Here is a 72089-nt window from a genome sequence, read left to right as displayed (position 1 = left end):
GAGCGTGGAGTTTGAGGATTCGTAGAGACAGAATCTCACCCTTTCAGTCTGAAGATTTGGTAAAGGTAAAAGGTCTATCTAGTGATTGGCTGCTTTGCTTTTCTTATCTTCATGTTGAATCCCAATATCTGTCTCTGGGTTTTTACTATTCATGCTACAACATGAATAATAAAGGACTCCCAGTCTTTTAAAAACAAAAGGTTAACTGGATAGAGAGTGGGAAGTATATATGGGGATGTGTGAATACCAGGACAGGAAGTCAAGGAGACAGGTACAAGTAAAGGGACCAATATCTCAGGCTTCCCGTGGAAATGATGCCTACAAAGAGCATGGTAAAGTAAACAAGGATTATCAACTGTCAGCTTTTTAAACTTTTACCAGAAGTAGCCACAGATGAAGCTGATTCTCAGACTTCCTGCCATGAGCTAACATACCTTGGCAAAACCTTACCAATGTCTAGGAAAAACAAGAATGCTGGCGGCAGCCCCAGGAAGGCTGCTTTAAGGTGGGTCTATTGAGGTAGATTCTGGATGGTACCAACTGATGACAACAAATGGTGACACTGCAGAGGGCTAGTCTGACCAGTCCAGACGGTGAACATAAGACAACCCAAAATATAACTAGATCCTTCAACATCCAAGTGAGACTGTGCACAATAACAATGAGACTAAGGGCCTGATTAAATATCTGCAAAACCCAAAAAGATATAAATACTAAAACCTAAATATAAAAATGTTTGATTACTTGAACATTTATTTTGAATAATATACCTTATAAAACCATAAATTATATTAGACATACTACTTTCTCCAACCTCAGATTTTACTGTGATTTTAATTATATTCTAATTCTTTGAACATTTCTTAAATTTAGGTAATTACTGAGCACCATAGCCACGTTTAGGACACAATAATTTTCCAGAAACACTATCTGTATTGATCAAGGCTTTCTGGTGAAGTAAAATGAAAGGGAGATTTTATAAATATATGATGATTAATAGGTAGGTAGGTAAATAGATAGATGATAGATGGGTGGATAGTAGATAATAGATGAATGGATAGATAGGTAGATAGATAAATACATGATAAATGATAGATTATAGATAGAAGGATGAATATAAAGATGATTGATGACAGACACTGATCGACAGATAATTGATAGCTAGTAGACATATAGAAATAGATGATGATGGTGATGATGATGAAAATGATAGATGATAAATAGATAATAAATAAAAAGATAGATGAGAGATGAATAGATAAAAGCATGAGAGCCGACAGATGATAGGTAACATAGACGGTAAGTAGACAAGTAGGTAGATAGGTGATAGATGAGAAATAAACATATAAATGATTAATGGGGTATAAATAATAGACAGATAATAGAGAAATGTATATGTCATACCAAGGATCCCTGCGTCCTAATGGTTTAAGTCCACCCATGCAGCCTCTTTGAGCTGAACATTCAACACACTTCACACCTGTACCCTCTTCTCCCCAATTTACTGCCATGTTACCACTCACAGAAGCAGTAAGAGCTCCACAATTCTGTGAGCACTAACCAACGGATTCTTTTTTCTTTTCTTTCTTTTTTTTTGGGGGGGGGGATTTTTGAGACAGGGTTTCTCCATAGCTTTTTGGTTCCTGTCCTGGAACTAGCTCTTGTAGACCAGGCTGGCCTCGAACTCACAGAGATCCGCCTACCTCTGCCTCCCGAGTGCTGGGATTAAAGGCATGCACCACCACCGCCCGGCCCAACTGATTCTTATACCCGGTTTACTGCCAAGTTATCACTCACAGAAGCAGTAACCATATGATTCTTACGCTCATATGGAAAAGTAAACAACCCAAGATACCTAACTCTGTTCAGTGAGAACAAAGCTGGAAGAATGGAACTGGTTAACCAGTCAACTTCAAGACTTACTAAAAGCTACAGCCAACAGGGCAATGTGCTACTGGAAAATGAATAAGCAAACAGACCAACAGAACACCCCGAAACTCAAGTGAACATGGTACAAACAATAACATGTTTGTGTATGCCATGGCACTGGAAAAATTCTTAAGCAGAATTTTTAGCTTTATTGGGAAGACATTTCAGAGCGAGAGGGAGAGAGGAACTGATGTGTTTTTTTTTCTTCACAGGATATTTGATGAGCAACTGACAACAGCTGAAGCAAGCAGCCAGCTAAGAGCCCCAATAACTGTAAACGAACAGTTACAGCTATAGATAAACTGCCCACAGAAGTTCCGCTGAGAGCCATTATACAACAGGCAGGATCAAAGGAAACTCAACAGAAAGCATGTCACTATAGACGCAGCCCTGCAACCAAACTCACAAGATCCAAAACTGGAGTAATGGCATTGCCCTTCTATATATGAAAGGCATCCTCTTGCTAAAAATTACTTAAAATTGCACACGTTATACTGTACTCTTTCTAGTTTTTATTCCCACAAGGCACTGGAGAGAGCTATTGCTACAGGCCACTTTGCACAAATGGTTATCCAGAAGCTGTTGGCACAGCTCCACCAAAGATATGCAAAGCAAGTACTAACGCTAGGCAGCAAAGGGCCACTGAAGCACAGGAGTGACTCTGTTAAAAGGATGAGCACAGCCTAGACGTGAGGTTATGCTGGCCATGGGGCACATAAAAGCCATCTCCACTAGACCTTCCAAACACGGACATATCTCAGACTTTCACTATTCCCTCCCTTCAGTGATCACCATCACAGACACCTGAGCTAAGAGCTTTGCTGTTTCTGTGTTATTCACTGTTGTCCTGAATCCAAAAGCAATGTGTGGAACAGAGTGGAGAAAAGATGTTCACTGAAGGTAGCTGCAATATCATGAAAAACTAAGTGCCCTGATGCAGGTCTGGTGCTCTGTGATGCTCTTGCCAACCTTGTTGGAGTACCTATGGCCTTATTGGAAGAAGTGTCTCATATATGCTCAAGCCACACCCAATGTCTCAGGCCACTTCCTGTTGCCTGTGAGACAAAGAGGCAAAACTTTCAGCTCCATCTCCAGCAGCATATCTGCCTGAAAGCTACCATGTCCCACCGTGATGATAATGAACTAAACCTCTGAAAATGTAAACCACCCCAATTAAATGTTTTTCTTTTATAAGAGTTGTCATGGTCATGGTGTCTCTTCACAGCAATAGAAACCCTAACTAAGACACCTAAGACACACACACTTTTTGTTCAGAACAATTCCAAGTTCTTATTGTGATTCCCATTAAGCAACTGGAAAACACTCAGTCTTAACTTCCCTGAAAATACACAAAGAATGATACAAAAATTAGATGCCTGCCCATCAGCTCATCTTCTTGTGTACGCACAGGACAATCTACTATTCCACAACCAGCTTATTCCACACAAGGGCCTATAGCAAAGAGAAATGGTGGATGGCAAACAAAAACCACTAAATAACATTGCAATAAAAGCCTCATGAATATGCATAAGCCATTTAGAAATGCTGGCTTAGTACAGGAACGGCTGTGCATTATCTGCTGTCATCCCATTAGTGGCGAGCTGTTGACTCTTTGATCTCCACAAGGAAACTAATGTGAGTCTCCAGCAAATCCCCATGAACACCTCTCAGAAATCCAGTCCTGAAAAAGATCAGTTTAGGGATAGACTGTTTTCCAAACAGTTATGCCATAGTCATTCTTATTTTATAGCTGATATTATTTTTCTAGTAGGTTATGAAAGGGAGAAGTTTCTATGTTTTTATTGAACAATTTCAATATGCTTTTAAGCACTGGTGAAGGTTAATGTCTAAACAAAGTATCTTCTGGTTTATCAGCTATTTCAGCTGCTGCAAACAAGAAAGATTTCTGCGCTTCCCTCAGGAACAAAAATGATAAAGTACGACAAGAACTGTGGTTCAAAGAGACGTTCGAAGGACACACTGAGAACAACATCCAGGAGTTGGGTCCATTCTTCTGCAACTTTGAAGTCTCATTTGGGGAAATTAGTAAGAAAGGTCAGGGACAGCAAGAGAAATGAGAATCTGGGAGTTGGTGTTTGATGATCTACCTAATCAATTCAGTTTGCTAACCTTTGCAAAAAGATAATCTAAAATCTTTATTCGGAGTGACAAGATACTCACAGCAGGTAGGTCGTTTTGTGTTACATTTGCTAGTGGTGCAGAAAAGGGAGTCATTTCATTGTATATTAATAAAACCTCAAGGTTTCCTCTCATAAAATATGCCTGAAAGTAAACCTAGTTAGGCAGTAGGAAACTTCAATATTGTCAGCTCTCATAGCACCTCCCATTTATCAATGATCAGAAGGAATAAAATGCTCAATTCCTTGGCTTTTACTTGTTTTTGGAACTCTCTTCCTTGAGGGCATTCCACTTGCTTTTGTGCTTCTACCACACCCATTTCTCAGTTTCTGGAGGAACTACAAGGTTGCACCAGATATGATTACCAGCGTGCTCGATTATCAAAAGTTAAGGCCCCTCAAGTTTTGTTCTACCTTCCTCTCCCAGAAGCTTATTAGTAAAATAATACAAAAAGAGTGGGGGGCTGGAGAGATGGCTCAGAGGCTAAGAGCACTACTGTTCTTCCAAGGGTCCTGAGTTCAACTTCCAGTAACCACATGGTGGTTTACAACCATCTATAATGAGATCTGGTCCCCTCTTCTGGCCTGCAGGCATACATGCAGGCAGGACACTATATACATAACAAAGAAATATGTTTTAAAAAAATAGTGGACCTTGAAACCAGCAATTTCATAAACACCAGAATTATGTCACTAACAAAAAGCCTTGGAGGGAAATTACTGCATCTAGCTGTAATCTACTGTATCTAATTTCCAAGGCCCCAGCTTTCCCTTCACAGGTGGATAAGGAAAAGCCTTCCTTTCAGTGAGGCATTGCCTCCAAACACAGTCTCCAGAAGCCTCTGTCAGGATTTCGTTCTCCACATGTCATGAAGGCTTTCAACTGATCTGGGAAATTTTCCTATGCACTTTCATCATCCTGAATGTGTTACATATACATTCTGGATCGGCTCAAAGCTAAATTATTATTCCTAATTAATAATCACCTAATGAGGACAATTACCAAAAATTAGCTCAGTGACTCATCCCTCACCTACTAATGATTTTGTTCAAATGTCACACTTTTCCAATAAGGCACCCTGATGACACAATTTAACAACAGAACCACTCAGCACACACAATATCTCTTCCCGTATTTTCCCCCGTGACATTTGTCACATTCTAAGAGCATACTGTCATTTTTCCCTCTTCTCCGTCTGTGTCACTGAACTGCAACACGACTCTGCCTGTTCACTGTTAAAATTCAAACCCAGAACAGGGTTTGTCGCATATCAAATGTCTGGTAGATATTTGCTTCGAAAAATAATAAGTGAAAAAAGATTGACTTTCTATCCAGAAAGCTTGGTAGAAAAGGATAGGTTCTCGAGACCACATAGGTTCTCAGTCAGCTTAATCACAGAAGCCCAGATGACTGGCAAGCTTCTCAGGTCATTCCATACAAACCCCAACAGGAAGCAATCCAGATACCAGCAACGCTGGGCCGATAATACCAGAGAACTGCTTCTTGAGATGAGGAGAGATGGCAGGCTAGCCACAACCTCCTCGACACTGTATCTACTGAACACCAAGGAATCCCTACCCAGAATTTGACAAAGGATCCCAGTTTATAACATGCAGTCCTTCTTTCTCAAAGAAAAAAAATATGTCAGGAATTTTCCTAGTCAGCAGTTGATGTAAATTCTTTGGCTAACTTTACCATGAGGTTAGTGTGTTAAAACTGCTGATCTTATGGAGCTCTCAAAAAAATAAAAGAGGAGTATGAAGATGAGCGGACTAAAACGACCTCCTTTGCGTGAGCAACCTCCCAGGGCCTGTTTAAGGTCATTGGTAAAAATCAATAAATCAGTATAAGACTTTGATCTTCACCAACATTTAAATTATAATGGATTAGTTAGATCTAATGATTAGTTTGTATTACTGCTTTTAGAAACTAGAAGAAGGTGATTTAATTCAAACCATTTATTCAGAATTGAAAGATTTCAGGTGAGCATAGAACTCAAACAACAAAGACTAAAAGCATAAAAAACAAATAACATAAAAACCTAATATAGAAGCATTGCAATCTCAAGAAGGAAAATTGGAATTTATAAAACATACTTAAAATCTCCATTCATGTATTCATTCAAGAAATATTTATGTAGTTCTTTCATGTTCTATATCCTGGCCATCTAGTAGGTAAGTCACCTGCTTCTTAGAAAATAATCCCAACAGATAATTGTAACTAGTGGTCAAGTTAAAAACCCCATAGGTAAGTGCCAGCCAATCCAAAAGCATAAGTAAATAAATTAGAAGGTAGTTTTATGATTCAAAGCAAAATGAATAATGGCAACCTTGTCCCTAAATTAAGTGAAAATGATTTAAAGCAAAGTAACTCAAAGTATTAGTGCAAACGTGCTCTATAGAATAAGACTAAAAACAGTGCATATCTCCCACAAGCACAATAACATGATTCCTTGTGAGTCATTACGAACATTTCTTGGCCTGTAGCTCTGTCATCAGTTCAAAACTTTCTTCACCATGTGTGAAGAGGCATTTCGAGAGGAGGGGTCAGCACGGAAAGCAGCACGGAAGTCCTCAGACCTTTCTGGCCCTTCTCCTCCCTACCTACACCCTGATCTATTCTGCACACGCCCTATGGGAGCAGGGAGCAGAATCCACGATTTTCAGCTCTGGACTACACTTAGTTCACTGCTAATTACCGTTATAAATTGGCTGTGAACCGTGGCACTTAAAACTTTGGCTTCCTAGTATGCAAAGTAGGATGACATCTGGCCAGCTATTATCTATGTTTACATGAAGAAAAATGACCTAAGGTACATACGTGGCAATCACCCACTGAATTACTACAGGACCAATGTAAGTCCATTGCCCGTGTTTTCCTTCCCGACAGTCAATGGTGCAAGCAAGCGGAATGTTGTTAATAAAGTGTCACCAAATATAAATAGAATCTCAATCATTTTACCTAATTATAGTGAATTTGAACAAAACAAATTTTCAGTTGGCATTGTGTCAAGACCTCTAGAAATTAACGATTATTTAGAGCAGGGTTACTCAACTTGTAGGTCGTGACCCTTTTGAGGGTCAAACAACCCTTTCATGGGGATTTCATATCAGATATCCTGCATATCAGGTATTTAAATTACAATTCATAACTAGCCAATTTGCAGTTATGAAGAAGCAACAAAATAATTTTATGGTTGGGGGGTCACCACAACATGAGGAACTGTATTAAAGGTTCACAGCCTTAGGAAGATTAAGAACCACCAATTTAATTATCTTTAGAAAAATGCTTCATGGGTGGAAATAAAGCTCAGGAGCAGAACACTTGCCTAGCGTGAATGAGGTCCTAGGTTCATTCCCAGCACCTAAAAAACTCTGTTCATACGCTACATTTTGTTTGCTATTTGAGCTGACACAGAGTAGACAATCTAACCCATCCCCGTTCTATTCCATGTAACCTCTCCTTTGATTCAACACTGAATTTACATATGTGCAAAGCATGTCCATTTGCTTCTCAAGATCAGTGCATGCAACCTATGCATCGTGGTTTATAATTTGGTAGCCACTTGGGGCTGGAGGGATGGCTCAATGTTCTGGTCTTCCTGAGTTTGACTCCCAGCACCCACATCAGAAGGTTCACAACCAGCTCCAGGGGAAACTGACGCCTCTGTGGGTACCTGCACTCACAGACGGACACATACAGACAGTTAAAAAAAAATAAGAATATATTTTAGATGATTTGGTATATCTTTTAAAAGTGCGTTTTGAGTCCAACTCGTGGTGTGAGGCCAACTCACTCTACAACGCTTGTAGCATCTGAGGCAGGGAACCTGCTTACCCTTCAACAGCCCGCCTCATCTGAGGATGGGAATCCGCCAAGACTTCCGCTCAAACTCCTGGTGGCATCTGAGACAGGTCGCCACCTCCGCGTCTGGCAACATGAATGGTGAGCCCGCCCAGCAACTGCAGCCATCTGAGGTAGGAGTGTGCCTAGACGCGCAGCAACTTCCGGTTGCTGGAAGGAACAAGACTTCCGGGTCAGTGGTCAGCGCCAGAGGCTTTGCCCCAAATCGCTATCCCTACCTAGCTCCTCCATCTCCATCTGAGGTAGGAACAATATCTAGATTTCCACCCCATCGGGAGGGAGCCTTTGGAGACTTGTAGCCCAGCTTTGCCTGTGCTTCGGAAGGTGTCATATGTAGGTAAGTGGGTCACACTTACGTTTCCCATCATGGCCTCGGTTGTGCTGGAACTCACTCTATAGACCAGGCTGGCCTCAGACATCCCCCTGCCTCTGCATCCTGAGTGATGGAATTAGAGGTGTGTGCCACCACACCCAGTTAAAATAAACCTTAAATAAAATGAATTTAAAATGCCTCATCTGCTTTAATGAAATGCAGACAAAAGCCAGAATAAGTTCTTCCTTCTTTAAGCTGTTCTTGTCCAGTTGTAACGTCACAGCCGCATCGAGACAAGTCACTACTGCCTCTGTGTAATTGAAGTAAATTTGTGAAAAAGATGACACAGTGTCGATTGTGAACTGTGGACACCACCTTAGTAAATGTGCTCACCTGAAGCAACATTCACAGAGACCAGTTATAACCTGCAGAGTAGAACTTCTTGACTCTGATTATCTACTTACCCAGGCAAAGGAAAACCCAAATTCAGCTCTTCCCAAAGCCCTTTATTCTGAGATTACCGTGAACGGATAAAAAGAGGGTGAAGTGTAAACAAATGATGTTCTCTACAAATCAGAGATGATTTTCTCAGTTTAAAACAAAGGTAACTGTCAAACAAAAACCCGTGATTTTGAATGTAATGCATTCCAGAAACCTCTACAAGACAACTTCATAGTGCAAGCCATTTAGACTCATCTCTGACAAAGAACACATAAATACAGCCTGTAATCTCTCTTCTTTATGAGCCTTCAAGATGTTTCTCCAAGTAAGTGCACTCCCTTGCTCGGATCCAACCTCCCCAGCTCTTTCCCAATTGCACATTTCTTAGGCTTAGCATCATGACATCTTGGTAACCAAACTCACAATAGAGAGAAATAAAAGTTTGGTTTTTTTTCACTTCTCTAAATATTTTTTCCTTATTATTATTTTATGGGTGTTTTGCCTGCATGTATATCTTTGCATAATGTACTTGCAGTACCCTTGCAGGCTAGAAAAGGGTGTCAAATCCCCATGACCAGCGTTAAAAACTGATTGTGAACTTCCATATGGGTGTTTGGAATTAAACCCAAGTCCTCTGGAAGAGAAGTCAGTGCTCTTAACAGCTAAGCCATCTCTCCAACTTGAAATAAAAGTTTTTAAAAAGATTTATATTCATTGCTTTGTAATTTCATTTCAACTGGAGTTCTCTACTGACAACCATGCATAGAAGCCAAGTGAAATACACTTAGCCATGTCTTGACTCTTGCTTTGGGGTTCAAAAAAAAATGAAAAGATTGTGTCCTTTCTCACTTCTTATAACTTTCCATCCCAAATAAAAGCAAGAGTTCATGTGCATTGAAAGTTATGTTAAAGAGTTGTTTATGACCAAGACTTGGCACTTACTGAGGTAGCAGAGGCAGGTGTTGAGTTCAAGGCCAGCCAGGGCTACCTAGTGAGATCCTGTTTTAAAAAAGAAAAATACAAAAGCAACAACAGCAACAATGAATTATCCAGCAACAACAACAATGAATTATCTATATCTTCATTATTCACTTCTACCACAAAATGTTAATGAGCCAAGAAGAAATGTCAGTCCCATAGTGAAAGTGATGTTTATTTGGGGTGTGGGAGTTCAAAGACTGGATTGAGAACCAAACTCCTCCATATAATGTACAGCCACATAACCTTAGGCTAAATTCTTCATTTCTGAGTCTTGGGTTCTCTATATTAAATATACTGTTGTGCAATTAAATAAAATGTGTGAAGCTTCTGAAAGAATTGCTGATAAATTTTTCCTGCAGTGTCCATTAAAGAGTGTTGAGGTTTTGTCTTAACCCAACCACACTAGGTGTTTTTTCTTATAACATAGCAAAGATGGAGGCACAAAGTCTGGGGATGCAGAACATGAGATATTTAGCTAAGAGCTAAGGAGTTTGCATGCTTAAGACCACAAGATGGCTTCTCTACTTCCAGACATTTTTGGTTTCCATTTCCTAAGGTCTATTTTTCTCTATCCCTTTATTCTTCATCAGTGTCTTTCCTTTTAAAGCTGGTTCTTTTTAGACCACCTACAATTGAATCTTGTTGGGTTTTTTCATCTATTCAAAGCCATCAGTCATCTCTTAACTGGTGTATCTAGAAGGTTGGTGTTTAAGGAGATTACTGATGTAGTTAGATTATGTCCTGGTCAATCTTCATTGCCAACTTGGCTGTATTTGGAATCAACTAGAAGGCATACCTCTAGGTGGTATACTTTACATGGTACCCATGTGAGTACTTTTAGAGAGGTTTAACTGAGGAGAGAAGATACATCTTGAAGGTGAGTTGAACTATCATGGTGTCTGAGGTTCCAGATGGAATAAAAGGAAGGAAAGAAGGAAGCGAGCTGGGCACCAGCGTTCTCCTCCCTCCCCTTTCTGGCTACATACACTATAACCAACTGTCTCCTCAAGCTCTCACCACTATGGCTTCCCTATCAAGACTCACCATATTCCCTTGAACTGGGAGCCAAAAAAAAAAATCTTTATTTAAATTGCTTTTGCCAGGTTTTTTTTTTTTTTGCAGCAATGAGCTGTAAAAATCTGTAGCTAATACAGATTGCTATCTACCAGTATCTCTGTTAGACTTTCTGTCATTGTGCTGGATACTGCAGGCTTTGTTGTTTCTGTGATGGTTGTGTTTTTGTTTAATACTGGTTTTGCTTCTCTTGCTAACTGAACATTTTATATGATTCTGTTTTTCTTCCTGGATTACTATATTGACTATACTTGTAAAAAAAATTTTTTTTATTTTCGAGACAGGGTTTCTCCGTAGCTTTTGGTTCCTGTCCTGGAACTAGCTCTTGTAGACCAGGCTGGCCTTGAACTCAGAGATCCGCCTGCCTCTGCCTCCCGAGTGCTGAGATTAAAGGCGCGCGCCACCACCGCCCGGCTAAGATTTTTTTTTTACAACTGCTCTCCTTGAATCTTTAGGATACATTTACAGTTGGTCTGCACCCTTTTTCAAATAGTTCAAGTGACCTATAACATCTTAGCTCTTCCTAATGTCCCTTCCAACACTGTCATCCATGTACGTATTTATAAACTATAATTTCTGAGCACACTATTGGATTACTCATTTCATCATCATCTGCTTGGTCAACTAAGAATAAGAAATTTGGGGATTGAAGAAATGGCTTGGTGCTTAAGAACTCTGACTGCTCTTTCAGAGGCCTTGAATTTAATTCCCACCAACCACATGGTGGCTCACAATATCTATAGTGGGATCCAATGACCTCTTCTGGCATGTAGATGTACATGTAGATAGAGAACTCATACATAAACAAATGAATCTTTTTTTAAAAAAAAATTAAAACAAAATTTTAAATTAAAAAAGAAATTTTCAAAATTATGCTATCTTCATTTATTCTCTAATACTTTTGTTTAATTATATCCTAGTTCCTTATCTAAATAATGTGCTGCTGATGGTTTTATTTTACCATTTCTTACAAAACAGATCTACTGTCCACAGTTTCTCCCAGTTTGTCTGACAATGTCTTTTATTTGTCCTTTGATTTTTAAAGGGTAATTTCACCGCCTCCATCTCACCCCCAACACTTTATTTCTTTCAACTTCTTGTTTCTATAGTTTCTAAAGAGTGGGGCAACTAACTCCTTCTCTGGAAATAACTTAAGGTTATGAGGGAGTTTGGAGCTATTTATTTATTTATTTATAGTTCTTCTTGTTTTTCTTGTCTGACTTTGTTCAAGATGTTTTCTATCTTTGGTTTTCAGAGTCTTCTTTTTCCATATGGAATTGAGATGCCTCAAAGGAGATATTTTTGGTATTTTTCCTGTTTCCTGTTCTCTGAGCTTCCTAGATCTATGGTTAAGTGCTTATATTTAACTTTGAAAAATTCTCAGTTCTTCTTTCTTCAGATCCTTGCCAGTATCTTTCTCCTTCTTATAGAAGCGTATCTCTGCTTGGTGCCAGTTCATGCACATCACAGGTGTTAATGTTTTTACGTATTGAGGCAGACAAGTCTAGCAGTATTGTTTTCCCAACAGTGCATACTCTCTTCATATCATGGTGTAGGATTTTTGTCGTTGTTATTCTAGCAAATGTGCTGATCTAAAACTAAATCTTTGATGTGACTACTGCAGTTGTTTTGGAGGCACCAAGCTCAGTGAGATTAGCATTGTTTAGCTAATTAGCATGTCTGTAACCCAATAACAAATATTCCGCAGCCCAAGAGAAAGGAAGAAACTCTGACTGTCGAGAGTTACTTAAGTCTTTTGTAAGGCCATAGCTGCCAGAGGTTGTGATTCCTCTCCACTGAAACTCTTCTGGAAAGAGTTTATCATTCTGAATGGTATTTAGAGCATTAATGATTCATGAGAGGTGGTCAAGATACCTATGATGATTTTGGAAAAAGCTGCCTTCAAATCGGATGCATGGCCTGGGGGTTTCCAAACTTCAGTAGAGCAAACAGCTGCAGAGGTGGTGGAAATAACAAAAGACATGAAGCCTGGAGTTGACACTGAGTTGCCAGGAGACACTGCAGTCAATAAAGCTTCTTTAAGATTTAGTATTTTATTTTTAATAACATGTATGTGTCTATGTGGGTATTTTGCTCATGAGTATAGGTGCCTGCAGAGACCAAAAGAGGGCATCAGATACCCTGGAGCTGGTGTGATAGGAGATTGTGAGCCTTTTGACATGGGGACTGAAAAACGAACAGTCCTCTACCAAGGCATCATAAGGCTTTAACTCCGAGGCCATCCCTCTAGCCCCCACACATGTATCCATCCTGAGTCATAGGTGCTCCCCAAGCGTTTGTCACGTGACTGAGTCAAATCCAGCTTTTCCATTGCTGACGCTGTTGAAATGTCCATTGTGACTCTTGGCTTTTGCATCATCAGTCACTCATGATTTCAGTAGGCAAAATCACTTTTCTGGTTATATTTCCTTCACACAGGGAAACATACAGCCACATGGTGGTGGCACACGCCTTTCATGTCAGCACTTAGAAGGCAGACACAGCAGATTTCCAAGTTTGATGCCAACTTGGTCTGCAAAGTGAGTTCCAGGCCAAGAGGTCTACTCAGAGAAGTGCTGTCTAAAAAAAAAATAGAAATAGAAATAGAAAAAACAACATAGATATTCAATAAATATTTACTAACTAAACATAATTTCTAGTCTTGCCCACTTCTTTTTGACAAAGATCAGCAAAACCAATTTTACCCTATTTTGACTTAAATACTTGGCCTTGAAGACAAAAGGCCAACTCAAGGAGAGCAAAGCTAACTCTAATAGGGAAAAAAAAAAAGCGTATGTATTTTGAGTTGAAAAAAAACAAAACATTACTATTCTACAGTCAAATTTTAAGACTATTTTTCCTTAACCACAAAGCATGGATGAGGAGACAGAGCCTATCTGATTTAGCATCTAAAACGATTGCCTTAAATTAGGCCACAACATAATCTGACTGAAAAATTTTCTTCATTACTCATTTTACAGCATCTGAGAGCAACCTGTTTTGAGCAACTTGGACAAGGAAATTAGACCTTCGCGGAGGATAAAAATAGTAGAAACTGCAGCTATATAAATGTAACTACTCAATAAAATACAGGCTTTTCTCTAGCCTTTGTTAGTGCTTCAAATAAAAAGTCTATGCAAACAGTTCACAAGTAACTAATAAAACAGGAGGCACCATCCTGAATAGGGACAGAGTCGACTATGAAAGAGTAGACATAGCTGCAGAATATTAAACCAAAACTAAACAAAACCTGAACCCTGAAATTTTGAGAGAGACATACAACCCACCAAATCTCCTGTGTGTTTGAAGCAAGCCCCTCACTCACACTACGTAGGGACTCTGATTTTCCCACACATGCTGTCTACTCTGTTGTGGTATATTATTTTAACTATGTAAAGGTGTGCTACATTTGTTTAGGCTGCCTTTGTTTAACTAGATAAAGATGTGCTACATTTGTCTTTGCTATATTTGATTAATGATGTAAAGATGTGTTGCTGTTTTACCTTGCCTGCCTAGGAGACCTGATTGGGCTTATAAAAAGCTGAATGGCCAATATCTAGGCAGAGGAGGGATAGGCATGACAGATGGGCAGAGAGAATAAAGTGGGAGGATGAATCTACACTAGAAAGGAGAGACCGAGGGAGAAAGCAAGGGAGATGCTTGAGGCCAGCCAGTTACACAGAGTAGGACATACAGAATGAAAGAAAGGTAAAAAGTCCTGAGGCAGAATGTAGAAGAAGAGAAACAGGCTAATTTAAATTATAACAGGTAGTAAGACAAGCATAGGCAGAGCATTCATAACTAATAATAAGTCTCCATGTCATGATTTGATAGCTGGTCAGCAGCCCAAAGAAAGCCTGCTACACTACTCCACTTTCCTGTGAGAAGTGTGAAGTTATTTCCGTCTGGAGTATGCACTTGTGTTTAATTTTGCCTCAGATATTTCTGCTTTGAAGGCTGTGAGAGTGACCCCGTGGTACGGTGCTGGCCTCACATGCGTAAGGTGCTGGGTTTGATCTCCAGCACCACACAAACAAGAAAACTGCTTCACATGTATAACAGGACTGTCATGCTTTAGAACACATGTTAGGAAATGTATTATTATCTGAATTTTAAAAAATAATATTTTCTTGTTTCTCAGAATATAAGCAGGCAGTGAAAGCTAAAGAAAGTATGACATCTATACATTGTGATAATATAGCAGACTACACATTCTGAGGAGTGTAAATACATTTCTCCCCCTTTCTTCTCTGGCAGAATTCAGGAGACAGAATTTCACATATACGAAAATTTGTATGTGCCTAAGATCTTAATAAGTAACCAGATTTTTAGGGTTTCAGAGATAACTCAGTCACCTTATAAGCGTTGGAACCTGAGTTTAACCCCTAGGACCCACCTAAAAATCTAGGCTGAAGAGATGTCAACAGTTAAGAGCACTGGATGCTCTTTCAGGGGATCCCAGTCCAATTCCAAGCACGTGGTGGGTCATGGCATCTGTAGCTCCAGTCCCAGAAGATCTGACACCCTCTTTGCTCTCCAAGAGTACTATGTGTGCATGGTGCAATTCATAAATCCAAGCAGAACACCCACACATGTTAAATTAATTTTAAAAATAGGCATGGTGGTGCCTATTTATTTTTTATAATTAATTTTATTTTTTTTATTTTTTTACATAACTGTCATGCCACCTCCTGTGGAGTTTGTGTGATCTCTTATGTAGGCTGTGGCACAAGCTTCAAGGGAGAGTGCCCGCAGAGGAGGTGTGTGTGTGTGTGTGTGTGTGTGTGTGTGTGTGTGTGTGTGTGCTGTGCTTCCTGCATTGGAGCCCTTTTGGCATTACCTGCTTATGTTCTAGGGAATAGAGTCTGGTTTCTTCTGGAAGGGAAGACAGTATGTTTATGTTTCCAGAGTCTACTGATGAGACATTGTCATACACAGGAGTATTGATGCTAATAGGGAAGATGGGTTAACATTCAAGGGAAAAAGCTTTCCAGGTTTAATCTAGTGCTTAGTAAGTAAAGAACAAAAGGCAAACTTAATTAAGCAATTTAAACAGATTCAACAAAATGGGATAAGGATAGAAGAGAGAGATAAATACCTGTAACTTCTTGAGATTGGTTTTGGAGAAGGTTTGAAAAGGAGTTAGAAATATGGAGAAAGAGGAGGAAAGAAGTTTTTCTGCATAGATTGCAGAAATATAAAAAGACTGTAGACTGTGTGACTGTTAACCACAACTGCTTGCCCTTAGCTCAAAATGCCATGAACTCATAGCCTAGTTAAAGATTTATATCAAAACTAATGCCAAGCCATGTCTAGCATGGTCAACCACAGTCTCACACTGAGGACATCTGTCTGATGAAATTCTATTCTCATGTATCTGATAAAATGATTCTAACAATAATCTGTACTGCATGAAAAAACAATACATGCTGTTAATCAATCTTTTCTGTATAAAGGATGAGCCTCGTGCCTAGCAAAGATGCATTCAGATGCAATTCCTTAGAGTCTTGTGTGTCTGTTTGTCATTCGCCTAGCCCACCTGTCCTGAGACCCTGCCCCATGGGTCCCAGTGCCTAGGCTGAACTGCTCCATCCCACATAACAATCCCAGTTCCTCCTACCTCCTCTCCTCCAACTCTCCCCTCCCTTCATCCCGCTCCCCAGAGAGGGAAAGGCCTCCCCCGAAAGTCAACTAAGTCTATCCCATCACCTCATTAAGGCAGGACCCAGGCCCTCCCCACCCCCAGGGGGCACCCACTTCTAATTGCAGCACCATGGAGGTAGAGACTGGAATCCCTGGGGCTTATGGGCCAGCCTAGTCGACTTGGTGAGTTCCAGGCAGGCATCACCCGAGAAACTACACCCGATGTTGACCCCTGGCCCCCACACACATGTCCACGTGTGTACCTGAATACACACACACACACACACAATAAATTTCTAAAAATCTGATTTTTGCTTTCATTGATTTCTGCTATTTCTGTTTTCTATTTTATTCTTTTTTCCTGTCCTCAACCTTTCTTTCATCAATTTTATCAGCTCTTTGAGTTGGCACATAGCCCAATTATCTTCAAATTGACCTATGCCCATTTTCTCGGCAGTTTTGATGAGTAGGGCTTCCATTATCATCCAACTCTAAAGAGGTTGTTATCTCCATGGTGATCGCCTCTGGACACTTACGTAACCATTTTTTTCTTAATTTACAACTGCATGGAGTCTTTCCAAATGATTTCTGCTTTGATTTTTTGTTTTATGTTCTACATTCGGATGATTCATTTTAGCCTTCATTGACTTCTTTGAGACCAGATACCTGGCCAGTGTTTATGTTTCCCATACCCTTGAAAAAGAATACATGTTTTCTTACTTGGAATGCAGATCAAGGCATTCGTATCATTCAGAAGCATTTCATTATTCCTTGGTCTATCAAGTATGTTTATGAACTTACCAAATTTATCTAATTGAGAGAATTTTGTATTTTTTATTGTTTTTATTAAGCTATACATTTTTCTCCTCTTTTCTCCCTTTCTCCCCTCCAGTTTGGTATTTTTTATATTTTAAAACAACATTGGGTACATGAGAGCCCATCATTTCCTTTCCTATTAAAATACATAGAAAAGCTGTGGACAGTATCATCAAGAAAAAGAGAAAGGTCTGGGCAGTGATGGCACAAGCCTTTAATCCCAGCACTAAGGAGACTGAGGCAGATGGATCTCTGTGAGTTCGAGACCAGCCTGGACTGTTATACAGAGAAACCCTATCTAAAAAGTGTGTGTGTGTGTGTGTGTGTGTGTGAGAGAGAGAGAGAGAGAGAGAGAGAGAGAGAGAGAGAGAGAGAGAGAGAGAGAAAGAGAGAGAGAAGAGATAAGGAAAAGCACTATCCATTCAATAATCAGGTACAAAAATGGCAACTGGCCTTACAGTAACCACGCCTGCCACTCATATATAGGGATAATCGCAGACTCCAAGTGGGAAGCGGCTGCTTACAAGAATCACACGAACATCTAAATGATTGTTTCCATACATCTCTCTTAGTGTGCTTTATACTTTCTACAATGTACATTAAATGTGCTGTCAGTTAAAAACATCACTAGTCATAAAAGTACAAAACCTTTATGAGTCTCTATTTCATCAAGGGTTTTTATTTGTTTGTTTGTTTTCTTGAGTATTTACTAAGTCAAAACTTTAAGTGTTTCAGTGAGTATTTAGGCAGTCGTGTTGGCACACCTTTGTCTCAACACGTAGGAGACAGGGGCAGGTTGACTTCTGTGAGCTCCAGGCCAGGTGGTCTACCTAGCATGAGAACTCAAACTCAGGGGAAGAAATGCAAACAGTATGTTAAGGGCCAATTGCAGCCCAAAATAAAACTTCACTTTGATGAAGACTTGATATTAGAAAAAGTGGAACTGGGCATTATAACACAGGCCCATAATACCAGCTACTAGGAGGCTGAGGCAGTGGGATTCCAAGTTTAAAACCTAAAGACTGTAAAAAGAAAGAAGAGAAAGAGAAAAACAGTAAAGGCCCAAGCATGGAAATTTAAACAAAAGAAATACCCAATATAAAAGTAATCTGTCACATAAACCTCCTTTACCAGTCTATTTTATTTTTTGTTTTTGTTTTTCGAGACAGGGTTTCTCTGTAGCTTTGGAGCCTACCAGTCTATCTTTTTAACCAAATCTGCCTACTTTTACAGAAAATTACTTTATTAGAAGGCTTTGTTTAAGGTCAGATTTTGAGAAGTCTGATCAACAAGAATGAGGCTGGTCTTTCAGCAATAATACTCAAAACTGCACAGCAAATGTGGCTCAGCGTGAAAGCATCGCTACCCTATGCAGCCACCAAGTCCTAAAGACAGTCGTTCTGGAACCAGTGAGTATCAGCAGCTCGACCTCGCTGTCCACCCCCCCCCCCATCCTCATCAGAATCCTGAGTGGCGGCTGCAGAGAGGCGTAGGCTCTTGCATCCTGTCTTCTCCATCACTGGCTGGATCATAGCATTAAAAAAGTGCTTCCACTTTGGGAACTGACTAGTGAGCCCTGGATTTGCCTGAAAGACATCATATAGAAAATATATCAATTAACCGTGCACAGTACACTGACTTCCAACGCTATAGTAAGATCAGGGACATTGGTTATCTTTCTCTCCTGGAATAGAATTTGTCAAAAGTAGCAGACACTGTTTACTGTTTTAATAACTCAGTTATGGAATCAGTGCTGAATTTTGAGTGTCTCACCCAATGCTCATTGATCCACTCATATCAAGAAGAGCTTCCTGTTGTTGAAAACTTCTGAGAGTAGAATTCCAAGAGAACAAAGAAGAATCTCAGTTTGTCCTGGCAGAGAAGGCATATCGGAGCAGCCCAGTTGACAGGGAGAGGAATGTGGGAGACTCTCCACACTACCGTTGACCCAGAAGCAGAGTACACAGCCAGAACCCTGAAAGCCACTCACTTATAGCAGCTAGACCCCAACCTGTTGGCTCAAAATCCTCTGGAAATGGCTCCACTGTAGAGGAACAGACGTCCAAGTCATGAGCTATGAGAGACATTTCAGATTCAGTACTCATATTTCTTGCTTGCTTGTTTTGTGGTTGGTACTGATGAGCAAATCTGAGGGCATCACCCTTGCTAGATAACAATTACTGAGCAGTGTCCTCAAACCCTATTTATTTCCATATTAATATGGAAATATTAATGGCTCTTATGAGCCAAGGTGGGAGATAGAATAAAAATCTCAGGAGACTGTCGACTAAATAGTCTAAGTAATAATGTAGCACAATTAAGTCATAGAATTTCAAAGGAAAATGTTCGTTTATGTAGTAGTAGGAGCGGTGGGGCTGCGTCCCCGGCACCCAGCCGCCCACATGGCTAGCTTTAGCTTATGCCCCAAAATAATTTCACCGAAACTGTATTCTTTTAAACACCACTTGGCCCATTTCTATCTAGCCTCTTCTAGGCTAGCTCTCGCACTTGGACTAGCCCATTTCTAATAATCTGCTGTAGCCCACGAGCTGGCTTACCAGGAATGATCTTAACCTGCATCTGCCTGGAGTGGGAAAATCATGGCAACTCTCTGACTCAGTTTCTTTCTCCCAGCCTTCTGTTCTGTTTACTCCACCCATCTAAAGGTGGGCCTATCAAATGGGCCTAGCAGTTTCTTTATTGCTTAACCAATGAAATCAACAGATTGATATATGACACTCCCACATCATGTTTATTCGCCAGGGAGAGAAAAGAAGCACAGGAAGAAGGAGACACATTAAGTCAGCCTTGTATATCTGAAGATTATTCAGTACCAGACAAAGTTGAAGCAAATGTCCAAGGGAAAGAAACTTAATATCTCGAGGAAATGTAACTTAGAAATTCATATGCTTATCATTTCCTTTTCATGTATTAAGGTATCAGATAACTTTGCATGGCTCTCTTGGGTGACTGGGGCCTTAAATTGGCCCACCCTAAACACCTATCCCATCTAGGACCTGCCGGAGCTCGTAAAGGGACTGGTCCTGTGGGACAGTTCCTGCTGGGTCTCCAAGACTTGGAGCAGCCACAGGATATCCCAGAGGAGTTCCCCTGAGGATCCAGTGATGATGATGTACCAGCAACCAGAGGCCTTGAAGCAGACCGGTGACTCATTGCAACGAACATATCCTAGGAAAACTGATAGGACAAAAACATATACTATATGACACACCGAGGTTCCCAGTGCTATCAGGATGAAAGAAGAGGTGTTGGAATGATGGGAAAGAAGGAGAAACAAAGAGGCTTTGTTGTTGATCTTCTTATTTTGTTTGCTTGCTTGCTTTGTTTTGTTTTCTTTTGTGTGGGGTGGGGAGGGAGTGCTACAGGGTTGAGGGGAGGATATACGGGGACAGGGAGGAGAGTAGAATTGGAATGTATGATGTGAAACTCCCAAAGAATCAATAAAGAATCTAACTTAAGCCGGGCGGTGGTGGCACTTGCCTTTAATCCCAGCACTTGGGAGGCAGAGACAAGTGAATCTCTGTGAGTTCGAGGCCAACCTGGTCTACAAGAGCTAGTTCCAGGGCAGGCTCCAAAGCAACAGAGAAACCCTGTCTTGAAAAACAAAACAAAAATCTAAACTAAAATTTTTTTTAGAATATTAGTAGATAACTATTACAGGAATTTTGTCTTAAGTTGTGGTCTGACGTTCAATGGAGTCAGTCGTGGGTTTAAGAGGTGGGGTTCTCATTCAGCTGACTGGAATGGATCATGCAGTTCCCTGGCTGACTCCAGACAAGAAAAGGAAGAGGCAGGGCCAGGAGGTAGAGTAGTCCTTTCTAGTCAGGAAAAGTGGTGTCATGGTCACTTGCAGTTGTCTCAGGTCTTTATCTTTAATATTTATTCCTGAGTTTTATTTCACAATAAATCGCAAAAGAAACTGCTATAGATAACCTTCAAATGTGGAGGACCTATAGAATAAAGTATCTGACTTTTTCTGAACCAAACAAGGAAAAGGGGAAGGAAGACAAACAATTAAGAAATATTCAATACTAAAACGTAATCAACCAAGAGATAAATCAAAACAAAAGTACTCTTATAGAGAGAAATAATAAAAAAAATGGGGAATAATGAGACTCATGGTTGGAAAGCAGAAATAAGTTGCTTCAGTATTATCTACTTTTTTTCCTTTAAAATTATGGGATGGAGAGATTGCTCAGTAGTTAAGAGCACTTGCTGCTCTTGCAGAGTACCTGGTTTCAGTCCCCAGCATCCACAGGGTGGTTTACAACCATCAACTCCAAGGCCAGAAGATCTGATAGCTTCTGACCTGTGTAGGCACCAGGCATGGCACACATACACACATATGGATAAAACACTCATACACATAAATTGAAGTAAACACAATAATTATGTAAACTCAGGCTGGGAGTGATGGTGCATGCCTTTGATCCCAGCATTCAGGAGGCATAGGCAAGTGGACCTCTGAGTTAGAGGCCAAACTGGTCTACAGAGTGAGTTCCAGAACAGCCAGGGCTACACAAAGACCTCTCGAGACAACAACAACAATAACAATAATAATAAATTATGTGACCTAAATGTTAAACTTTTTGATTGAATGCAATCTTATAAAAACAGAGGAGCAGTGGATTGGAGGGTGGGCTAGGAAGAGTGAAGGAGGGGGAGGCTGAGGTCAGGATATATGAAAGAAGAAAAAATTAAAAGAAAAATAAAAAGAAATCTCTCAGTATATATGTGTGTGTGTGTGTTTAAAAAAATCAAACTACTTCTGACTATCCTGTATCTAATCAATAAGAAATGTTAGAAATAAGTTGATGTCTCCTTTTAAGAGCGAGCTGAGTTTAGTGATACATGCCTTTAATCCCAGGACTCCCTAAGTTTGAGGCCAGTCTGGTCTACATAGTGAGTTCCAGAACAGCCAGGGCTAGGTAAAGAGAGATTCTAAAAATGAAAGAAGAGAGAGAGAAAGCAAAGGTCTCTATGGACACTATATCCCAATGAATACTTTCCACGTTAAAAGAAAAAAGGAGCACACATTCCCCATCTTGACTGTCTCTAGGAAATGCTACAAACTCAAGCATATACTTTACTGTCTGAAAGTAAAGCTAATCTAGAAATTACTGTACGATCTATATAATTAGAAACATTTTTATTTAGAAAAAGGGAGCCCCAACCATCTTCACACATCTCACCCAGTATCTACATTACTATGATTTCATCATTCCATCCCTGCTATCAACATGACCTCATTCTTCCAGAAAATTCTTACCCAGGAATATAAAAACTGAAAATAAGTTTTCTGTTCATTTCAAGAATCTCATGAAAGACCATCAACTCTTAAAAAGAAAATGAAGAAAACACAAATACAAGTTCACATCTCACAACACTTGGCATCCCTCACCTCAAAAATCTGCAGACACAAAACTATCACAGCATACCCTGTCAATTCAATGCCTGTTTAAAGGAGTCGACCTAACTCTGCTTCAAAGCACTCACGAGCACCCTGGCTCTGTGTTCTTCCATTAAGAAGCTAAGACGCTGCCAACAATGGACTCTCCTGACCATCATACGCATAATTCAACTTTGTCTTATCATTATTTTGGGAAAACTTCTGAAGGATCTAGCCTTCAAGAGTCATGACAAGAAACAAGAAAATATCATAAATCAAGAAAACACAGCTAGAAAATGCAGGGCTGGAGAGATGGCTCAGCGGCTAAGAGCATTTGTCGCTCGTGCAGAGGACCTGGGTTCAATTCTCAGAACTCCATTTCCAGGGGATTTTATGCCCTTTTCTGACCTGTACAGGCACTAACCACACATCTGGTGCACATAAATACATACTGGAAATACACTCACACATAAAATGGATTAATTTAATTTATTTTTTTAAAAAGAAACCCAAACACAGAATCAAAGAGGAGGAAGCATGTGTTGGGCAATTGTACAGGCAGATAAAACAGAAGATCAAGGCTCCTTAAGGGATGTCCAAGGTGGGCCTGGAAAATCGGATCCTAATAGCAACTGTTGCATTCTTGAAGAACTGATGAAAGAGGACACTTTTGTCTTCTATATTAAGCAGTTATCAAAGTAAACACTATGAACTGCGTACTTCTGAATTATACAAGGAGCTTAATAGAATACACCTTCCTGGCTCCGTCCTAGGCCAGGATCTCTGAGAAGAGGTCTAGAAACTGGTGCATTCACAAGTTATCCCTTAATAAGCCTTTAAAGCAATATTAGAGCATCACTGAGCACAGACTCTGATAATTGTATTAAAGTTGCCCTTTTCAACATCTGGAGCCTTGACTAATAGAAATATCTGAGAACTGCATGAAGTGCATGGTGGTAAGTTAATTCAATAAACCAAAATCTAAAACTCTTCCTTTATCTAAGTTCTCTTCTGAACTCCGGATTACTATCCCTCCAATCCAGCTACCACAGAGCACATATATTGGTTGTCTAGGCAGGGGCAATATCAGGAATCCAAAACCACCAAACTCTCAGTTATGACTCATGTCACCCAGCATTCAGTCATGTGTAATCTTTGTAGCAGGCGGAACAAGCTTGTCTTATGCACCAGCCGTAGCTCTAGTCTCAGCAAAGTGCTAGGATGTGGTGGCCGTTAGATAATGTTCACTAAATTCATTCATGAAATAATGAAAAATTCAAACACAGTGATTTCAGTTTCCTTGGAATCAACAGTGGCATAGCCTTCCTAGCAGTAGCTGGTCATGTTAAGTTGTCTTCAAAGCCTCGCCCTTTGTGGAAATAAAACTATCAGCATCAAGGATCAACTCACGGAGACAGAACTAGAGCAATGGAAGGGGTTCAAGTTGGGCTGGGGATGTGGCCCAGTAGGCAGCACACTCACTCCGGAACAGGCACAATGCCCCAAGTTCTACCTTCAGCGCCACACAAACTGGGAAAGCTGAAATCACACAGGAATGTTTAAATCCAAATCACACAGCTCTTGTCTTGCGACTCTAGAAAGTTGACGTCACTATGACCACAGTATCCTTAAACTGGAGCTTGGTGGTAACAGTGGGCTGGAGGGGGCAGTGGCAAAACCTAGGCAACAGCCTGTTTTTATACAACCATGGGACTAAGAATGATTTACACACTTTTGAAGTGTTCCAAAGGACAAGAATAGAGGAAGAAGATGAGGGGGGAGCTGCAAATCTGTCATTACAGGGCCTTTCACAGAGCAGTTTGCTGACCTCAGTCAGGATAAGAGAGAGGCTGGAGAGCTGGCCTGGAAGCTCACAGAGGAAATGGAGGTGCTAACACAAAGGAAATTGCTTTCTATTGGTTCAATCAGCAATTGGGTGCCAAGTGGCAAAGGATGTTGTTTCTCCCCTGAAAGCAGTTGTGAATTTCAAACATTAAGTGAAGTTTGTGGTAATTGATTCAGCCTGATTCTCCAAACTCTTCCTGGCTTGTGAAGAAGCCAAAGATTTCAAGTGAGTCAGACTGTGGTGAGAAGCATCATCTCTCATCAGTGCCTGAGGGTAACAACTACGTAATCAATAAATACAGAATATTGGCTAGATTATACCTGCCTACCACAGCCTCTCACAGGAGCTTTAGGATGTCCTCAGTCGTGGGCAAACCAGGTCTCTCCCTCCTGTAAAGAGGATAAAGGACTGAGTAGACGGCTTCTAAATGATCCAAAGAGCCAGGCCTGATAGTATATAACCCATGATCCTAGTCATTCAAGAGGCTGAGGGAAGAGAATAAGGCAATCATTAGCAACACAGCACAGTGCTGGATTTCAAAGAGTTTGGAGCCTTCACGTCCTAAGCACAAGCAAATGACATTCTTAGAGGATGTAGGTGTGTGCCAGTGTCCCAGAATCAGATACAAGCCAGGACAGAGGTTAACGCAATAAACACAGGAGAGAAGGAATTCAAATCAGTTCCAGGCACACTTTCATCTACTTCATCTCCCTGGAAATTCTACTTGTAAAGAATCAGTATTGGTCTGGAGATGTAACTAGTTGGTGGAATGTTTGCCTGGTGTGCACAAAACCTTGGCTTTCATCCCCAGCAAGATTTAAACTGGGAGGAATGGAAATCTATAATCCCAGGGTTCAGGAGATAAAGGCAGAAGGATCAGGAGTTCAAGGTCACTGTGTTGCAAGTCTGAGTGAGACCCATGAGACCTTGTCAAAAACAGACCGCGTGGCAGCAATTCTTTTTTTTTTTTTTTTGGTGGCAGCAATTCTTAAAGGAAAAGGTGTTTGCAGTATTTAGCAAGAAAACAAACAAAACCAACGAAAAATCAGTAGTAGGTATCAATAGAATCAAGAGGTGAGGGAGAGACAGTGGAAGTATCAGTGTTAACAAAACAGAACAACAGATGTTATGGAAGCAAAGGATAAAGAGAGCACATGGAAGAGGCGTCTGGGTACCCAGGGATCCGTTTAGGAATGCCTTTAACCCTGAAGGGGGTCACTCAATCACCTGGAACACCTACTATGGACTGAGTGTTTGTATCCCCAAGTTTCACCTGTTGGTACCTCAGTGCGAAGGTATTTGAAGATGGCGGCCTTGGAGGGGTACCTGGGTCCTAAGGGCAGAACCTCATGATGAAATCCATGCATTTATAAGAAAAAAATCAGCTCCTGCCTCTTCTCTGTGTGGCTGTCAAGAAGGCAGCTGCAGGTGCCCTGGATCTTCTCCAGGTACCACACCACACCTTGCCAGCGCATCTCTGGTGGTTTGCCACAGCCAGAGCTAGGAACTTAGGAGTGTTCCCAGCTGAGAGCTGTCTACATAAGCAGGGGCTACCAGGACACAGCCTCTGCCTCCTGAGCATAGCTTCAGTGTGACTAGCCAGCTTCCTGCTCCCGCAGCCATGTCTTCCCCACCGTGATGCATTCATAAAACCTTTCTGTATTGTTTTTGTCAGGGCATTTCATCATAGCCACAGAAGAGCTACCTAGTGCTCGGTTTTCTCATCACTGAAGCAGATACCATTTTAAATGTTCCGAAATGTCATTTGTACAATAATTATCCAGTATAATCAGCTGTGATGCTGTATAAATCCTATTCATTTTCCAAGATTTTTACATCCTTACCCAGCCTTCTCAAAAGAGCTATATGGTATGCTTGGAATTCCACGCCTGCTGATTAGTGCTTAGATACTGGCATATTATCTATATTACCTGGAAATTTAATTACAGCCCACCTCATAAGTCACACCCCAGCTTGTTCCGTTGCGGTCTTGTGTCCGGCTCTAAACTTAGCCAACGCAGGAGAAATCTATGCAGGAATCCAACAGTTTATACTGCATCACGACAAGAAGCCCTGTGGGTTACAAGCAAGGAAATGACAAGTGAGAGTTGCCTCTTAGAAGACTGCCTGAGTCCAGAGACATCTGGAGAGTGTCTTTTTATTATAAACATCAGACTAGCTATGAGAGGAAGGAAGAACCTCAGGGCAGGAAGGCCTAGGAAGACAAAGAGCAAAAGGTCTGATTTAGGGAGGCAACTGTGTAGATGGAGAGAAATGAAAGGAAGGTTTATAGAGAAAGAATCAACAGATTACCAAAGTTATTTTAACACATCCTGGGGGAAGGAAAATGAACGTAGGCTAATAAGTTCCCCATCCTCAGACAAGTGTTTTGACCTTGTCAACCTACTTCTCTACTTCTTGATTACGAGAACTGTCTCAAACATCTTGGTACCCATAGATACATATCCAAAGCCCATTAGTGCCTAAATAAGGCTGCCACGTTACCTTAATAGACACCTAGAACCCGAGATGTCTGTCACGTAACCTTATAGACACCTAGAACCCGAGATGTCTCTTTTTGCCATTACCCTAACCCTAACCCTAACCATAACCATAACCCTAACCCTACCCCTAACATGAGCAAACTGCAGAAAGGAGGCCAGGTAGATGACTCTGTCAGCAAAGTGACTGACTTGTAAGGACAGGGACCTGGGTCTTTTGGGACCCATGTGCAAAAGATTCAGGCTTGGTGGTGCACAGTTGTAATCCCAGCCCTGGGGAGGCAGAGACCGGCAAATTCCACCTTGGTCCAAGTGAGAACCTGTCTCAAAAACAAAGGACAGGCTGGAGCATCAGCTCAGTGGTTAAGAGCTCTTGCTGCTCTTGCAAAGAACCCGGGTTCAGTTCCCAGCACCTGTATGGTGGCTCACACCCCTCTATAACTCCAGTTTCAGTGGACACGGTGCTTTCTTCCGACTTCTGAGAATACCAGGCATGCATGTTGTATACACATGTGCATGCAGGCTAAACAACAAACTAATAAAATAAAATAAGTAAATCTAAAAAGAACCCACAAGGCTGAGGGATGATGACTGAGGTTGAGCTCTGGCCTCCCTGTGTAAGATCACACACACCAGCACTTGCACACATGTGCCTCTGCATGCACATGAACATACACAAAAAAAAAATTTGAAGAAATACCTGGAAACTAGAAAACCAATTCATTCACCAGTTTAGATGTTGGCAAACTGACTTAATCTTTCTGTGAAAATCAATAATCATTAGAATTGTTTTAGATGGCTTATTAACTAAGCATATCTAATTCATTACTGTTTCAGATTGGTTTCTTTTGTGTGTATGTGTGCTTCCTCTGTGCAGTGCCGGAGGAGACCAGATGGGGCATCAGACTCTCTTGGTACTGGAATTATAAACAGTTGGGAGCCAAGGTCCGCTGGAAGAGCAGCCAGCGCTCTTCACCGCTGAGCGGACTCTGCAGTACCTACTTGTTTCTGTTGTTGTTGCTCTGAATTGTGTGTGGAACGTGCTTGTGAGTGGAGGTGCATACTTGCCACGCTGCATTTGTGTAGGTCAGCGGCAACTTGTGGGAGTCAGTTCCCTTTTTCCACCATGGGATCCAGGGATCAAATTCAGGTTGTCGGGCTTACATGGCAAGTGCTTTTATCCGCCAGCTGAACCATCTCGACAGACCAATATATCTAATTTGATCCAAACATAGATTAAATATTTTAAGGCCTGTAGCAATAGTTCTTTGGGAGGTAGGGAGAGATGGGGCTTCACTCAGCCAAGGATGAACTTGTCCCGATCCTCTTGCTTCTACCTACCAAGTGCTGGGATTATAAAGATGCCCTCCCTTCTAACAATGCACCCTAAACTGTAGTGCACTGCCCCCTTCTAAGAATGTGCCCTAAACTGTAGAGCACTCAGAATCATCCAGAGTGTTTTTAAAATTACAGCCTGCAGAGTTTTTGACTCAGTCGGTTACTTTTGAAGCCACTGTCTTTGAACAATATTTCCAAAGTTTCAGCTTATTATAAATATCCCCGAGTGCTCTTGGAAAATGTGGAGTCTCTGGCCTCACCTCTGATCTCCTGAGTGGGGCTCTAGCCTCCTCTTCAGGGGAGGTGTGGAGGCATCTGAATACCTTCATGTTTCACACAGTGTATAGTCAGCCAGGATTGGTAAGTATTGCCTATAAGCAATCCTAAGTTATGGGTGCCATAGTTTTTCTGTTTTACAAAGGGACAGAGGCTTATCCGACCTTGGTTCTAGTAAATGTAGTTAGCCTTTCCCCTGCATGGTTTGCACCACATTCCATATTAAATACGAAATATGTCTGGTATTTGTGCTTAGCACCTTGGCAGCAAAGACATCAGAGGCACTGCCTTAGGCTCTTTAGAAGCTGCAGATAGACACCCCGAACAGCAAACAGGCTGCTTCTCAGATTCATCCTTCCTCCCTTCCATCTACTTGTGAGGGCATATTTTCGTGGTTCTTCTCTAGAAAATAAAAGCCGTGAGGAAAAAAAAGCACACTTCACACACTCAAAACGAATTCCATCTGCCCCTTCATTCAAAATGCAAGTTGAAAGCTATTTGCCCTCAAACGTCTCATGATGACAATATACGCAGTTCCTCCTAAAACAATTTCTGGCACATATTTTTTCCCACATATTTACTAAAGCCTGCATGCCTGGATGAATGAATGAATGAATGAATGAATGAATGAATGAATGAGTGATGAATGAGATGTACCCCTGAATGCCTTCTGCTTAGCTCTGTCTGTGCCTCCACGCTGTTCTCACTCTCCTTTCAGGGTTGCTCCTGTCTGGAAAGCTATCAAGGTTCTCAAAACACATTTCTTCAACTCACAGCCTTAGTTTTACCTAGGAAACTTGACCCACATGCAAAGATTGGCCTTCGTTCCAAGATGAGCCCGAGTCCCTTCAAGGTGATGATAATGGACACAGGCTTTGGGGACCAGTGTTAGATTGACCCTGGCAGGCTTTTCTTTGCGATCTGGGTCTGGTGCCCAGAGGGCAGATCCGCTGTCTGCTATGATGACCAGGCACGGCCGCTGTTAGACCACTGCTTTGGTTTCACGATACTACTTTTCACAAACTCCCATCACCTGAAGCCACATCTCCGTTAGTGCTGTCTGGACGAACCTGACAACGTAGAAGGAAATTACAAGGACTTTTGCGTGATTCTCGCTGTTCGAGTAACTCAGAGCAAAACTAAATCGGTGTGACCCGCAAGAGCTTACAAAACAGCCCGTCACTTCCAGCTGTTGACTCAGTGGCCACTAGGTGTCGCCCTCTGCTCTTTGATGTGGCTTTCCTAAGGTTGGTGGAGTGGAGTTTGTCTTCCTGTGAAACCGGACAAGGATGTTCTGAAAAAGAGATTGAGTTTTGAGAACTAGCTCAACTTGTTTTGCTCTTTTTTTTTCTTAGCAAAGAGCCAGGTTGAGTCATCATTGCTATTCACTCTGTCAGAAGTTACATCCATTTTTATTTTGTCCTAAGGGAAGTCTGACAACTTTAGAATCAATCCCAATTGTCTGTGAATAAGGTTCCAGTAGCTAACTACCGCTCAAAGGACATTTGACTCTTCGCAGTAAGTTCAATAGAATGAACTAAACTTAGCAAGGTTCTTGAAAATAAACACCTAAAGGTCTCCACAGAGAAGCAATGATAACCATGCAAGCTTTGTCTTATAGAAATGTTTTCACAGATTATCCAAATTAGCATTTCCTTGATCATCAGATAACCTTTTCCTATTGAGAAAGATTTTCTAAAGATTTGCCTTCAAAATGTCTTGTGTGTCTAACTTGTCCTTGCCCTTGGAGAGTCAGGTCCTGCATCACCACTCGGACAAAGCCTCAGAAACCCTTGTTCCCCTCTTCACTCGCTGAGTTAGGAGATCCCCGGGCTCTGTCTTCACAGTGACCTTCCTGTAAGCTAGGAGAGGACTGTGCCAGTCATTTCTCTGTGTGAGGACTTCAGCATCAGATGGAAGAGATGCAGGTACAGTCAAGAAACAGCCAGCACGAATGCTCCCTGACTGGGGAAGCTTTTTGTTATAGACTTGAGAGGGAGAACAGCCAGAGGCATATGGCAGAGTCCAGAACCAGGAGAAAAGGTTATCGCCAGGCATAGGGAAGCAGGAGAGAAGGGGAGAATCATGGAGATCACAATGTAGTAGTAAGAGACAGGGAATAGAGCAGCAAGAGAGAATACAAGGATAAGGGAGACAAAGTGTGGAAATAGTAGAGATTCACGGGTTAGAAAGAGGATGAGCAGCTGTGGGGAGGGAAGTGCCAAGAGACTAGCCTAGCAGCTTTGTGGTCCTGGGGGAGCCTGGAGGCTAGCATGAACCTTGATATGCAGCCACAGGTTTCTGTCAATGAAGCCATATGCCCCTTCTGCCAGAGGTAAAGGAAACGACTCCTTTTGGCAGATGGGAACCAGTTTCACGAGCTCCTGAGTGAATGCTCACCAGGCATCCTCCTCTATATACTTCTGCACACCGCAGACTGACTGGAACACAGCAACAGATCTGCAATGAGCACTTTCTGAACAAAGACTTTGGTCTTGTTTGTTTTCTCATTTTAAGTAAAAACAAATCAAAGTGTTTGTATCAGTCAGAGTTCTCTAAAGGAGCAGAACTGAGAGAATGAATATACATTAGAGAGGCTCGCAGGCTATGGTCCAGGTCACCCAACAATGGCTGTCTCCCAACAGAAAGGTCAGGAATCCAGTTGTTCAGTCCAAGAGACTCCATGTCTCAGCAGCCTCGATCTGGTGCTGAAGTCTTATGACTCCGGAACCCTGGAGAAGCAGACTCTAATCCTAGTGAAGGAACGCCTCAGCAGCAGGGTAGAGGAGCTTTCCAAAGCACAGTGATGGCAAGCAAGCAGAAAGCGAAGTTCTTCTTTCTTCCACGTCCTTTGGTGTAGGCTGCCAGCAGAAGATGTGGCCCAGAATTAGGACAGGTCTTCCCACCTCAAAGGATCCAGTCAAGAAAACCCCTCAGTGTCCAGCTACTTGGGTTTTACTTCACTCTGGATGTGGTCAAGTTGACTACCTAGATTAACCATCGCATTATTTTAAGGAAAAATAATAAAGAACAGCTAAGAACACATGTAGCTCTTTCAGAGGACCTGGGTTTGATTCCCAGCACCCACATGGTGGCTCGAATCCATTGTAACTCCAGGTCTGACACCCTCTTCTGTGCCCCACAAACACTGAACATACATGGTATACATATATGCAGGCAAAATACCAATACACATAAAATGAAAATAAATAAAATTTAACAACAATAATAAAAGGTTTTTTTCCACTAAAAATTCTGGACTCACTGCCTAGTGACACTGGGCCCAGGCGGTTAGAGGACACCCTGGGCAGGTAGAGAACACTGAGAAGCCCCCACCCGTAGTCACGTGACGTGGACTGGGCTGGGCATGAAAGATACTGGGGGTGCCACTACAATGGGCAAGTACAAGGTGTGGTGGAGAAAGACAGGTGGAATGGCTTGTGCGCTATGAAGAGAGGCAGAACTGGAGGGGGGGGGGTGAGGAACAGCCTGTGCTGCCGCCTGAGGCCATCGAGATGCTCTGACCCATGTTGCCACCCAGGGCCATGTCTGGGTCCTGGCCTTGCAGCAACGGCAGTCTGAGTCGATGTCTGTGGCCCATGAGACCACCAAAGGCCACGGGGATGTCCCTGATCTGGGCGCTGCAGAGCTGGCCCCGCCCCTCACGGGCTGAGGTCACTCTGGAATATTGGTCCTGTCCCTCACTTGGGCAGTGGGGGAGAAAGCTGGCCCTGAGGGCTTGAGAGCAGGAGAGCTGGATCCGCACCAAGCCATGGCACCATAGGAGAGCTGGCCCTGGCGGTGGGGCGTGAGTGAACCAGCTCCAAGGGTGTGAGCTTCGAGAGCTGGTCCCACCCCTTGATGGCCTTGCACTCGGGAGAGCGGCCTGTACCTGGGCAACGCAGCAGAGTTGGCCGTGGTGGCATGGGTAGGGGAGAACCGGTCCTGCCCTTTGCCAGGATAGGAGATCCGGCTCCGCCTCTCACACAGGCAAAGCAGGAGAGCTGGCCCTGAAGGCACTGGGTGTAGGAGAGTAGGCGGCCTGACCAACCCAGCTACCATCCCAGGCCCAGATCCAAGGCTTTGAGTTGGCACTCCCCAACATCTAAGCCCTCTGAACTGCTGAAGCTTGCGAAAGAGCTCCCTCTGTAGAAGCAAACCTGCAGGATCTCCATGACACCAGGCAGCAACAGGATATCCGAGAGGAGTTATGGTGAGATTCCAGTATTGATAGTGTATGACTCATTGCAATGAACATTTGCAAGTAAAGCTGTTTAGGCAAAAGGGTGTATAGCGTGACACGCCATGACACACTGCCACATCCATGGCAAGATATTTGTTTCGTTTTTAATTTTTACTTTTTGTTTCCTTTGTGGGGGAGGTTGCAAGGATGAAGGGCAGATATCGAGGGACCGGGAGATGAGTGGGATTGAGGTGCATGGTATGAAATTCACAAAGAATCAATAAAAAGTTAAAAATAAAATGAATAAAATGAAATTCTGGATTCCATGATTCTGCTTTCATTATGTTCATTTATTCCTTTATTTTGTGTGTGTGTGTAAGGTATACATATGGCAGTCAGAAGATAATTTGCTCCTACTGTGTATAAGTCCTGGGTCTCCAACCCTGGCTGTCAGGCGCATTAGAAAAATTCCTGTCTCTATGAAGATAGAAACAGAGACCCTCATCAGAGGAACGAACTGAGCTCCCAAGGTCCAGTTGAAAGGCAGAAGGAAGGAGAAGATGAGCAAAGAAGTCAGGGCCGCGAGGGGTTGGTCCACCAACTGAGGCAGTGTGCCTGTTCTAATGGGAGCTCACCAAATCCAGCTGAATCGGGTCTGAATGAGCATGTGACCAAACTGGACTCTCTGATTGTGGCTGACAATGGGGGCTGACTGAGAAGCCATTGATAAAGGCACTGGGACCTGTTTTTACGGGATGTTCTGGCTTTTTTGGGACCCTAGTCTATATGGATGCACAGCTCCCTAGGCCTGGGTGTAGGGGGAGGGCCTTGGAATTCCCACAGGGCAGGGTTCCCTGCCCTCTCTCAAGCAGGGTGGGAGAGAGAGGAGGGGGTGTGGGGGAGCGGGAGAGGATTGGGAGGAGGGAAGGAAGTGTAAATAATTGAATGGAAAAAGAAAAAGAAAGAAAGAAAAATTCCTTTACCTGCGGTCTGGAGTCCAGCTCCATCATTCTTGAAGCTTTGACTGTGAATCTTCATCTTTAACAGCTGAGCTATCGCTCCAGCCCATGATTATAATACTCTTAATTGCCAATTAATGGACTCCCATTAATAAAAACATGGGGATAGAAGGTCGACTCTGGCTACCACCTTAGAGTCCAAGGAAAAAGAAGACCCACAAATTCTGGGCTCAAGAGATTCTCCCATCGCCTTGGAAGCCCACTCATGTCCTTCGAGGGCCTCCCATTGCCTTTGGGACCTCCTGTGTCCTTAGAGAGCCTCTTAGGGCCTCAGAGACCCTCCATATACTTTTCTGTCTTGTATTTCGGTCATGAACGTGGCTTTTGCATAAACAGAACAAGTGGCCCATGAATGTGGTTTTACAACTTGGGAAAAATGTGGAGCCTCAACCTTTTCTATATTATTAACAAATATCGATACTCATTTAAATAAAGATAATGCTGAAAAGGCTCTGGATCTTCAAGTTACTGCCAATCATTTTATTTTTTCTTAACATAGAAACAAGTCTTTTAACAGAGGTTTTAGAGAAGAAAATACCCTGTACTTAAATGACAATAGGAAGAGCAGCAAGCCTGGGCCCTGGAGGAGCTGGAGGGATGGCTCAGAGATTAGAATCAACTGCTGTTCTTGTAAAGGACCCAGGTTCGAGTCCCAGTACCCAGGTGTGACTCACAGCCATCTGTTGCTCCAGCCCGAGGGTATCTGACATCCCTTCTGACAGTCTTATGGTGCACAGACATAGATACAGAAAGACAACTCACTTCACAATAAGATAAATTAAATAAATACTGTTTTTAAATGCTAAGAAATGTGAATAACTATGTTTATTGTTGTTTACCTGAAGAGCCTGGCAGGGTGCTGCCTAGGTTGCACAGGGATCCTTCTAGAGTTCGTGTGCTGGAAACGTAAGCCCCAAATTCATACATACTGGATGACTAAGGGAACTTATGAAAACAAAGATTAGCATGTTCGCGAAGCTTGCTCCAACTCTCTGCTGGGTGCTATCCACCATATTCTGATGCAGGAAAAGGGCCTTCATCTGATGTCAGCCCCATGTTCTTGAACTGCCTTCAAAAACATGGACTAAGAAAGTCTCTGTGCTTTGTAAAGTACCCAGACTGTAGTACTGAGTTACAGGAACAGGAAACAGACTAAGGCAGACACCAAACCAATTTGGCTGAATTAATGGGTTTACAGTTACCAGCAATCATTTGGCCAACCTTTTTGTATGAGCAATCAGCGTGAATGGTTGTCCATCTAGTGGACAAAGACATGTACTTGATTCCCATCATCTGGTAGAGATGCTGGGGTGGTCAGATCTGTTGTGGGAAGGTAGGAAACTGGTATGGGTGGACAAATCGGCTCCATTTAAAAACCTGGGGGTGGAATTTCTAACTCCACAGATGCAAACACCTTTCTATTAAAACAACAACAACTTTCCAGGAAAAGATTTTCCCTGGAGTTGATTTGTGAAAGGCTGCCCATAGCCTGGAAGTTTCTTTTGGACTGTGCTGCTCTAGAGGTTTGACCGGGTGCAAACTTGAGCGGTTTTCTCTTTGTAAAATTGGTGATAATCATTTCTATTTCTGAAGGGTGGCTGTGGGAGGAGATTCACCACGCCTGTGCTAGAGAAGCATGACAGCCTGTGGTGGGCATGCTGGGAGCACAGCCATTTCCTGTTTCCCATGCTGCCTCTTAGGGTGAGCAAAGGGAAGGCTCATGGGAGGGGTGGCACACGTGAACAGAAGCAAACAAGCCTTGGGTTTGCAGAGCTCCCGACAAGTGACTCTTTAAATAACAGAAGTGAGTCTTCTCTTCCCAGCAGTCAATCAACAGAGACGATATGACCTTCCAGCATGCTGGCGGGGAGCCTAGTTGCAAACGCCAAAGAGGACCTGATCACTGGAAAGGGTTCTGGGAAAGCACAGCAAAGAGAAACTCCTTGAGGCAGGGATAAGTTTGGCATGTGTAGTGAATTAAAAACATCTCGTGTTGGCCAGTAAATAATGAGTCACGGGGAGTAAGATGAGCTGCAGCGGAAGGAAGACCCACAATGCAAGGCTGGGCCCATGTGAGCCAGAGCTCAACATTGTTTGTCACTGTACCCCTAAGTGACCCCTGTGAGGTGTGGGAGGGGTTTTGGTTTGGTTTTTATTTTGCTGTTGTTGCATTTGGGTTTCTTTTAGTTTGTTGTTTTGTTTGTCGGGTTTTCTGTTTGTTGTTGGTGGGTTTTTTTTTGAGACAGACCCTATGGAGTACTGGCTGTCCCAGAATTCACTAAGTAGACCAGGCTGGCCTTGAACTCACAGATGTAAGCCTTCCTCTCCCACTGAGTGACTGAGTGCAGGGATTGAAGGCGTGGGCCACCACTGTAGGACCAGACTTTGGAGTTTTGCTGATGGGTTGAATGGGAGAGTGAAGTTGGGTATTACACATGTGCGTCCCTCCTCACAGGTCGACCTTATACAACGGTTGTTGGCACCCACCTATGCCCTTCCTTAGGTTTTGCATCTGGGTTCGCACCATGGTGAACTACGCCCATGGACATCCTTCCTTATCATAAATCCCGCAGTATCAAAAGGTCAGGAACACCATGCCCATTGCATTGTACAATGCTCTGCCCACTGCAGCCTCATATGGTAACATACAAACGTGTTTGCTTTGGACTTGAACAAGTTATGCCTTACCGAATGTGGGTGTGCCACTGATTTTTATTTTTTAGGGAAATACGTGAAGAAATGGATATTTTTGCAATGAATAACTTTCAGCATGAAACTGTTTTTTTAAAAAGTGACCAGATATCTAAGTATAAAGAGATATTATTAATAATTCCATGTGGGTTGTGGTGGGTGAAAAATGCCAAGAGAGTCTAAAGTGGAGCCAAAAGGAAGACAAGACAGGACCCAGTGTTCTTACTCAGTCTTACGCATATAAAAATTTGTAAAAGCAGCCCAAGCAGTCTGTTGGCCTAGAACCAAGTCCAGCTTTCTGCCTGTGCAGAGACTTCTGGACAAGTGGACAATTACACAGACAAGAAGCAGAATTAATCTGGGGCCATGGGACATTCGTGGTCCCAACTTTCTTTCCCTGTGATGGGTTCCCCCAAGCAGTTTGTCTGGGAGGAACCTATGAAGAGTAAAACTGTAAAATAAATAAGCCTTATCTGGTTCCAGTCATTGCCTCCTTCCTCTATGGTGATGTAGGAGTTTGTATCCCAGCAACTCTGAGCTGTGGTGCCCCATTGATAGGACAGTTTGTTACTGACACCTCAGAAAGCCTATACACGGTACCGGGGTCAAGTCCCAAAGCTGATGTGGCCTGGCGATGGAGCATGTCATTCAGAGTTTCCTGTCTCTGAAGCAGGATTGATGGAAAGTCTGCTCCATGGAACTGAGTCAGAAACGTGAAAGTCAGAGACCCAGCCAAGAGAGGGGGAATTGTGCCTGTTCCAGGTGAGCTAGTCAAGAGATCTGACAACCGCTCTCCCTTCAGAGTATGAGAAGAAACAAGCAAAAAAGGAAAAGGTTGAACCGAGTTCAGGCACACACATAGCTAAATTTCACCTCTGAAGAGGTAGCACAGCCTGGAGATCAAAGTGGCCAACTCCTCATAGAATAGGAAAACTACATACAGATGTGTGTTCCTGAACCCCGGCTTAAAGACTGTCTTCAAAAACTCTCAACCCTCTTCGTTGACTCTGCTCACTTCAGCCAAAGTGGAGCCTGCCCTTTGCCTTGAATAGGATATCAGTAGCAGCTCTAAAGCTGGGTGTGGCAGTGTCTGCCCGGGATCCCAGCACTAGGGAAGTGGAAGCAGGAGGATTGCTGCAGGTTCCGTATCAGTCAGGGTAGGCAGGGGAGGGAGGGCAGGGAGGGTTTAAAAACAGAGCCATTACTTCTGTGTGAACTGCTCTTGAAGGGGGACATGGTTACAGTCACGCAAAGCTGCAGATAAAAGGTCTCTCTAGTGAAGGCAGACTGAGGAACAGCATGGACAGCGTGGCTGTGGGGTTACTGAAGTGTTGACTGTGATTCTCACTTGTTTGATGGAGACCAAGCTAGATGCTGTTATTAACATCAAGGATATTAACCCCTGCATACAGAGGCCTTCCCCAACTGGTGGACTTTTTGACCAAAAATTGGTTTCCTTAAAGAAAAATGATTTTGCCTCAAATCCTCAACACCTAAACTCTGCCTGTTTCCCGCTTGCCGGAATGTGCTGCAGACTCAATCTCTGTGATCCTATGAACCACACAGACACACAGGCAGAGGAAATGCACATACACACACACTTCTCAGCCTGTGCGACCCCTAACAATCACAATAATAGTCATTTAATTCTCCCAGAAGTTCTGAGACACTGAACACATGATGGCTGGGCCCTACGTAAACAGAAGAAGTTGGGTCAATCCGCCAGGAAATCAACCCCATTTACCTGCATTCTACCACGCAGGAAGCCATCCTGTCAGCTGGACGTGCAGGAAGTCAGACTGCTCTCTCAGAGATCACCCAGAAGGTGAAAAGCTTAGTTATCACTCAGTCCCCAATGCTCAGGACTTGGTCAGTAACTAACGGCTGGCCACATATGCTGGTTTCCAAACCACAAAGAAAGCCTGCTTCCAGCGAGAGCCTCCAGCTGCTGCAGCCAAGAGGCCGCGCTGTGCACACCTGATCCACAGCAACTTGTAATATGCCTGATAAGACAGAAAGCTTTTTGCCAAAACCGTTTAAAAATTCTGCTTGCTGGACTCATGGCCTGATCATGATATAATGTGCCTAACTATGAAAATCTGTGGTTTGCTTTGTCTTATAGCAGGGTGCATGTAGATTTATTAAGGAAAAATTAAAAAGAACTCCTGTGGAGGGAGAAATACCCAAAATATTCTGGTTTTAAGTACAACTTCCTTTACCTCAATAAACTTACTATTTCAGATAAAAATAAGAAAAGTATAAAAAGCACCATACATATGATTTATACTTAATATGCAAATATTAAACTTTAAGAATAAATATTACTCAGTTACATTTATAAAAAATAAGAGTTTGAGGCCTCTAGAGCAATCACTGGACATGAAAAAGAATCCAGAAATAGCAAAGCAGTATCAGGGAGGGGTACATTTGATAATTAGGTTTATTTAAGAAAAACAACAAATATCAAGTATAATCTTTAATTACTAGAATTTCACAGTAGGCATTTCAAATATTTGAGTTTTGGCTCATAGTAATTAAATAAAAAACATCACTTTCAATAATTTTTTCAACAGGATGGAAAAAAAATCACAATTTAAGATCATTCATTTAATAATTTAACTTCAGAAAACATCAATACTGAATTATGACATTGTAAACATGATTAAAATATATCTTAGGCTACAAAAAAAGAAAAAACCCAGCAACATAATTCCCCAAACAGCCACAATTCTTGCTCCTGGGATACAAATGTAGCAAAATTACCAAAATGATACTAACAGAACCAACCTGTCAGGAGAAGATAAACAGAAGACAGTTTTTAACAGGGAAGATCCAGGGAAGGTTATAGCCATAAAAGTCATTAGGTGCCTTAAAAATGTTTTCTGGGAAATTCTGCAAATGCTCCTTTATGATCTGTCCAGTTATTTGGAAGATCTGACCCCTTGGATGCAGCTCCTGACGGCAGCGCTGGAATGCCAGCTTCAGCTCAAACTTCACGGGTGCTGTATCAATAACACACAGGAAAAGGGTGTCAGTGACCTCCACATTCCTTCCCGAGAGCTCATTCTGAGGTTCCTGCACATTCACCCATGTCAACTGTCTGCAAGTGACACCTTTAGAGGTGACAGTGAGGCCAATCAGATTGAAACTGGGGTGGCTCTAGACTGGGTTTGTGTGGGTGGAGGAAGGAGTTGGAGTCAGATGCCCAATACTGTGAGATCCCGAGGTGATGGAGATGATACCAAATAAAGCTCAGAAGCCTGAATCATCAAATGTGCCCAACGAAGCTGATATTGTGCTAGGAGATACTTTCCTTAGGGGGTAAAGACCAGATGGTAACTCGACTCTAGACTGAGGTACCAATGGGACATGACAAGTTCACAGATGTTGTCCAGGCGAGGATCAGGCACACACGCCTGAATACAGATCTTTGGTGAGGCCACTCTATAAATACGATGACACCTACCCTCAAGATTAGACACATGCTGGCAAAGAAGCATTTAAAAGAAATGTTCAGCTGGGTGGTGGTGCACACCATTAAACCCAGCACTTGGGAGGTAGAGGCAGGTGGCCCTCTGAGTCTGAGGCCAACCTGATCTACAGAGCGAGTTCCAGGACAGCCAGAGTTACACAGAGAAACCGTGTCTTGAATAACCAACCAAAAGAAAAAAGAGAAGAAATGTTCAGCATCCTTAATCATCACGGAAATGTAAATCAAAACTACTTTGAGATTATATCCTACATCAGTCAGTATGGCCAATATCAATAAAAACAAATGACAGCTCATGCTGGCAAGAATGTGTAATAGGGGAAACACTCATCCACTGCTAGTGGGAGTGTAGATTTGTACAGTCACCATGGAAATCGGTGCAGTTGTTCCTCAAAGATGAGAATCAATCTTCATCAAGATCCAGTTACACCACTCTTGTGCATATACCCAAAGGTCATTTGTTCAACCATGTTCATTGCTGCTCTATTCACAATAGCCAGAAACTGGAAACAACCCAGATATCCCACAACAGAAGAAGGGGTATGAAGAAAATGGTACATTTACACAACAGAGTATTACTCAGACATTTAAAAAAAATGAAATCATGAAATTCCCAGGTAAATCTACGGAACTGGAAAAAAAAATCATCTGAGTATGGTAACTTAGACCCAGCTATGGTATGTATTCACTTAAGAGTGCATGTTCACTGTGAAGTCACAGACAAGCAGGCTACAAACTGTACAAACAGATATTAGATAGAGTGTAAGGGACTAGAGGAAGGGACAGATCACCTAGGGTCTCTCCTAGGAGGGGCAAACAGAATAGATAGTGATGAATGGGTGAGGGGAGGGGCTGCACTGGGAGGACCAAACAGGCAGAGGGAAGCAAGGAAGAGAATATGAGGAGGGACAGGAAAACTAGAGCCATCTGAGGGGCTGTACTGAAGCTTCCTATGATACACACATATATGAGAGCCATCTAAATAAAATCGCCTAATAACAGGGTAGACAGAGCCCCAGCTGGACAAGTCTCATTATCAAACGGAGCTTCTAGCGTCGGGAATGGGTTGCTTCTAATTGAATATTTTAGGGCCAAATGGGTTCCATGAGTGCCGGGAGCCATGTGACTTCTTTAGGGGACAAGGCATGAGAACCCCCAAATCATCAGGGCTATTGGTAGCTCTCTGCAAACTGACAATGAGGTCCTGTCACTGAAGACAACACTTAGACAACTTACTGAACGTGGAGAAGTCCTAGAGCCCTCACCCCTACAGACCAGCATTCCTAGTACTGGCAGGTTCTCTGCACGCTACCAAAGGAGAAGCAAACACCAGCCCAGCTACAAATCTTCTGATTTGTGAGAGTGACCTGCTCACAAGATGCGCTGGTGCAACAGTGGTACGAAGTTTGTGTGAGTCACCAACTGCTACCTGATTTGTGTAAGGCCCCCTCCGTGAGATGGAACTTATGCCCAGAGTTGCTTGGGTGGTGAAGAACCTGAGACTAGCAAGGGTAGGGTCCTAGGGGGAAAACAACTACTACTATTCTGATAAAGGAACTTAGCTGTAAAAGACTCCTAGCGACATTCTGCTTACTCAGAAGCCACCTCCTAAAGCAGATAAAAACATACACAGAGATCCACAGGCAGACGATATGCAGGGTAAGAGATCTGAATGGATGCTCAAGTCTCCCCTCAGAGCTCAGGGAAACTGGAAAAGCAGGCAGAAAGAGTGTAAGCTGTAGGGAATAGAGGACAGCCAGGAAGCAAGGGCTTTTTAGACACAGCAGGGCGGGCACACACACGAACTCATAGAGACTGTGGTGCCTGCATGGGTGTGCACCAAAGGGGGTCCTAGAGCTGAGAAGAGTGGACACACATCCCTATCCTTAACCTGGAAACTAACTCCAGTTCATAACCACTTCCTAGTAAAAAGTAGTCTTCTCCAAGTGCGTCTCATTGGGGAAACAAACCACTCCATTTTTATAGGTCTTTTGTGTTTATATTATGGCTTCCAGTTTGAAGGTCTTATGGGACTCCTGCACATGCAAACAAGTGTGTGTCTGTGTCTATATGCATTTCTTTATGCCTCTCCCTTGGCCCTCTTTATTCAGTTGGTTGTTTTGTCACATTCCAATTTGTTTCTTTCTATTTATTTATTTTTTATTACTAATCCTTAAATGCCATTTGTTTTCTAACAAGAGACAGAAAGGGTGTGGATCTGAATAGGAGGAAAGGTGGGGAGGAATGGGAAAGTGTAGAGGGAGAGGAAACCTACCAGAATATATTGTGTGAAAAATCTATTTTCAAAAAAAGAAAAAAAGAGGGCCTATGCAGACAGGTATGCACACACATGCATGCACACACATACATGCACACACACAACTCACCGCTGCCTTCAAAGCTTGATCCAGGTCTTCAATAAGGTCCTTTTCATCCTCCAGGCCCACGGAGAGTCGAATCAATGTGTCGCTGATCCCCAGGGTAGCTCTGTCCTTCTCAGGCACAGACGCATGGGTCATGATTGCTCTGGAAGTAAATGTGCACAGATTTCATCATTGGATTGTGGAGGCATAGTTCTAGCTTAAATATTGGCATTTATCGTCAGGTCTCTTTAGGCTGCTATTTTTGAACCTTTATGATTTTTCAAAGGCAAACAGAAAATAAGCAATTATCAAGCTTATCTCTTCTTCTCATGATTTTAAATTAAAACCAGGACTGCTTATGCCATTACTGATAAATCATAAGAATGGGTTAAAGTTAGCAGTTTAGTATCCAGGTAGAGGAGAGACCACGTGCCGGTGGACTCAACCACCTGCCCCAATGAGTCTTGAGCTGAAGACCAAATTGCTCCTACACTGCTCTTTCCAAGAAATACACTTCTGAGGCAGATCCATGAAACACAACGCCAGGACTCTACCACTCAGCAGCAGGCAACAAAAATTCTAGTGCAGAACACATGAAAGAATGGCCTGAAGGATTTTCCAAACCAGAAGCTGATCATCCTCAGCAGGTTTAAAACCAGGCTTCCATCGCATGATGCGCTATATGGAGAACCTGGAAGAGAGGACGCGTTCTCCCTGTTATAGGATGAGGGAAGCCCTGAGGAAAAGCACATCAATCTACCAAGGCAAGACGGTTTTGGGAGCTCGAGGGAGGGTCTGTGAGGACCACACAGGAGAGACTGACACTCAGATCCAATGTGTGTTCTGCTGCCAGTACGCTTCTTCCCCTTTGCTCTGTGATTGAACCAACAACCCTCACACCCACAGAAAAAAAAAGCACTTGAGTTGTCTGGTACACAAACAGGATCTTCTTTTGTTGCTCAAAGGAAGGTTTTTTTTTTTAATTTTTTATGTATGTGTATATAATTGGTGGTGCCTTTCCATCCTCCTCTCTCCTCCCCAGAACCGGTACTACAGGCATGCCCCACCATGCCTAGCTTTTTACAAGAGTACTGGAAAGCCAAATTCAAGTCCCCACAGTTGTGTGGCAAGCACTTGAACTTCTGACCCACTTTCCCAGTCACAACCCACACTATTCCTGGTGCAAAGCCTCAAGAATGAAGTTGGCATGTATTCCTGAGTATATCAGCCAAGCTCGCTGGGTGGGTCTCCCTGTCTGTAAAGTAACTAACTTGCTGGATGCTTCCCTAAAATCCTCTGGCTTGTAGTTGGTTTACAAAGGTGTGGAGTACCAGGCAGAGCTTGAATATCTATTCAGATAGCATACCATCAAAGATGCAACACACTAAGAGAGTACGCAGGTTTACCTGTACAGTCAGGCTTTCCCTGAAAATCAAGGGCATGGGACATATTTTCTGTTCGCCAGGGGATCTAGACAGCTTTTCTGGGATAAAGTCTCCCTTCCAAGGCCGGGTGGGGACAACAGCAGCACAGCACATAGTTACACAGGGGAGGGTGCAGCTCGCTCCTTTTCCTGGGCACCACTGGTTTGGCACCTGACACTGGCGGATGGCACGGGCCTGTGGTCCACACTCTCAGGAAACTGAGGTGTGTGAGTGAGCACCATGAAACCAAGTTGTGTCCGTCTGTAAACAAAAAACTGGAAGGGTGGGCTGAAGAGATGGCTCAGAGGTTAAGAGCACTGACTGCTCTTCCAGAGGTCATGAGTTCAAGTCCCAGCGACCACATGGTGGCTCACAACCATCTATGAGATCTGGTGCCCTATTCTGGCCTGCAGGTGTACATGCAGGCAGAACAGTACATAATAAATAAAATCTTTATAAAAAAACTGGAAGGGTGTTGTGGAATATTAATCTAAGGTGTTACATTCATTTATGCTGTGGAATATTTGTTTAATGTTGTAAAGAAATCCTGCATCTTTTATGTTGCATTTGTCTAACTCTGTGAAGCTGTGTTATTTCATCTGTCTAAAAAAAACAAACAAAAAAAAACGATTAGTCTAATGAAGAGTCGAACAGCCAATAAGAAGGCTGGAGAAAGGATAGGCAGGGCTGGCAGGCAGAGAGAATAAGGCAGGAGAAAGGATAGAGAGAAGGAGAAGAGGACATCAGGGCCCAGCTACCCAACCAGCAATAGAGTAAGACAGGAAGAAAGATACATAGAATAGAGAAAGGTCATAGCCCAGAGGCAAAGGTAGATGGGATAATTTAAGAAAAGCTGGCTAGAATCAAGCCAAGCTAAGGCAGGCATTCATAAGTAAGAATGAGTTTCTGTGTATTTTTGGGAGCAGGGTAGTGGGTCCCCAAAGAGCCAAAGAGTAAAAAGGAAACCAACAAACTACAAAGGAGTCCATGTCTGTGGAGCCTGATGGAGTGAACTCCAGTTCCACTCTGTGGAGAGACTGGAATTTGTTTTAGCTTCAGAAGCTAATTGCTTTATCTTGGACCAGCGTTAGCCTTCTGGAAGAGCCATCCCTTGTCCTGCTTGGTATCCGAACTAATGTCTTACGATAATAAATAAAACCATCTTAGACGCTATTAGCAGAACACTAGCTTCCACCAATCCAAGAGCTAAGAATGTAATCAACCATCTTGAGACTATAAACCTGCTCTCACCCTCGTGTTGCACCCGACTCTCTGAGGCACCCACAAATGTATTTTAAACTTGCCTTGACTTATGACTTTCTTTGTTCTGTAAAAATATAAAAAAAAAACCATGAAACTGCTTCCACACTGGAACACGGAATTTGGGTTAACTCTATCTGTGTTCCTGGGTCCATGTTCTTACTTCATTTAAGATGAGAACTGTGGTTTTTACATCAACAGATGAGAGAGGTACAGATGTGGCAGCTCAACATGGGACACAACACAAAGAAAACAAGATAAAATAATCAACTATTAAAAATAAAGAGTAAATAAATGACATGCAATAATTACCAAGAAAAACAAGAGCATACTTACGGAAGCTCGGCCAGACTCTCGTATCCTCCCAGGCTCTCAGCCAGAATAAACAGCTAGCAAAGAAAACAGGAATTTAGATTGTCTGAAAACATACTGCTAAATTCTGAAAATAAATGTTTTTGATGAAACTTCTCTGGCTCAGGAGGGACGAAGAGTGATAGTAACTAAGAATAAACCAAGAATCAGGCAAGATACTAAGAAAAAGTCAGAGTAAAGTCTAAAACAATTAGATATACTGCCTTACACCTTTAAAACATGAAAAGTTGATGGCGTTGCCTGGGACTGTCACCGTGGTATTCAGAAGACAGAGGCAGGAGGATCTCTGTGAGTCTGGGGCTAACCCGAGCAACATAGCAACCTTGTCTCAGTGGACTTTACAAAAGTCTGCGGGTGTAGCCCAGTGGTAGGGAGTTCACCTGGCAAGCACAAGACCCCGAGTCTCATCCCCACAACTGCAAAATCAACCAGTCGGTCAGTCAATCCTTCAATCAATCAGCAATAAACAGACCAAAGTCAGTTTCCTACATCACCCTGGTTTGGATGATAATTACACAATCTGCAAGTATTAAATATTCTGCTTAAGACAGATGAAGGCTATGGTACCACCCAGGAGGCAGAGACAGAAGGGTAGCACAAGTTCAAGGCCAGCCTGGTCTGTAGAGCCAAAGCTAGGGTTCTAGACTATAGAATGAGTAAGGCCCTGTCTTAAAAACAAAAACAACAAATACATAAACAGCATACTTAAATGTTATTTACATGAGCTCTGAACCCTAAAATGTTTACCTTTAGACCGACCTCTGACGTTTCCTTTTAAACAAATACCTCTGAATGTCTACCATTATCTGCACTAATCCATATGTAGCACTTTCTTTTTTTCAAGACAGGGCCTCTCTGTACAACAGTTCTGGAACTCCCTTTGTAGACCAGGCTGGCCTTGAACTTGTACTACCTGCCTGCCTTTGCCTCCTGAAAGCTAGGATTAAAGGTGGTGCCACCACACCCAGTTATGGGGCACCTCTTAACACCCCCTTTAACTGCCACAGAGAAGGGAAACTTCTTAGTCCAAAGGTTGCTTTAGTTTGCACGTGGTCTGCCCTGGGTTCCCTGTGCAATTGGTGATGATGTCCTGCAGAGAAGCATCTCTTGGAGGGTAACGGTCAGAGAAGCATCTCTTGGAGGGTAACGGTCAGTGGTGCCACTTTGATTCACGCTCACTGGACGAGCGGCACCCAGAACTCCTGGGCCTGCTCCTTGTCTTCTTGCTTCCACACGCCCTTTCAATCTTTGTTATGTGGATACCAGCAGGTGGCTGGATCCCTTCAGCCTCCAGAACTGTATGCTGAGTGACTGGCCTGGCTTGGGTGAGGTGGGTCCCACCAAAGTTCATGGGTTGGAGTCGAGGTCTTCAGTGTGACATGCTTTTAAAGAAGTGAGGCTTGGAGGGAGACTTGAGGCCAAGGAGGGGAGAACTAACCAAGATACTGTCAATTACCATCAAAGCAAGCCTGCCCCCAGCTGACCTTCCTAACTGGTGATTGCTCTTACTCCTACACAGGATGCCATCTGACACGAGACCCTCGGTAGAGGGCACAAGGAAGGGCCAACTAACTCTGACCTTATGCTTTTGACCTCGAACAGCCAATGAAGTAAACCTTTACTTATAAAGTAGCCTATCTCGAGCATTTCATCATAGTAATGAAAAACAGGCTAATATATCCAGTCCTGGGTATTATAGCAGCAATAAGAACTAAGATTGTATTACAGTGCCATGAAATTTATTCCTTTTTTTTTTTTGAGACAGATTCTTATTATGTTGCCTAATCCCGTCTCAGACTTAAAGGATCACATGATCCTCCTGCCTCAGTGTGCCAGGTAGCTAGAACTGCCTGTCTTAATTTTACTACATGTCTGAAGTTAATACTGTCCTTCAAATCTTATAGATAGAGTTGTGCCCGGAGAGCTTTGTTCTGTCTTATGGGAGTGGCCTGCAAGCCCAAAGCTGGGCGTGAGTATGAGCCACAAGGAAATTTCGGGGGATGAATGCTGAGCTCACCTTTAGACTCTTGAGGAAAGTCTCGGCGTGCTGCAGAGCACCCTTGATGTAGAAGCTGACCATCCCCGGGCAGCCTGTGCACTGGCGCTTGGCCAGCTCATGCTGAGGGTGGGAGGGTAGCCCTGGAAACACAAAGCACAGAAGCGGTCTCATTCCAGAGCCACACATAGTTCAAGGGGACAAGTCCACTGTCCCCGAAGTTAGCTTCAGGTAAGCCTGACAGCAGGGTCCTCCCGTGCCCTGGCCACATCTCCCTTCTCAACTCCATCAGTATGAGCTCTTTCATTCAGGACCTCTGCATGTCTGGACTCCCTTGTTAAATTAATCCTTCTGGGACTCCTTGATTAATGTATTTTAGGAACAAGACTGTCTCCATGAGGCCAAATCCATTTATTTTATTAATATTGGACTCATATTCCTAGAGAAAACAGGTCTAAGAGTTGTTGGACGTCTCTGGAAATACTCAGCTGTGAGCGTTTAACAAGTGCCACCCGCTCCCTGGGGCATAGATCAGAGCCTTTCCCTCTCCCTGGATCTAAAATGCATTCCAGCAAGCACACAGGTGGAGATCTGAGCTCATACATTTCAACTTCAGCTTATCCAATTTCCTTGAAGACAAATCTTAACCACCCTACACTCATGATCCCATAGCACAGGCTCTAAGAACAAGGTTGCAGGAGCCCATGACAGCTTAGCTGGTAATTGGTAGCATAAACAAGGGGTGAGGATGATTCTGCTCGTCTCCCTGAAAAGGGGTGTGAACTGAAAAGAGGCTGAGGGGGATCCTGCTACATTAACTTTCGGTGGGAAGAAGTTATGTCCGATTATCGTGTTGAAAAAGCGACAGCAGGGTCTCACCCTTCAACCAACCAAGAATTATCCTGTGACTGAAGTATACACAGCCTCAGAGCTAAAACCACAGAGGCATCTAGCGTGTGAGGCTGTTCTCAGCACCTGACCTCCACTGCCCCAGCTTATCTTGTCTGTCCACTCTCCACCATGCTGATTCCAGAGCCTGACACACAAGGACAATAACCAATGAACAACGTAAAATTACATGAAAACAGAGACTCACAAAGAATGACCCACATAAAGTCTTAACCTAGACAGAACTGCTTAGAACTCAGGTTGACATACCAGGATAAATAACCTTCTCTACCCGGGGATTTGACTGCAGGAAAGTAGCCACTGCCATCCCATTCTTGAAGTGTTTCTCCATTCGGACCTGCAGAGTCTTCAGGCCTCGGCAGCAGAGGTAGCAATCAAAGGGGGAAGGAATCGCCCCAATTGCTGGAAGAGAACAAATGTTGGGTTAGCTTGAAGGTACCAGGGGACTCAAGGAATCCTCTGGTTCTTCTTTTTCAACATAGTGACTCAGAAACATCTAGCTGTAAGCTCAATGTTTGTGTTTTAGGGAGAAATCGCTATGTTGAATGGGAAGCATAGAATGAAAACAAAAATGCACTTAGAGAAATGTGCTCTGAAGAAGAGACATGTCTGTCTTATAACTAGGAAACCAAGATGAGACCTTAGCTGTGAGGAGATAGACATACAACAGTGTGGGCCACTGTGAGCAGACTGTCCTGTACAATTCCATGACCCTGCACGTCAGTGTGGGCCATCACATCTTTGAGATGCACCACAGAGAAAATCTGCAGTGTGGTCATGATTGTTGCCTCACAGTCAACTAACACACACCTTATTTCTGTTTTTAAAGGTTTTATTTTAATTCTAAATTATGTGTATATGTGTATGTGTGTGAGGGGGAGGGTGTGCATGCGTATAGTGCCTGCAGAGTGAGTCAGATCCTGGGAATAATTGCTATAAGTGGTTGTGAACCCTAACATGTGGGTGCTGGGAACTGAACTGAGGTTCTCTGCACGAGCAGCTCCAGCCATCTCATTCCTTCTTATTTATCAAGCACTCAATCAACTCCACCTCCTCAACCCCTTTGCTTACTTTAAGAGCAATATCTAGAAGGGTATTTTAATTTTTAATCATGTCTGTCTCTTATCGGTCAGAATATAGTGATCACCTGTAGTTGAGACAAACTGAGCAAGCTACCAGCAAAGGAATTTAATGTATAGAGAGGTGTATGTTTAGGGCTCCAGTGCTACTCAAATCCAACCACCAGTCCAGGTACTTATGGACATGGAAGCCAACACTTCAGGCTTAAAACACCCCACTGAGTCTTAAAAACTCACTCCAGTTTTAACAATTTTGTTAAGCAAAAAACAAAATTCCTTCCTTAAATGATGTCATGAAGTCATAAAATCGTGTTATGCTATAACTCTATTTTTTGTCTGAGACAGGGTCTCTCACTCTGTAGCTCTAACTGGCTTGAACCTTAGTGTGTAGACCAGGCTGGCCTGGAACTCAGAGATCTTCCTGCCTATCTGCTTATCTAACACTGAGTATAACTATGTTTTTATAACCTTTTTTCCTTATCTTTCCCTAAATACAAATATCAAGCGTAATCTCTGGTGGCATAACGAGAATCCAGTCTTTTTTTGGGGGGGAGAGGGGTTGAGACAGGGTTTCTCCGTAGCTTTGGATCCTGTCCTGGAACTAGTTCTTGTAGACCAGGCTGGCCTCGAACTCACAGAGATCCACCTGCCACTGCCTCCCGAGTGCTGGGATTAAAGGCGTGCGCCACCACCGCCCAGCGAGAATCCAGTCTTAAGGGGCTGGAGAGATGGATCGATGCACAACAATGTTTGCTGTACAAGAATGAGGGCCTCACTTAGGATCCCAGCACCCACGTAGAAAGCTGGGCATGGCTATGTAACCCCAGTGCTGTGCTGGACAGAGGCAGAGGATCACTGGTACTTAGCTATGGGTGTGAGTGGTAACCCTGTCTCAAGGACTAAGGTGGAGAGTGCCCTCTTCTAGACTGCGCGCGCGCACACACACACACACACACACACACACACACACACACACACACCACACACACACAAAGCAACCCAGGCTTCTGACCACTTACAATTCTGCAGGAAACGAAGCCGATTATTGAGCTCGTCCGAATTAACAGACACTAAGCCCATGACAACATCACTGTGACCTACAACAAAACAAAAACATCACCGTCAACAACAATTGGTGTCTATTCTTCAATTCATAATTGCCAAACTGTGATTTTTCTCTTGAAAAAAATCCTAAGAGGAAAGTCTTCTCTTTTTTGAACTTTACTCAGTTTTATTGCAGTGACCATACCTAAAGCAGTAAAGTAAAAGCCATATCAAGAGTCAGAGTCTCCAGGCTGCCAGCAAAATGAAAGTGTAACCCCTCACAGTAAACCCTATGAGCCATGAATGCAGTTTTGTTTATGAGAAATGAGATTCTGAGTGTGGTAATGTACCCCTCCAGTGCCTGGGACATAGGGAGATCAGAAATTCACGGCTAGCCTTGGCAAGGAGTGAGTTCCAGACTAGCCTCAGCTACATCAACATCTTTTTATTTTACTTTGTAACACAAGTCACAAATAAATCCTACATAATAGCAGAGGGATCCAACATGCCTAACCCTGGCCACCATCATTTATCTGCGGGGAAGAATATTTAAGATGCAAGCTATACTTATCTTACCATTCATGTATTTTGTGGCAGAACACATACAAATATCAGCACCCAGAGCCAAAGGTCGCTGAAAGAAAAAAAAGACATTTTTACTTCAAATGAGAAACCATCTGAAAGGCGCCATTATATCCACTTGAATCTGTTGCCTCAGATCCCAGTGGAATCCATCTCAACCATGCTGAGTGAGAATCCACAAATTTTTAGTTTTCTAAGACCTTGAGTCTGCCCGTCCATATCCTTCTACCAAAGAAGCATCCCAAAGAAAACAAAATCAAACAAAAATAGACTAGGCTCAGACTCTGAAGGTGCAGCTTGCATTGAAACAGGAGGCAGGCTCAGGCCAATTCTCCCTACACCTTCCTTTATACGGTCAGAGAGGCAAGGAAGCCAGGTAACCTCTCTTCATTGCTACAAAGGATCCCGTTACTTCCGAGATACATGGACTCTGAGAATCCATCCACCATGTTCCTGTCATAGGGTCTATTCTTATCAATATGGCCTGGTAAATGTGTTAACGCCTATGTTTGGGGTTCACTGTTCCCAACAAAGCTCCAAAGACATAGCAACACAGTTTTAAAATTATATTAACTAATGCAAAAACAGGTCCAAATATGATTCTTTTTCTAATCAATAATAGTTATATTTTGATATGTAACTATTTTGAGTTTGATAATGATTATATTATAAAGTAGTCCTTTCTTTTCTAATTACAGATAACTATGTGGATTTTTGATCACAGCAAAAAGCCTTCCTTTCATTTACCTGGAAATATGCAGACATGAAAGTGTTATCTACAACCAAAATGATGTCTCCATGCTTGTGGACGATGCGTGCACAGGCTTCGATGTCAGTCATCTTCAAGGTTGGGTTTGTGGGTGTTTCAATCCAAACAAGCTACAGTAATTCAGCAAACAACAGTATGTAAAAATACCACCCATGTATACATCTCATATACCACAACATAGAAAGTTACTACTTCCCATGCTGGAAAGAGATAATGAAGGTGGAATAGTCAGGTTTGAATCCTAGCTAAATTTCTGATGGGCCATTGTTCGTAAATTTCCTTCTGTCTTCTGCAAGTCCTCTTCTGCCCAAAATGGTTGGTAATGTTTACCTTACAAAACAAAGACACGGTGTCTGGAGCTTCTGTTCTCAAAGACAAATAATATAGATTGTTGCTGTGGGACAATGGTCTTGTACCCTGTAAAAATTTGTCACTTGTATTGTTTCAATGAAACGCTGATTGGCCAGTAGCCAGGCAGGAAGTATAGGCGGGGCAACAGGAACAGGAGAATTCTAGGATGAGGAAAAGCTCAGTCTGTAGTTGTCTCCCAGACACAGAAGAAGCAATATGAGAAGGCCTCATTGATAAAAGGTATCAAGTCACGTGGTTAACACAGACAAGAATTATGAGCTAAGGCCAGGTAGTGGTGGCACACGCCTTTAATCCCAGCACTTGGGAGGCAGAGGCAGGCGGATCTCTGTGTGTTCGAGACCAGCCTGGTCTACAAGAGCTAGTTCCAGGACAGGCTCCAAAACCACAGAAAAACCCTGTCTTGAAAAAACAAAAAAACAAAAAAAGAATTATGAGCTAATGTAAGATGTAAGCATTAGTTAATAAGAAAGCCTGAGCTATTAGGTCAACCAGTTTATAACTAATGTAGACCTCTGTGTGTTCCAGGACAGGCTCCAAAACCACAGAAAAACCCTGTCTTGAAAAAACAAAAAAACAAAAAAAGAATTATGAGCTAATGTAAGATGTAAGCATTAGTTAATAAGAAAGCCTGAGCTATTAGGTCAACCAGTTTATAACTAATGTAGACCTCTGTGTGTTTCTTTGGGACTGAACAGTTGCGGGACCAGGTGGGACAGAAATTTCTGTCAACAAATTGTATAAAAATATATAAAAATATATCCTCACTCTGGGGAAGTAGCTCAGTAAAGATCTTTCCTAGTGTTCATGAAGCCTAGAATCAATCCCTAGTATTTGATAAACCAGCACTTTGTGGGCTTAGGGGTGATACCCACATTAAAACATTCAAGTAATAGAGGCAGGTGGATCACAAGTCCAAGGTTACCATCAGCTACCCAAGAGTCTGGATTACAAGCAACTCTACTCTAAACATCCTAGGATTTTCATTAAAGAGGATTAAAGGTTCATTAAAGACCAGGGTGCCAGGAACACTTTCAGAGTTGAATAACAACAAATGCACTAGAAACTCAAAACTTGAGGAAGTGCGGCAGCCATGCAGAAAGTTAGGTTCACTGACAGAGCTCTGATCTATCCCAATCCAGTTATGACGTGCACCCTCAACAGGTCCTACAAATACCAAGTGAAAACAATGTTAATAAGGTGTATCTGCATTGAAATGTATTACTTATAGCTTTCTTTTATAAGAACTAATGGCTTTTTTTTACATATCTGGATAGATAAGATGTCTAGTTAAATACAGTCCCTATCTGGAAGTTCACTACTAACAAGTAGTTTGAACATCTTGATTTACTTAAAGAACTGTAAAAATGACTTCTGGGTAAGAATAATAAATTCTAATCAAGATAATTTAAAAATTAAAAAAATGAAAAAAGTAACTAAGACAAAACAGGTTTTATATGGACTTTAAAATTTGACAACAGGGTCTGGAGAGATAGATCAGTAAAGAGCATTTATCCATGAGAAGACCCGTGTTTGACTCCCAGCACCTACACGGTGATTCCCAACCATCTGCAATTCTAGTTCGAAAGGATCCATTGCCCTCCACAGGTAGCAGATATATACATGGTACACATGTGTTCATGGAGACAAAATGCCCATACACATAAAATAAATAAATATAATATATATTACTTCAAAAGCAGAGCCTTATTTCAGGGGAAAATATTTTAATTCAAGAGACTAAAGGGCCAGCAAATAAAACAGTATTGATAAAATTTATCATACTCATGTTCTGCTTTCTTCCATTAGGAAGTCTCAGACCAGCTATTTGAATAAATCCCTTTCTCGAGAATCAAGCAATATAAAAGCACAACTTCCTTGAAAGCAAACTTTACTTAGTAAAAGCTGCCCCAGTGCTGATCTAGAAAGAATCCTTTGTGTGAAGGACTTCTACCTTTTAGCATTCACTGCCACATGAGCTGGGGTACAAGTTTAACATTTTAATCCTTAACAGAGTTAGAAAGGTTCACTCATAAAAGACACTGGCCTTTCGCTCCTGCAGAATTTAAATGAGGTCCCCAAATACCACATCTGCTATTCAGGCACAAATACCTTCCAAGGAACACAAGCTTCTCAGAGCTGAGATCAAAGTTCCTGGACTGGGGAGGTCTATGCTCTTTGAACAATGCTATGCTTTGGTAGCTTGGTATGTTTGAGAACTATTACTTTTGAATTTAATTTTTTACAAAAAATAATGGGTGGAGCTGAGAGATTAAATCCACGCTAGCTTCTAATACAATGCACATAAAAAATTTAAACTTATAGTTAGAACACTGATCTGCCCCCTAAAGGGGCCCCTTTAAAAAGCCCATACCTCTCTTGCTGGGTGGTGGTGGCACATGCCTTTAATCCCAGCACTTGGGAGGCAGAGGCAGGCGGATCTCTGTGAGTTCGAGGCCAGCCTGGTCTACAAGAGCTAGTGTTCCAGGACAGGATCCAAAGCTACAGAGAAACCCTGTCTCGAAAAACAAAACAAAACAAAAGTCCACACCTCTCAACAACTCTCTCTGGGACGGTGTTAAGAAGCAGGCTGTGCCGTGACTAACTGCAGTCCCTAGTTTAAGGTGTCTGGATCATTCAAGCTCTCTGTTGTGTATATAATGTTGAACTAAATCAGCTGGTGTGAAACTTCCTGAAAACCCCACCACTGTTACGGGAGGTCCTCCCACTCCTCCAGCCTATCGCCGCTGAGATACCAGCCCCTTGGGGTGTGGTCTCTCTCCCTTTAAAAAAGCGGCCACTTCCCTCTCCTCGCTCTCTTCACTTCCTGCTCCGCCGGTGACTTGACTTCCTTCCTGGTTACGCAGAGGGCTGACAGTGATCTGTAAGTTTTTTCCCCTTTAAATAAATATCACCCTATTAATCATAATCCCAAATTGGTGTGGCATTGTTTGTGACTTACGCCTTCATTTGGCGCCCAACGTTTGGTTTTAGAACCTCTCCCGGCTCGCAGCCGCGAGTTCGGCTTGGCGGGCGCTTGTTCGGCTTGGCGGGAGCCCTTGCTTCCTCAGCCGCTGCCTGTGGATTTAAACTCCACAGGCCCGCGTAGTCTCTGCCCGCGTGATTTGCTCTTTTCTGAGTCGTTTTCAAATCTCCCTTGCAAGCACAGCTCTTAAGTGGCGCGAACCAGAGCACGCGGTTGCTGAAAGCTGCAACCCCTCAGGGTGACTCTGTCACGTGGAGGCATAAGTAGCTTCCAGATTGCTCTTCTCTACCCCTGGATTCTAGGTTTCTGGTTCCATCTCTGGAATTGATTTAATTACATTTACTTTGTTGAGCAACTTACATTTTCCAGTTTTTAACAAATACTAGGCGGACTCTGAAACAGGACCGTGTTTTCGTCGAGACTTGGCAACAGCGCCACCTGCTGGATAATAGGTAATATGGCAGTTCTCGTTTCCAACGCGAATTTTACTGTTCTGGTTACCAATACAATGGGTTATATCATGCAAGGTTTATATGACTATGGGGATAACTTAATTTACTGGTTATTAGGTTTCAGTATTCTTTTGCATATTCTATCATTTAGGAAGATCATGGCACTCCTAAGAACCATACAATCTTTACTAGAAACTCATGCAGGTCAGGAGATTAAGGATTCAAAAGAGACAATAATAAAAAGACTTGAAATGATTGAAGAAATGATTGGAGCTGGTGAACAGAGTAATAAGGCACAAGGACAGGATACAATGCCAACACCAGCTATTAGAACTGGCTTACCAAAGGTTTTAGCAGCATACCCTATACTTAATTCTGACAAAGCGTCAACTTCTAAAGGCTCAAAGGGAGTCAGAGAAGCTAGATGGACGCCAATAGCAATGAATGATCTAAAAGAAATTAAGCAAGCTATTGTTAATTTTGGCTTGCACTCTGCATACGTAAAGGAAATGATAAGGACTTGGGCTTCTAATGCTAGAGCTACCCCCCATGATTTCCATCAGTTAGTGTCTGCAGTTTTAGATAATGGACCTTCCTTGATGTTTGGAATTTATTTCAGAGAAGAATCCAAACATATGGAACAGCAAGGAAGAGCAAAAGGTATTGAGGTTTCCCAAGATCAAATTCTTGGTGCAGGAGAATATGCTGATCCACAGGTCCAAGCTCTTTATGATGATGAAGTACTGTGTCTATGTCACCAAGCAGCTTTAAATGCTTGGAATAGGATACAAGATCCAGCAAAAAGGGTTGAATCATATACCAGAATTAGGCAGGGACAGAGAGAACCCTTTATTGACTTTTTGCAAAGATTAATTAAGGCTCTGGACATAGGGGTAACAGACCCAGAAGCTAGACGAATACTTCTTGAATCTCTAGCTTTTGAGAATGCAAACATAGAATGCAAAAAGATAATTGGGCCTTTAAAGTCTAGATCAGCACCTATGGATGAATGGATTCAGCATACGATGAATGTTGAGACGTTTAGCTATAACGATGAATCTTGGGTAGGAGAAGCGATTTCCACAGCAATGAGGAGACATCAAACTGCCAGGTGTTTTAATTGTGGTAAATTAGGACATCTGAAAAGGGATTGCAGGCACAGAATTTCTAGGAATATTATCTCCTCTGGGAATGACAAAGATAGGAGACCTAGGCCTTCAGGTATATGTAGGAGATGCGGTAAAGGCCGACATTGGTCCAATGAATGCAGGTCAACAACAGACAAACAAGGCAACCCGATACCGTCGGGAAACTCCTTGAGGGGCCTCTCGCAGGCCCCCAAGCCAACAGTGGCCCAGTCATTCCCAGTCACAGTGGAGAACGTGCCTCACCAAGAAAATTAAAAGCTCCAATTTCTGCTGTAAAAAGTAATACTGGTCTAAATGATGAAATCCATGTGGAGGATGAGTCAAAAAACCCAGTTGGACAGAGTAAACGTATATTTTGGCAGACTTCTATTAATGATCAAAGACCAAAGCTAAGAGTCTGTATAAATGGCACTTTTATTGAAGGCTTATTAGACACAGGTGCGGATGTAAGTATCATTACCCCAGAATCTTGGCATCCGAATTGGCCTCTTCAAGAGGTAGATGTTCAGTTCCTGGGAATTGGAACCCTATCTCGTGTAAAACAAAGCACAAGATGGGTTGAATGCATAGGGCCCGAAGGGCAAATAGGAAGACTAAGGCCATATATAGCCAATATTGCCATAAATTTATGGGGCCGTGACCTGCTACAGCAATGGAATACCCAGATTAACATTCCTGTAGTTCCAGGAACTCATAATTCTGGGAAGTATATGATGAGGTATTATGGAAAAAGGTCACTAGCCATTCAGGCTATACAAGAACATACAGCAAATACCAAACCTTTAGAGGTACCAACAGCCCTACCTTTAAAATGGCTAACTGAGAAGCCAATATGGATCAAACAGTGGCCTCTAGCTGAAGATAAACTACAGGCATTGGAACAGCTGGTGCAGGAGCAACTAGATGCTCACCACATTGAAGAATCAACCAGCCCTTGGAATTCTCCTGTGTTTGTTGTAAAAAAGAAATCTGGTAAATGGAGAATGGTGACAGATCTAAGAGCTGTCAACAAAGTAATTCAACCTATGGGCTCACTACAATCTGGAATTCCTTTGCCTTCTCTGTTACCAAAAGGATGGCCTCTTATAGTTATTGATTTGAAAGATTGTTTTTTCACTATACCGTTACAAGAAAAGGATAGAGAAAAATTTGCCTTCACAGTGCCTACTTATAATAATTCTCAGCCCAATAGGAGATATCAATGGACTGTCCTCCCATAGGGTATGCTCAATAGTCCTACACTGTGCCAATATTTTGTAAGTAAGCCATTGGAAATAATTCGTAAACAATTCCCCAAGTCCATTATTTATCATTACATGGATGACATCTTGTTATCTGATTCAAATAAAGATACTTTAGAAAGGATGTTTGAAGAAGTAAAGAAAGTCTTGCCTAGGTGGGGATTACAAATTGCCCCTGAAAAGATTCAAAGAGGAAATTCTATTAATTACCTAGGTTACAGAATAGGGTTAGAGAAAATTAAAACGCAAAAGGCACAAATTAGGAGAGACCGGTTAAAGACTCTTAATGACTTCCAAAGATTGTTAGGAGACATTTCCAGTCTACGACCAGCTGTTGGGATAACACCTGATCTAATAGTTCATTTAAACAAAACCTTAGATGGTGATAAAGATTTGAATAGTCCAAGAAAACTGACAGCTGAAGCAGAAAAGGAACTGACAATGATTGAGGAAAAATTACAGGAGGCACATGTGGATAGGGTGAACCCAAATCTTAGCTGCATCCTAGTCATATTGCCTTCCAGAATTTCTCCTACAGGGATTCTAATGCAGAGGGAAGATATTATTTTAGAGTGGATATTTATACCTAATAAACCAAGTAAAAAATTAAAAACTTATGTGGAAAAAGTCTCTGAATTAATTATAAAAGGTAAGCTGAGACTTCGTCAACTAGCAGGTATAGACCCAGCAGAAATTATAGTGCCTTTTACTACTGAAGAAATAAAAAAGTTATGGGAAGACAATGAACCGTGGCAAAGAGCTTGTGCTAATTTTTTGGGAGAAATTAATAGCAACTATCCCAAAAGTGGTAGACTTAACCTCATAAAAAGAACTTCTTGGATTCTTCCTAGAATTGTACGTGATGCTCCAATAACTGGAGCCCATACGTTCTATACTGATGCAAATAAATCAGGGAAAGCAGGTTACAAGTCAGATGAATTGAGTAAGGTGGAACAAAGCCCTTATAATTCTGTCCAGAAGGCAGAATTATATGCCATTCTTATGGTGCTAAGGGATTTTAAAGAACCTCTTAATATAGTTACAGATTCACAATATGCAGAAAGAGTTATCTTGCATATTGAAACCGCTGAATTTATACCAGATGACACAGAGTTGACTTCATTGTTTATCCAGGTACAAGACATAATCAGGAACAGGCTTTGTCCGATGTACATAACACACATCCGGTCCCATACAGGTCTGCCTGGTCCTCTAGCCCAAGGCAACGCTGAGATTGATCAATTATTGATTGGAAGTGTGTTGCAGGCCTCAGAATTTCATAAGAAGCATCATGTCAATAGTAAAGGCCTAAAGAAAGAATTTTCCATTACTTGGCAACAAGCTAAGGACATTATAAAGAGATGTCCTACTTGTTCTTTCTATAATCAAACACCGTTGCCTGCAGGGAGTAACCCAAAGGGCACTAAGAGAAATGAAATCTGGCAGATGGATGTGTTCCACTTTATAGAATTTGGTAAATTAAAATATGTACACCACACCATAGACATAGAAACCTGTATTCAGGTTTTCAATGGGCTACTGCCCTGAGCTCAGAAAAGGCTGATTCAGTAATCACACATTTATTGGAAGTTATGGCCATCATGGGTATACCTGCGCAAATAAAGACAGATAATGGTCCAGCATATGTATCTAAGAAAATGAAACGCTTTTTTGATTATTATAATATAAAACACATTACAGGTATACCAAATAATCCTACAGGTCAGGCAGTTATAGAAAGATCAAATCGTACTATAAAGGATATGATGAACAAACAGAAAGGGACCGAAAATACCCCCAGAAATAGATTACATAATGCTTTATTAACCTTGAATTTTCTTAACGCTAATGAGAAAGGAACGACAGCAGCAGAGAGACATTGGATAATGGAAAAGTCTGCTGAACTAAATCAACCGATTTATTTCAAAGATGTGCTGACCTCTCAGTGGAAGCCAGGAGATGTGCTACGTTGGGGAAGGGGTTTTGCTCTTGTTTCCACAGGAGAAGAAAAATTGTGGATACCATCAAAATTAATAAAGTTTCGATTTGAAGAAGAGAAACCTCTTGGAAAGGAGAAATGACAACTCATCCACAATGATGATATTCATACAGGTGGTAAGAAAAACATATAGAATGGGGGCAGGGTTCTGTTCTTATCTCCACAGGAAAACACTCATCTTTGAGAAATTCAAGGGACCCTGGATGTTTGGATACTGACAGATGGAAAAATACCTGCCCGATAGGAAATATCAAGAAAACTGAATGGGTTGTGTAAGTAATATTAAACCATATTTCTAAATTTATAAAGCTGGTTTTGAAGTTGGACTCTGGCTCAGTCCCTCTCCAATTCCAAGCCTGTTAGTAAGAGAAAAACCCAGAGTTTCTGGAGTTTCTGTCTCATGTCAAGAGCCATGATGTGGGACAGAAAGAAATATGAGTTTAGAAAACATCTTTGCTTTTCTTCATATCTATCATACTTTTCATTGAATATATCTATCATGTCTTTCATTGAATATATATATATATGTCTATATGATTAATGCTTAAGTTTCTCATAATGAACAATGAGTTTTTCCTGAAGTGACATTTGAAGTTTCCAGGAAGAAGATGGGGCCCCATAACAACAACTCCACCTGGTTGATATGATGTCATGATACTGATAGCACTACAACAAGACCTGCTTTGGGTACCAGCTGCACAAGACAGTTCCAACTTGGTTAGCTGAAATGGTGCACATCTTATACAACATTTTGGCCAGACCTGCACAAAATACTCAGAGACTATTGGCAATTTTAAAAGACATTGATCTTGAAATTTAACCATCATTCTACTTTCACAGGATCCCCCAGAAAGAACGTCGCCCCCATGACAGCTGGACGTAATTCTAGAGGACGACATCCCCTCTCCCAGTAAAGTTTGCCCTTGGGTTTAGGGACATCATTTAGGGGTTGATTATAAGTAGTATACGATTGAGGGTTGGGGGAGGAATTTTATAAGCTCAGGGATCATTTTGAAAAAAAAAAAAGAGGGATGATGGGATAATAGATTTGTAATTGTGAGTTACTGTTTTTAGACAAATATATTGGTATAGATTCTTGTATATTGATACAAAGTTAAATTATATTGACTATTGGATGCATGCATGTTTCTACCTTGTTTAAAACATTTTTATGTATTGACATATATTGTATTGTATATATTTACCATATTGCTGTGTACATTTCTACCTCTGATTAAGATACTTATATAATGTTTGTGTATTGATATATATTTACCTACTGCAATGTATATTTGTACATTGTTTATATTTGGAGGTCATTGTCCTCATTTGTTTCACAGTTGTTTATTGTCTTAATCTTTAAGTTAGATAGATATTGAGAATTATATAGACTAATAGTCATCTAAGTTTGTCATTTATAATTAGACTAATCAGGTTCTTTAGATATATAGAGATTATACTCAGTATAGATAGATAGTCTTCAACTTCTTCAAAGAGCTGTAGAAAATGGCCTTTAATCTAACTCAGAGTTTTGTGGTAGTGAGACACAATTGCTCCTGGCAACACCACTCTATTCCCGAGAGAATGTTGAGCACCAAAGACACTCCACCTGGAGCCTTTCCTTTTGGCAGAACTGGCCTTGGGGCAAAGAAATGCCTATACCTCAACCACTGACCAAGATACAGAGCGTGCATCAATGGATAAAACAGGGCTGTCTTATCCTGCCAAGACAGGGTAAGATAGTTTTGAAAAGTTGCTTGCCTTTGAAAATGGTGTGTCAGTTATGTTAGGCCTTAGCCAAAGTTGGTTGCTTCAACGCTGCTAATGTGACTTTGGGTGATTGCCTAGGTAGCTAGTTGTCTCTGTGATTTGTTGCATGTTTTGGAAGTTGTTTTACTGAACTTCCTAATTAACCAGGTAACATTATTTCCCTTCTCAGATCTTCGATGGGGTTGAAGACTATATAGATGTAGTTACTTTTCTCTCATGACTTGGCCAAGTTATTTATTATACAAGACCTAAGCTAGTTAGAATAGGATATTTGTACTTATTGTATATAATTTCATAGTAGGTTTAGAACTCTCTTATTTAAACAAAAGGGGGAGGTGTTACGGGAGGTCCTCCCACTCCTCCAGCCTATCGCCGCTGAGATACCAGCCCCTTGGGGTGTGGTCTCTCTCCCTTTAAAAAAGCGGCCACTTCCCTCTCCTCGCTCTCTTCACTTCCTGCTCCGCCGGTGACTTGACTTCCTTCCTGGTTACGCAGAGGGCTGACAGTGATCTGTAAGTTTTTTCCCCTTTAAATAAATATCACCCTATTAATCATAATCCCAAATTGGTGTGGCATTGTTTGTGACTTACGCCTTCACACCACACTTATAAAAGTTTGGTATTTCCTTTGTTCTTGGGATTGCTGTAAGGACTGACTTCAAAGAGGCTCCCCTGGCGCCCCCCCCAATCTGTCTCCTGGTGGTCATCTATCACTGTTTGTCTCTATCTGCTTCTATCCATGAAAACACAGGTGCCAAGGGAGAACAAAGGCATCAGATATCCTGGAGCTGAAGTTACAGGCAGTTATGGACCAACCCAGTGTAGGTGCTAGGAACCAAATTCAAGTCCCTCCCCTCCAAGAGCTCTTGACCACTGAACCATCTTTCCAACCCGGCCCACTCCAAGTTTTAAAGGGAAATCTCTCCTTCCTTTTACAGCCCTGTAATGAGGTTTTTAATGTATTTACCATTTTCTGTCTAACACTCTTTTCTTCCCACCTACCTCAAGAACCAGTTGGAATTCCACCTCAAAATTTGTGTGTGCACTCCAGATAATTATGCTTTCAACCCACAGAGACTCTAACCCATGTCAGTCTCAGTGTTCCCAACAGCTTCAATAAAATGTCATTTGGATTTAAATTACATCCTCTAGTGAACAGAAAGGATATAACTAAAACATCATTGGGAAAACAGACAGAATCAAAAGTCAGCTGGTTACCTTGGTTTGTGGTGTAATTGCTGACTCTAGCAATTCGATTTGGGTACAATCCACAAAAGAAACCTTCAGTCCAAATTCAGGTGCCACTCTCCTGAAGTACCTGTTGGTGCCTGAGGCAGAACACAGTCGGATATTAAAGAGAACCAGCAGAGAACATGACGTCAGGAAGTGTCCTCTCTCTGCAGACCTGTCCACTCCCAAAATGAAAAGAACCCTCTAAAAAAAAATGCAGCTGAAAGCAAGCTCAGTATAACTAAGTAGCATGGTTCTTGGACACACCCCAGAGTCAAATAAAACATACTTGATACCCACAAGTGGCAAGAAGCAGAACCATTTCCCAACCTTCCCTTTCTCTACTCTTTCTCTACTCTTCCAACAAGGAGCGGCTTCCTGACAGAGCATCTTCTGTAGAGATCTCTGCATGAACAAGCATGTATGTTTATGTTCAAGACAGGGACTTGGTGCCAGCGGTCCCAACTGATACATCCACAACACAATTCCTGCCCTCGGGGCTCAGGGATCACTACAGAAGGGTGGGGATAGTAAGACTCAGGGGAGCAGGAAGCTTGCTGTGAAATTCCTAGAAATGTTGAGAGCATAAACTCATGGAGTCTCATCAATGTGGCTCCCTAACCAATGCCTGAACAGTGAAACCAATGGACACGTTAACACGGGAAGGGGAAAACCAAAGAGGCCTCAGCATTAGACAAAGAACTACGGACAACTGGAGAATTCTGAGGATGGGAGAAATGGTCTCCCCCAGAGAAGAGCCCCCAGCTGGTTAGCCAGTACCTGGAACCATAAACATATACTTAACATTATCTGGACTGAGCAATTTGTATTTATATATTTAGGAATATACACATATATACATACATATATACATGCATGTATATGTAACAATAAGCAAAGAAGCCGGGCGGTGGTGGCGCCTGCCTTTAATCCCAGCACTTGGGAGGCAGAGGCAGGCAGATCTTTGTGAGTTCGAGGTCAGCCTGGTCTACAAGAGCCAGGACAGGCTCCAAAGCTACAGAGAAGCCCTGTCTTGAAAAAACAAAAACAAAAACAAACAAACAAAAAAAAGCAAAGAAAAAGAGACCATGAATTTGAGAGATTACAGGCAAAGGGTTGTATGTGTGCATGAAGGGAGGAAAAGGAAAATGATGTAATTATAATTTTTTTAAAAATGTATGAAAAAAGACAGAGTCTCCCTGTAGCCCAGTTGACATGAAACTGCTCGCTATACAGCCCAACCTGGCCAACTCATGGCAATTCTGCCTTAGCCTCCTGAGTGCTAGGATCATGGGCACGAACAACTGTTAGCAGTTTCTTCATAGCACTCAAGTCTAAAGACATCGCTAGAGAGACGCACAGGTTAAAGACTCTGGCCACCGAGCACAGCAACCCACATGGTGAAAGGAGAGGACTGGCTCTCAGGAATTGTTCTGTGATGCTCATTGGTTGCATGTGGCATTACAGCATGCCTGGTCCAGAGCGTATATGTTGTGTGTTCAGAACCAAGACTGTGGTGTGTCTGAAGCTGATCAAGTCCTATATCCTTGTTTCAACCCTTTTTTTATTTTTGGTTTTTCAAGAAGGGTTTCTCTGTGTAGCTTTGGAGCCTGTCCTGGAACTCACTCTGTAGACCAGGCTGGCCTCAAACTCAAAGAGATCTGCCTGCCTCTGCCTCCCAAGTGCTGAGATTGAAGGTGTACACTACCACCCAGTCCCCTTGTTCCAACTCTTAAACACAATTCTTATCAAATAAGCTCTCATAGGCACTTCTGGAACGTGGAATCTGAAATCCACGGAGGTGCCTGCCACACCTTAAAAAGAACACAGTCCCCAAAACTGGCAACGGCACCCACGAAGTTCAAGGCTCATTGTTATATCTGTACCAGCTGGCACACACTGGGCACGAGAGGGCACCTACCTCCATATACTTCATCAATGCAAATGACTTCATCTCCAGCTTTTAACAGATGGGTAATCGTCGTGGTGGCAGCTAGGCCCGAAGCAAAGGCCAAACCTACCGTAACAAAACAAATTAAAATAGGCTAAAATAAAACAAAACAAAAACCCTCAAATCTTAGCAACAAACTAGTGCCACCTGCATGCACCATGGCTCCCCAGGCTGACTGAGCCATTGCTCATGAGAGGTTCTCTACCCATTTCTGTTTTCACACACACACACACACACACACACAATGAAACTTTCTCTCTTCACTATTCTGATCATTCAGCATCATTTATCCTGAAAATACAAAGATGGCTTAACCAGAACTCACTCCCAGGAACTTTTCCTGGGAGTGACTTCCTTTCCCCTGAGAGCCTATTATCAAGGGTTTCAATTTGGCGGCCGAGCCATAGTGATGGCCTGAGGTGAAGGGAGTAATAAGCTCTGCCTTGCTGCTCTGTCGCTATTTACTGCTCACCGGTGAGAACACAGGTGTATATAAAGCTGGAAAACAAAGCCAAAGGATGTGTGCTGTTTGAGGAAAACGGGAGTTTGGGATGAGACTATCTCTGTTTCCTACTTTCTGTGCTTCTTTGTTCCCTACACCATAGAAGCGAGTCTCTTACAGTGTTTAGCCCCGTCCAGAGCAGCCACTGCTTTTTCCAAGGAGTTCCTTGTGGGATTTCCAGATCGGCCATATACGAAACCCTGAAAATAAGAAGAGGAGGAGGATTTATTCATCATCTTAGAGCTCTTGGTTAGTATCAGAGCCTGATAAAACATGGTCACAAACGCAGGTCAGTCCCACCATAGTGACTTGCTATGACCTAGCCATGGCGTATTTTGACATAAGACGTAAGTGTGGCATTGTTGTGACTATAGATCTGCTCACTGCTCACTGGATCTGGAACTCCAGTTCCAAGGGATCTGATGCCCTCTTCTGGCCTCCACAGACAGTGTAGTACACAGACATGCAAGAGGACAAAACACCTACACACATAAAATAAAAACGAGCAAGAATGACGTACCTGCATGGGTTAGAAGGATGTGCCTGTCACTTCTTAGCTTAGTACTAGTAGGTAAATGCCTTGATATTCTAACAGGCAACGTCTAGTTGCAAAACTGTGAGGATGAAATGGAGTAAGGCATAAATTCCCTGTCTATCCCTTGATGTGTGCTAACCACACAATATCAGCCCTTAACGTTGGCATGACATTGCAATTATGTCAGCCTCACCCTTCCCTTATTAGGAGGGACATATTAGGAAAAGGGAACTGCATGACTCTAACCTGTGCTTCTCTTCCCAAGATGTAAGTGATGCAGCTTCATTTAGCACGCAAGAGGGTTAGACGAGTCATTCAGGTGCTCAGGGTTCAGATCTTAACCCCATAAAAATGACCCAAAACAAAAGGAGGAAGCAATTCTCAGTGAACATCCTCCATGAGTTGCTTCATAAAACCTTGTGTCAGGCTTCCTTTATACTTAAGATTCGTCTAATCCCTTTATTTAGCCTGATGACCTACTTGAAGAAAAGCAAAGCCAAATGTTGTAAGACCCAGGGAATGTGACTTAAGAGGCAATCCTATGAGCCAGTGTGATCACACACGCCTGCAATCCCAGCAAAGGCAAAGTCAGATCCGTGAGTTCAAGGCCAGCCTGGGCTTATTAGAGTCAGGCTGTCCCGCAACAAGCAAAAACATCCTACACTTTTCTCCCCTTGGCTCATACAGCACATCACTACTTACAGCCTTGTTTTGGACCCAGAAACTTCTAGTATTAGTAATAATAATTTTAAAAGTTTTCTCCTGTATAGATAAACTGGGCACACAGAGTTCACAGGGCTCCAGCTGTCTTCAACACCTACTACTGTCTCTGCTTCATAGAAAACTCACCAAACCTCCTCTAAAATTCTTGGCTCCTAGAACAGCCCCAGGCTCCATAAATATTCATGAGCAGGCAGATGTCTACCATGGGGTAGGAGAGCTTATTTCATCAGCAAATTACCTTGTGCATTCCGTGGCTTTTTAAACAGAACTAAAGATTTCTGATAATTCTCAAGGTTGCAATGCTATTATCTTTTGGAGATTCTGAGCACAGACTGGATTTAACCTTCCCTGCTTGCTCTCCGAACCATTTAAACATCAATACCATACCCAAATACTCAATTTTTACACACTGTTCCATACAGGCAGCCAGCAGGCCTACAGAAGAGACCCCACCACTTGTTTGGAGAGGGTGGTGCATGCGTTTTGAATGCAAATCACCAGTTAGGAGTATCCTTGCCTGCTACAGTGATGCCCTTGGAACTCTGACTCACAGAACAAGGGCCGTTTGTAAGAACTTTATCTGACTTACAACACACAGAGGTAATTTCCAGAGCAGTCAAGACCTAGGAACATGGAGCAATTGCTTTACTAACTGTTGTCCTCTGAACCTTGGGTGACTTTTAATACACCAAGAAGGAAGATGCCATGAGATTTGCATCTTACAGGCTTTACTGGTGGCTTGTGTTTGAGTCTGGGTCAGTTTCCTTTTCTATAAAAGCACCTACCCTCTCTGACCTGGCTGTGGTAGTCAAATGGAAATAGCAAGACGTGAGGACTGCAAACACCAACGTACTTCTGAGTAATGAGTGTGTACCACAAAGTTTATAACTGCAGCAGCTCCTGTGCTGTGTTCTGTCATTATCCCCATTTACAGGGTCAGCTCAAGGTTAGGGTGGCTTAAATCGCTTCCTCCAGGTAACCTAGCAGAAGAGCTGATGCAAGAATCAACCCCCCTGTACTCATAATCACAGCCTAGATGAGTGACCCCCCCAACCGTTAAATTATTTTTGTTGCTATTTCATAACTGCAATTTTGCTAATGTTATGAACTTCAATGTAAGTACCTGATATACAATCCCTGTGAAAGGCTCACTGTGCCTCACGTGTTGAGAACCCCTCTCCTGGATGATGAAATGGTTTGAACTATTGCTTAGCACAGCTATAACGCAGCCCCATGCAGCCATGTGCAGAAGAGATAAATTAAAGCTTAGCTTCACTGTTCAGGAGCCTTGTTAACCCTAGGTTACCATAGTGCTGGTAATCCTATATCTCAGTTATCTCAATTTAAACACTGAGACCTTAGCTCAGGCTAGATTCCTTCTTGTTAACACTGGATGAAACTACATATAACACACAGACTCTAGGTATGCATTTGGTGTGTAAGTATTCAAGAGCTATTAACTGAACACTTATTGGAACTGATCTTAACTCTCTAGGACTTTCATTAGTATGTGCGTTTGAGTGCGAGTGTGTTTAAGTGTGAGTGTGTGGGTGTAGCTCAGAGAACAACTACAGGAGCTGGTTCTCTCCTTCCACCATATGGATTACAAAATTGAACTAAGATGGTCACGTTTGGTGACAAGCACCTTTACCTGCTCTGATAAAACACCATGACCAAAAGCAATTTGGGGAAGAAAGGGTTCATCATGGAAAGCCCTTAGGGCAGAAACCTGGAGGCAACAGCTGATGGAGACGTGCTGCTTACTGGCTTGCTCACGGGGCTTTCTAATACAACTCAGGATCACCAGTTTGGGAGTAGAGAGGGGTCCCCTACTCACAATGAGCTGAGCCCTCCCTTGTCAATCACTAATTAAGAAAATGCCCTACTGGTCTGCCTGTTTACAGCCTTATCTTCTGGAGGTACTTTCTCAGTTGATGTCCCCCTCCTCTCATATGACTATAGCTTGTGTCAAATTAATATAAAACTAGTCAGCACGTCGCTGGGCGATGGTGGCGCACGCCTTTAATCCCAGCACTCGGGAGGCAGAGGCAGGGGGAACTCTGTGAGTTAGAGACCATCCTGGTCTACAGAGCTAGTTCCAGGACAGGCTCCAAAGCCACAGAGAAACCCTGTCTCGAAAAACCAAAAACCAAAAACCCAACAAAACAAAACAAAACAAAACAAAACAAAAAAACTAGTCAGCACACCTGCTGAGCCTCCTCACGAGCCCAGGGCCTTCATTTTCCAAAGGAGGACTGGCTACAGGCAGCTTTATTGCTACAGAATTTACCAAATTACAACTCTGATTTTTAACTTAAAATCGCAGAGACCACCCACGAGTCTCGAGTGTTCCCGCAGTCCGCCCAGCCCGCCCAGCCCGTTCGACCCGCCCTGCCACTCACAGAGGACTGGCCCGGCGAGTCCTGCTTGAAAGTGGTGGCCAGCGAGATGGGCAGCACCACGGCGCGTGAATTCCACTGCTCGGGCTCCTGTCCCACGTGGATGGCCTGCGTGGCAAAGTGCTGGAAGCTGGGCAGGAAGCCGTTCGGGGTTGCGTTCTTTTGCATGCTGGGGCCTGAGAGAGGAAGACTTTGCTCAGTATGAGATCTCCAGGAGCCGTTCAGAGATTCGCGTTTATATCCAGGGCGGGGCGGGGCGGACGTGGCCAACTAGCGCGGGTCCTGAGGCAAAGCCATTGCCCATTGGCCGACACGGAGGTGTTGCCCGGAGTGTCCCTGCCCCGCCTCCCAGTGCCGCCGAGCAGCGCCCACGTAGTGAGCCGACTGGAACAGCCGGCTGCAGCAGAGTCCAGATCTAGCACCCTTTGTCCGCAGGGTAGAGACGCAGGTGCGGGCCTCTTCCGGCCACCAGCCACCATGCGGGACCCTGAGTGCCGGAGTCGTGCAGGGATGAGCTTCAGTAGTCCGGTCTACTCGGATTCTGGGACCTCTGGAGCTGCTTCCCCAGCGACTGCGACCCTATCCTCGCCAAGATCAGGCTTCAAGGCGGAAGTTTTGCTCCCAAAAGACACAGCCTTAACCTAATTTTACACCATGTCAGGGAACTGGGGAGTTTAAGGCGTTTCCGTCTTGGAACTCTAACCCAAACTCTGAAACACTGTAGAACAAATTTAAAAGGCATTAAGGAACGAACAATATTTTTTAAAAGCAAACCGTTTACTCTATGAAGAGCAAACACAGTCGATTTGCTTTTCAAATTAGCTTCAGAGACACCCTTCAGCACCCAGTGTGAGCAGCTGGAGGCCAAGTGAAACCGTGCCCACAGGGAAGGGGATTGTCTCGGAAACACAAATGGGTAGCAAAGCTATTTGATTACTACTTCTCCTCTTAGAATGTTCTCAGCCTGAAGACATGTCAACGATTATGCATATATGTGTGTATCTTTTAACTTATTTTGAGTTTTATATGTCTGCACCGTGTCTACAGAGGTCAGAAAGGATATTAAATCCCCTGGCTGTAGTTATAAACAGATGTGATTGACAGGTGAGTGTTGGGAACCAAACCCTGGTCCTCTGGAAGAGCAACCAGCGTTCTTAACGTCTGAGCCATCTCTACAGCCTTGTGCTACATCTTGATGTGACTGCTCAGAACAGGTGAAGGCAGAAGATCCTGAAACAGTTCAGATTCCAGTTCTAGGTAGAGTTGATAAACCCTGGGTTGCACAAAATGAACGTTTTCTATTTATTTGTGTACACTCTGTTGAGTGTGCAAGTGCAGAGGAATGTGTGGTCAGGGAGAGCTTTTTGGAGTCAGTCACTACCGCCCTGAGGAGGCAAAGTCTCTGCACTGCTTGCTCAGGCTAGCCCACCCGGGAGCTTCGGCTGACTCTCCTATCTCTGCCTCCAACAGAGGTAGTGCTGTGATTTCAGATGCACAGCGCCGCAAAGGTGGATGAAAGGTGGACAGAGGGTCAGGCTGTGCTGCAAGCAGTTACCCACTGAGCCATCTTCCCACCTGATTTTCTCTCGTTTACCTGTCATAGAGAGTTCTTTGAAGAGTGGCCCCTATACAGACTCTCTAGATAAGCCTTCTGATAAGAGGGGGCTGTGGGTGGCAGCACAAGATCTAAATTTCTCTGTTCACTCGATTGTGAATTTCCCTTCCACTCAGGGGGGTCTCTCTCAGACCTCATCTTCTGTGTGGACAAAAGTGAACAGGAGTGCTACATGCCTCTCGGCTAGAATGATGGAAACCAGCCTAACGACCCATCCATCCTTCAAGCTCAGAGAGTGCTGTGACAGACTCATGAAGTGGCCAATGAGCAGAAGAGTTGAAGAGACCGGGCATGACCGGTCCCAAGACAGCAAAGGATTCAGGAGCAAACCCTGTGCTGCACGACTTTAAACACGTGTATAGTTTGACATCTGAAACAACTGTGGTAGCAGAAACCTTGTAAGTCTACAGGGGAAAATAAATTCCTTTGCATTTCACACACATAAAGTAAAATCTTATTTTCTTTTGCTTTTTTTTTTTTTTGAGACAGGGTCTTGCACTAGCCCTTGCAGACCTCAAACTCATGGTAATCCCCATAGCATCCAACTAGAAGAACCTTCTCTGAGTGAATGGGAGATGGCCGCTTTAAATACAGCCTGTGTCCTCCGAATGCTTACTTTCTTTTAGAGCAGCTTATGAGCAGCATCTTGAAATCAGCAATACTGCTAAGCCATAGAGTCTTCTCGGGAATGAGATGCGGGAAGGACACCCGTTCTTTTCTTACTTTGTTTTTGTGGTTGCTGTATGTTTGGAGACAAGATCTCAAGTTTCTCAAAGCTGGCTGTGTAGCCGAGGATGATGAGGAAGTTGCCCCTCCCACTTTCAATGCGCACCACCTTAGTCTATGTAGTGCTGGAGATGGAGCCCAAGGCTTCCTGCATGCTAGGCAAGCACTCTTTCTTCGGCGCCACATCTCCAGTCCCATCTATAATTTTTTTAAACAGTAGGAAAAGAAACTTTGCATTTTAAATAGGAAGTAATAAAAAAAATAGCCATCTTTTGAGACTAAGAAAGTTGAACAACTTAGCCAGCGGCTGATTACAGGGAAGGGAAATGACTCACGTATAGCAGCGGTGGGGGGAGAATCCAGAGTTTAAAGTCATCCTCAACTAACTTCCTGCTAAGTTCCAGGCCAGCCTGGGCTACATGAGACCCTGCCTCAAACCAGAAAAGAGAACAGAGGATAGCACGCACCTTTAATCCCAGCACTCAGCAGGCAGAGGCAGTAGGATCTCTGGGTGTTCGAGACCACCCTGGTCTGCAGAGTGAGTTCCAGGACAGCCAGGTGGGGAGGGGCCGTTCCATTGCATAGAGAATGCTGGCCTTGAGTCCAGTATCCCTGCTTGGCTTTCCAAGTGCTGGGGTGACAGACCTGAACCGGGTACACTGCCAGCCATTTCCTCTCTGAGTGGCAATGCC

The 72089-nt window shown here is 42.7% G+C and overlaps 1 protein-coding gene across 1 annotated transcript; it reads right to left on the bottom strand.

Moving 5' to 3' along the window:
- Positions 1-38927: 38927 nt before the first annotated feature.
- Cth (cystathionine gamma-lyase) lies at positions 38928-69282 on the bottom strand. The gene is made up of 12 exons (XM_075981020.1): positions 69060-69282; positions 65518-65599; positions 64868-64963; positions 62935-63044; positions 51731-51862; positions 50978-51035; positions 50377-50454; positions 48528-48680; positions 47391-47512; positions 45338-45390; positions 42342-42480; positions 38928-39466 (listed from the first exon to the last, which is right to left on the bottom strand). Exons 1-12 carry the CDS (start codon positions 69222-69224, stop codon positions 39458-39460), a joined length of 1197 nt encoding a protein of 398 aa, XP_075837135.1. The 5' UTR covers positions 69225-69282; the 3' UTR covers positions 38928-39457.
- Between the last annotated feature and the right edge of the window lie 2807 nt (positions 69283-72089).

This window comes from Microtus pennsylvanicus, chromosome 7 (genome assembly GCF_037038515.1).
Source record: "Microtus pennsylvanicus isolate mMicPen1 chromosome 7, mMicPen1.hap1, whole genome shotgun sequence".
NCBI classification, from domain to species: Eukaryota; Metazoa; Chordata; class Mammalia; order Rodentia; family Cricetidae; genus Microtus; species Microtus pennsylvanicus.
The sequence above is the reverse complement of the archived record's forward strand: the minus strand, read 5'-3'. Positions and strand labels throughout refer to the sequence as shown.

What these genes read in the sequence shown, in the direction of transcription:
- Cth (XM_075981020.1), bottom strand. Translation starts at nt 69,224, where the DNA reads ATGCAAAAGAACGCAACCCCGAACGGCTTCCTGCCCAGCTTCCAGCAC. An exon ending in CATTGATGAAGTATATGGAG is followed by an intron (nt 63,045 to 64,867) that starts GTAGGTGCCCTC and finishes GTTCTGCCTCAG; the next exon opens with GCACCAACAGGTACTTCAGG. An exon ending in CAATTACACCACAAACCAAG is followed by an intron (nt 51,863 to 62,934) that starts GTAACCAGCTGA and finishes GAATTACTGTAG; the next exon opens with CTTGTTTGGATTGAAACACC.